Below are 72,089 nucleotides of genomic sequence, written 5' to 3'. Positions count from 1 at the left end.
TCATCCTACTATGAATGTTGTTGGTTGTCGTTGGGTCTATCGCATTAAACATCGTAGTAATGGTACAATTGAGAGATACAAAGCACGCCTCGTTGCTAAAGGATTTCACCAACAGCCTGGCATTGATTTCTTAGAAACATTCAGCCCTGTTGTCAAACCTGCCACCATAAGAACCATTCTAACTGTTGTTGTCTCCAAGGGTTGGTCTATTCGCCAAGTTGATGTTAAGAATGCCTTCCTTCATGGTGTTCTTGAAGAAGAGGTTTACATGGACCAACCCCCTGGCTTCATTGATGCTACTCATCCTCAGTATATCTGCAAGTTACATAAGGCCATCTATGGACTTCGTTAGGTGCCATGTGCGTGGTTTCAACGGTTTAGCTCCTTTCTTCTTACTACTAGATTTCGTCGCAGTATAGCAGATACTTCCATGTTCGTTTATTCTTGCTCTGTTGGCGCCATTGTTCTCTTACTCTATGCCGATGATATTATCCTCGCCAGCAACAATACAACACTTATTTCTAACTTCATTCGCCAATTGGGGAAACAATTTGCTATGAAAGATCTCGGTGATCTTCACTATTTTTTGGGTGTTGAGGTCAAACGCTCTTCATCAGGACTTCTTCTCACTCAAACCAAGTATACGTTGGATATTCTTCGCCGCACGGGAATGATAGGCTGCAAGCCATGCTCTACACCTGTTATTAATGGTTCTAAAATGTCTATATCTGAAGGCTCTCTTCTTCCAGAACCTCATGAATATCGCAGTATTGTTGGAGCATTACAATATCTTACTCTTACCAGACCAGATATCTGTTATGTTGTTAATCAAGTTTGTCAATTTATGCACAAGCCGACAACCATTCATGAACAGGCCGTTAAGCGTATTCTTCGCTATCTCAAAGGAACATTGGGACTTGGTCTCTCTCTTCGACCTGGACCTCTCTCGCTTATGGTATCCTTTTCTGATGCTTATTGGGCTGGTTGCCCCACGAGTCGTCGCTCCACCACTGGATTTTGTGTATTTCTTAGCTCCAATCTTCTCTCATGGGGCTCAAAGAAACAACCCACTGTTGCTCGCTCAAGTGCCGAAGCTGAGTACAAGGCTCTTGCTATCACCGTATCAGAGACGTTATGGCTTCTGTACATCCTGCGTGATCTTCATATCACTCTTAAGCTTCCTCTTACCCTCTATTGCGACAATGTTAGTGCTACCCACATGGCTGCTAATTCTGTTTTTCATGCCCGCACTAAACACATTGAAATTGATTACCACTTTGTTCGTGAGCTTGTTGCCAATGGCACTCTTCAAGTTCAGTTTGTTCACACCACACGGCAACTTGCTGACATCTTCACTAAAGGTCTTTCTGGTCCTGTATTTGATGTCTTGCGTTCCAAACTGATGCCCGTATCATGCATCAGTTTGAGGGAGAGTGATAAGATATAAAAGGCAACATTCAATAGACACAATTTCAAGGAAGGAAATCATGGAGTAGCTGAATGGGTAACATCATGGACAGAATTCATGTGGAACCTAAATGACAACTATTGCCAAGTAGAATATTTATTTCTTTATTAGGAATGATCCGTTTGTAACATTTTCTTTATTATTTGGGAAAGTAGATTAATGGTTTTGTAACGTTTCCTTTATTATTTAGGAAACTAGCTAATTACTCTTTGTATTTAATGTAATGGAATTCTGCTAGCTTCTCACGTTGAGAGCTACACCAAAAATACAAGGTGCAATTTTCCTTTTAAAATCCACATTGGCCCAAAGTGGGACCACATGTGCCACGTGTTTGCCAAGTGGGCCACACGTGCAGGCGAGTGTTAAAGTATAAAAGATAAATAACACCTTTCTCCAACAGCTTAAGCTTTTGGAGAAGTTGGTAAGTTATCATGGTAACAGAGCCAAATGTCTCGAGTTCAAACCTCCCGGATAGCAAAAAATCCACATTGGCCCAAAGTGGGACCACATGTGCCACGTGTTTGCCAAGTAGGCCACACGTGCAGGCGAGTGTTAAAGTATAAAAGATAAATAACACCTTTCTCCAACAGCTTAAGCTTTTTAGCTTAAGCTTTTGGAGAAGTTGGTAAGTTATCATATCCATCGAAATTCCCAAAAAACAATACACCGCTAGTTAGGAAGGTGGTGAGGAAGGGAAGAATTGGCAAGGAGTTGGTATGTAGAGTTAACCGAAAGATTTTAACGTATTTTAGTTGACATAGTTTCCTGCTTATTTTTGGAGATGGAAAGTTTGTCTGTAGAGAGGGCCATATGAGGAAGAAACGGAGAAGCTTCAACGAAACATTGTTGACGAAGACGTAATCATCGGATGGTTTCACGTTGATCACATTGAAGTTTGTCCAATGGTGGAGGGTGCTAAAATCGAGAATGAACTTCTCAGGCGAAATGGTGAGACCCTGGTGCTTGCCTTGAGGACAAAGAGCATATAGAAATTTCACTGGTCACACAAAGAGGACAGAGCATATAGAAATTTGAGCTCCTCCCTGAGATTTCTGTATCCCCTCAATATTCCCTCTCTTCCTTTGCTTCCCTCCTTGTGTGACCTAGATAACGGAATGGCCAGCAGCCCTAAAACAGGGAAGGGAAGGGAACGAACGAACGAAGACCTGTTTTATGCAAAAGCGAAGGAAAGGTAACAACGAAAGAACTGTTTTTTTTTTCCTAAGGGAAAAAACCTTCTCACCTATCCCTGGACCAATCTCGAACAGTGCCAATGTTCTGCCTTTTGTTTCAATTCACAAATATGTAAAATAGTGTGGAAAAAAAGAACGATAAACATTCGACAACAGATGATGACACATAAGGAAACATACTATGACAACAATAGCTTTAGATGAATGCTACGGACAGTTGCAATTTGAGCCAGAAAAGTCTACCAAAATGGGTGACTTATTCATATCCCATGAGGGATGCTATTTCAACTCCAACTGCCCCATGCAACAGGGCTGTTTCGTGACTGATCCTAACTTTGCCGTCTTTCAGAATAAAGTATCTTCAAGTTCTTTTCCAGAAAAAAATACCCTTTCTTCTTTGCAAACCAAAGTTCCTAAGAAAGCCACATACAAACATCTAAAATCAATTCATTTGAAGTACACATTCCTAAAAACCCTGCCATTGGTAAACTAATCAACATTGAAATTGTATAGAATGAAACAACCGATCGTATCTGATAAGCAATAAAAAGACAAGCTATGTTTCTCAAGTAATCTTGTATCACATTTTTTAGAGTTGTGGATTTCAGAAACAAGGAGTTAGGAATCTCAAGGAGCTACCATAATCCTTCAGCACCCTTTGTTGAATTCTGGAAAGTAGAAAATCCTCTAGGAATAAGGTAATGAAACAGTCACTCCTTGTTCCGTTATCTTAGCAACGAGCTACCATGATCCTTCAACGCCTTTTGTTGGATTTTGGAAAGCAGAAAACCCCCAGAAAGTCTTCAAGGAATAAGGCTCAGAAACAGTCACTCCTTGTTCTGTAATCTTAGCAATCTAAGACGTCGAAATTATCAGAGTGCTAAGTTGATGACCAACACAACATATACGAATGTATATGTATTATGTCCATGCATGCAGGTATAGAATGCTTTTGCATCTCTGCACATAGGCAAACATTGTTAACCAAGCATGTGCAGTAAAATAGTGGAATACACAAATTTCTTTCAAATTGTGACTTGTGAGTCCACGTCAACCCATAATTGAGAAATTTTATATATGTACGTGCATGCAGATGTAAAACTTCAACATGCATCTGTGCACAGAGGCAGCAAATCTAAGCGTCTTTGTTAAGATATAGATCATTATTTACAGTCCATTTGATTTTCCATGAAGTACGGACTTGGAATTTAATAATTTTTTCCATATCGCAGGCATCCATATTGATTCATGCATTCTGATGTTGCTCAACAAAGAAAAAATACATTGTGGTCATCTTTCTTCAACAGTTTGAAGAATGTATGAGATCAATCCGAGTATGTAACAACAGCATGGAATAAAAACTCTGATAATGTAAGTAGCTACAGACAGACAACAGAAGTCAGGGCAAAGAAAGGCAATTCAACAAATGTCATTGTTTGGGTGTAGAAAAAAATCCCTGGCCCGTGGAAGCTATCCTATATTGTTGAAGACATTTTAGATCTGATTATAGATATATCATCAATTCACATCTAATGTGAAGCAAATAACTTAGCAGACATTTGGTGGAAGCTTAAGGGCCACAAGGCCTTCTTTTGTCATGCCCAAGTAAAGGGGTTAGCTGAAATGTCACGTTGCATATATACGGGATAGGTATGCAACTCGGGTGGGGTTGGGTCGGGTTGAGGCCAACCCAAACCCAACCCGAATTTCTAATATCCCAACCCTAACCCGACCCGACTCTCAACCCGATGAGGGCTAACCAGACCCAACCCGAATCTCTAATTTCCCAACCCGACCTGATTTCCCAAGTCGGGTCGGATTGACCCAGTTATTATAAGTAATGACAACCCTCATTCACTCATTGTTTTAATGTTTCTTGTTTCCACTTTCTAGTTAGTCCCTACCAGAGAGAAACCTTTGTTGGCCTGTTGGGAGTAAAGACAACCCTCATTCACTATGAACTCCATGCACTGATATAGTTTCAAATATAACTGCAACCTAATAATAACTGAATAAGGCCATTCACAAAGCCCAGAACTATGAAATAAATTTATGTTAGAGTAATTAGGTCAAGCGAGAGGTTGCTTGAAGCATTACACCCAAGGTATCTAATTTGGAATACCAAGTTTGTTGCCTCCAGCCCCTATATATATTAGATACACTAGGGTTTTAATAGGTTAGTGGGCTCTAGCCCAAATAGGCCCACTACACCGGTCCATTATCTTATTGGGCTTATATTAGAACATACATGGGTTATATTATATACCCAACAATCTTCTCCTATGTTCTACATATAGCACAATCCAATAGATAGATAGTGTAATGTTCAAAACAAAATATTGAAACATCCACATCACCATATGGTCTATATCATAAAAGATCTGTAATCCAACTGAAAACATGAATCCTTTTATGACAAACCAAGAGTTTTAGATATACAATAAGCTAAACTCAACCAAGATAGTTTCACATATAAGTGAACCTCACTGATCTTAGATGAATTCATTCATGAGGTATGATTCTCATCGAGATCCAAAATAAAGTTCCACAAAAAGTGAACTCTATGCATACTGAAATGTAAGCATAGTCTTTATGACTTTAGAAGATTTACTCATCAAGTAAGTCATCTTCATCAAAGTCCAAATCAAGACAAGCTCCTCCTTTTTTGCCAATCCCTATGAATTACCAAATATGGATTTCATGAAAATGAATCCAATCATTTGTGTAAAACACTTAAGTATCTAGTTCTACCTGAAGAAGAACTTAGTACAATTCCATAATTCACGAAAGTATCTAGTTCTACCTGAAGAAGAACTTAGTACAATTCAAAATGGCTGAAAAAGTATCAGTATCACTCTCACCATAAGCATCATTGTCAAGTTTCAATAAAGAACAAGACCTAAACAGCTTCTTTTACAAATAATCATTCCTAATTGTCAAGTTTCATTAAAGAACAAGATCAAATAATTTCTTTTGCAAAGAACCATTTCATGTTTCTTTTTGGAATATTACAGTTATCTTATCCATATTTGAGTTAAGCTGTATCATCAAGTTTGGAATGTACAACCTTTCCCAAAAATGACATGTCATCAAATGTGGAATAACACACAACAACTGTAAACATCATCGAAACATATCAAGTGCTTATCTTGGCCAAAAGGGAGATTCGAAGATTCAAAATAACATGGATGTAGGTTAAGTTCTGACTATATAGACTTTAACCCCATCTCCCCACAGTTTTGAATATTCGATCTTTGGTCAGTCCATTGGAGAGAGCATCGACCATATTATCCTTCGATCTCACATCAATCAAAGTGATAATCCCGTGTTCAATGAGATAATTCAGCATGGCATGTTTCAGCCTAAGATGTCTCCTCTTACCATTAAAGAGTGAGTTTTTCACAATCGTAATTGTAGCTTGATTATCACACAACACACTTAAGGAACTAATCCTTAACTGGGTCAGTGGAATATCCATAACCATAATCAAAAGCTTTATCTCCTCTGCTTTCATTTGCAACTGAAGCTAGAGCATAAAGTTCCAATTCGACTTCCACACAACAGCAGTAGATTTGATGTCCCCTGATTCTGATCCCCATGATTCATCAGAATATTCTTCCACGAGAAGTGGATGGCCACCATAGTTTTGAGCATACTCTTGAGTACACAAAAGGTATCTCATCAGCCTCATAAGGGCATCTCTATGCTCATGGCCAGGATTGCTAGTTAAACGACTCAGCATGCCAACTATAAAGGCTATGTCTGGCCTAGTGCAACTCATGGCATACATGAGACTACCAATCAGTTGAGAATAAGCTAACTGATTCACACTGTTTCCTTTAGAGATCAGCTTCTTGGTATAATCAAATGGTGTCTCAATCGGTTTGCACTTACTGCATCCCCATAAAGAAAGTAGTTTTTCAAGATAATAGGCTTGGCTAAGGGAAATCCCTTGCCGGTCAAACTTACTTTCATACCAAGAATGGTGTCAACATCACCCAGGTCTTTCATGTCGAATTCTTTACCAAGGTTAGTTTCACATGACTCACCAGAGAGAGAGATTGGAAACAAGAATAAACATCTATATACAGGCAAATAATTATGACCTTATTCGACACAAAACGATAGTAAAGGCATTTATCCGAGTAATTGATTAGAAAACCCAAGCTCTTTACTACCTTGTCAAATTGTTGATGCCACAATTTAGGTGCTTCTTTAAGACCATACAAAGATTTGTGTAACTTACAAACTTTGTTCTCGAAACCTTCAATGACAAACCCTTCAGGTTGGTTCATGTAGATTTCCTCTGACAGTTCTCCATTGAGAAAAGCTGTCTTTACATCCATTTGATGCACAATAACATGCTTAATAGATGCCAAAGCACGAAGAATTCTTATCGTGGCCAAATGACAGACCGGTGAAAAGACATCGAAGTAGTCTATCCCACTCACTGGAGTATAGCCCTTAGCTACTAAACGTGCTTTATATCGAGATATGGATCAGTCAGGATTAAGTTTCTTCTTCAATATCTACCTACAGCCCACAGTCTTAGCCCCTTTTGGCAAATCGACTAGCTGCGAAGTTAGATTTTGCAACAGAGAGCTCATTTCATCATCAATGGCTTCTGCCCACAACAAAGAGTCCCTAGATCTCATCGCTTCCTTATAGGATGATGGATCATTCTCTAAATGGTAGGTCACAAAGTCCTCACCAAAAATTTTGGGTACTCTATCTCTTGCAGAAACTCTTACAGGAACTGAATTGGAAATCAGATTGGGACAAGTATCAGAAGTAACTAGTTCAGACTCAACCGACAATTCTGTAACCATCTCTGTATCGCCTGGTATGGTCAAACCCTGATCTCTGAGAAATTTATTCTCAAAGAAAACTGCATCTCGAGATTCTATAACCATATTGGTTGATAGATCCAAAAACCGAGCAGCAGCACTATCTTCTGCACCTCCAAAATAAACACAAGTATTTATTCTATTTCCCATTTTAGGTCTCCTAGGGTCTGGTATCTTTACATAAGCAATACAACCTCAAATCTTAAGAGTGTCATATCTACAAGGATGCTTATGCCATAACTCATACGGAGTGGAGGAGCATTTTGAGTTTGGCACTCTATTCAGGATGTGATTTTCAGTCAAAGCTGCCTCTCCCAAAATGTAACTACGCATGCCAGCTGACATTAACATGGAGTTGAACACTTAAGTTAACGTCTTGTTCGTACACTCAGCTATGCCATTTGATTGAGGCGAGAGAGGAGCAGAAGTTTCAAGGATTACGCCCTAAGAGACACAGAATTCCTTGAACCATGTCAATGTGTATCTTCTCCTTCTCTATCACTCCTAACTCGCACACTTGTCAAATGTAATGGACATATATAATGGTATCTTATGAGTATTAGTAAGTGAAGACCATTTTCTGATAGTGCACATGTCCCAATCGGTTGTGTAACAACTTAGGAGCAATTAGCGATGAACTATCCTAACTAACAGTCTCATTATCTAAACTCAAATCAAACATACCATCTATCAAATATGCACAATAAAAATAGTATGAGTTAACAATCAAAAGTTACTCTACCATACAGAAATGAAGTACATATGCCAGCATACTCTAAAAGATTAATAGAAATGAAATTCTTTTGAAGAGCAAGAACTACTTTAACATTTTTTAAAGTTAGTATTTGTCCTGAAGAAAGGACCAAGTTCGCAGTACCAGCGTGATTCACCTCTACCTCTGCTCCACTAGCCACTGTAATGGTCACTTTCGCGGCAACAACATCAACTAGTAGTTTCTTGGAATTACAAACATGACAAGTGGCTCCTGTATCTAACCACCAGTCAGAAGAATTACTGGCCTTACCGTTGCCCAACATAGCAACAAAACCTTTAGGCTCAGCACTGCCCACCATCATATGAGCTTCCTTATGTGGTGTGTCAGATTTATCCTTCTTAGGTTGTTGACAATCTGCTACAAAGTGACCATATCTCCCACAGTTGTAGCACTTTTCCTTCTTTTTCTTAAAGACAGTCTTTTTGGCTTCCAACTTGGGGATATCACTCTTAGGTGAATTGGATTTTTGAGAAAAGTTCTTGGGATATGTTACAGCGTTAGCAGCAGACTGTTGCTGTCTAACCATCTCCAAGTTATTCCTGGCTCGATTCTCATCTTCGATTCGAAAGAATCGTTTGAGATCATCCAGTCCCACTTGCACCTTTTTCCTATACTTTTCATTTTTAAAAGAATGCCATTGAGATTCATCAACTTCTTCATTTGAGGCAGCAAAAGGTACTCAAAACGGTGTAAAAACAATTCATATATTGTAGACTGAATTGAGTCTTTCACGTCCGTGAATTAAACTCAGTCCCACCAAATGATTGAAGTTTGACCATCTCAACCGGAGCAGAATTCTTTTTCATAGAATAATTTAGAGAAAAGTAAAAATTGGAAAGAGTACACCTGATTGACGAATCGCGAGAACTATAACAAACCGCGTGAACCAAATCCAAGACCCGAACCAGGAGAACCGCAACGAACCACGTGAACCGGGTATCCAAGACCTGAACTGCGAGAACCAACTCCAGGTCTAGCTCCAAGAATCGAATCCAAGAAACAAGTCACAGCCGAGCTCCAAAATAAGGCCAAAGTTGTGCTCTACCAAACGGTTGTTCTCCCAAAGAGGATTCAACAAGAGTTGAAAGATAGGCAAAGCCACGACCAAGAGCCGGCCACAAGCACTCGGTCAAGAGAGGGCTTTTGATGAAAAAAAAAATTTCGACTAGTCCGCCACAGAAATTCGTCCACAAGAACCTTCAACCCAATACAAGTTCCACCTTGTTCCAAACTTTCAACTAATCGGGGTAGTAGAAACTAGAAACCACGCCCAAACGAATTTCTGTGGGAGAATAACCCACGGCCAAATCTTAGAGGGAGAAACCATGGCCAAATCTGGGAGGGAAGAAGCCATAGCCGAGCCTTATTCAGTGTGGGGATAAACCCACGCCCAAAAAACGATTGCACTGGCTTGAAACCCACGGCCAAAAAACCGAGTGCATTGGTGTGAAATTCACCGACCAAAACAACCCAAAAGGGTTTCTTAGGCCAAGACAACCCAAAAGGGTTTCTGCTCTGCTTTTGTTCTTGTGAGAAGAGCAAAACGAAGAATAAAAAAGGGTGGCAATAAATATAGAGGGGTTGCCTGAGATAAGTTGTGGAAGATCCAATCTGGCTGAGGTTGGTAACCGACCTCCAAGATCAACACACAATATAGAAATCCAATCCAAGGACCCTCTAAAAAAAATGAAAAACGTGAATTCAACCGGATCAGCCAAGAAGGATCTGCAGAGATGTTGGGTTTCTTCGTCAAATAGCTCTCATGAGATCCAACCCAGATTTGCCAACGAGAGTGAATTGAGAGTACCGTGAGAACCCCAATTAAAAAAAAATCTGATACGGCTGAAGTAGAAAACTAAATCTTGAGGGAGGTGAAAATGTTCCCAAGAGAAGATTAAGAGAAGCTAAAAGTGTTTAGGGTTTTACAAACATGCTTCAAGATTGTTAGAGTAATTAGGTCAAGCGAGAGGTTGCTTGAAGCATTACACCCCCAAGGTATCTAATTTGGAATACCAAGTTTGTTGCCTCCAGCCCCTATATATATTAGATACACTAGGGTTTTAATAGGTTAGTGGGCTCTAGCCCAAATAGGCCCACTACACCGGTCCATTATCTTATTAGGCTTATATTAGAACATACATGGGTTATATTATATACCCAACAATTTATTCCCATCAACATATTTTCTTGACAGCCTTGAAAAAATTAGAAAAGAGCTACCAAATAGAAGATAAAACATTTGACAATTTGATATGATCAAGAATTTAAAACATTTGCAGTCCTATGGCTATCCATGAGCATGGTTGTGTGCAGTTTGCAACAGAAACACTGTATTATGAGGCCCAAGTTGAGATTCATGAAGTGTGTCTGAAAATTTTGTTCCTGTGACTTCATCCCATATGAAGTCATCCCACAAGGAGGCGGCACAAATAGGCTCTCATGAGTTTGGTACGCTTGTAAAGGTCATGCAATATCCCCACAGACAATGAATTTTAGAGAACTCGAAGGTTCCCATAGCATGAATCTAAACAGTGGAGTCAAAATAAAACAAAACAGAACTCCATACGATAAGCAACATATTGAAAGAGGGATTATAGGCTTATAGCCATCAACCCACTTAGCTCTGAGTACGATTCAAGTTTCTTCAGATCTCCAATGGGAAACATGAAACAATATGAAAAAAATAGTCATAGAGGTTGTAAACACAAGCAATCAACAGAAACTAAAGCTTGCTCACAGATTATATAGAACTCGATGAAATCTTGATACATGTTTCAACCAAGGTTTAAAATTTCGGTTTTGGTACCGGTTTCGAAATTTCGGTCAAAATCTGGTACAAAACCCAAAACTAATATTTTATTCAATATTAAATTTCGGTAATTTCGGTCGAAATTTCGGTGAAAAATTAAATTAATATTAAAAAACAGATTTTTTGGGGCAAATTTTGGAAAAACTGAAATTCCGAAATTTCGGCCGAAATAAATTACCGTTTCGGTTTTTATGGATTTCAGTGTCGGTAATTTCGGATTTCGGTCAAAATTTAAAACCATGGTTTCAACTCCATATTATATAGAAAGCAATCACACACTCCAGACTATATATAAAGAAATAAACAAAAACTAAAGCTTGCTCACATAGCTTAATGGCCCTATGGAGCTCTTTCACTCTTTCAGATGTCCATATTTAGGTTGTCATTTCAACCCTGCCATTTAACCACAAACACGCTGACAAACTTGAAAAAAGTAATTTATAGTTTAAAATGGAACACTAAAAAGAATCATGGGTGAAGTTTACACTAAGGTGAAATCAATCACACACTCCTTACCCAGACTCCTCCCTAGCCTAGGACACCCCTCTACTTGTAAATTTACAAGATGATGTATTTACAACAACTTTGATAAATTATCAAGTGTAATAGCATACCCGATATAGAAACCTTGGATATTGATGAGGCAAGTTCCCATGAAGCACACTGCATCATGACAATCCCAACTTGATCAATGTGGAGAATGCTCTGCAAACTTTCATCTGCTAGAATTATGAGTCAACTGAAGTAGAAGAAAAGATGGACAAATGGACATTATTGCATCACACACCACACAAGTCATAGGAATTGATTTACCAACATTTTCAACAGTAGGGAAATAGTTTAAAGAGAAAGCAATGTTCACCACTGTAAATCCAGGACTCTAGAGAGAGAGAAAAAAAGTTTACCACCTGATGGGTATTAAATACGGCATGGCCGTAGGATCTCGCCACGTGTCGTTTCCATATCGCCAAGATCTTAGCCATGATCGCCCGTCATCATAAGGGGTATTAAATACGGCGTGGCTGTAGGATCTCGCCACGTGTCATTTTCTTATCACCAAAATCTTGCCATAATCACTCATCATCACGATTATGGAGAAGGTCACATGCAAGCCATAAGCAAGCCATGCACGCCACTAATCCCCAGCGACCAGAGAGCGGCCCAATCCAAAGAAAGAAGGCCTTTTCCCCAAAATGATTAAAGAAGTCCACGTGGCACACCATAAAGGAGAATTGCATGCAGAGGAAAAGGATAAATACGTTGCAAGGCTTCCCAAAACAGGATCCAATCTTTTTGGCTGGAAGGGAAGAGAGACCCAACCAGACAAGAGGGCACCATCACCACCAAAAAATCATTAGATAACATTTCAGCATATGTTCAAAAAACACAAAAAATAAGATGGTAAATTGGTAAGGCATTAACTTCATTCAGAACGCCAGAATCTCATGCTTTGCTCGACTCTCACTCGACCTCCAACATATCATAGCAAAATTGAGCCAAAAATGGTAAACATGCCCATTGAAAGCTAACTGAATGCTATAGAGTTAAACAGTTAACTCAAAGATTTAATTATGCGTGGTTAAGCAAGATACTCAATCAGTTGGAGCTCCCTCGCTGATGACTGAAAAATTACAAGGGACGTAATTAGAATTTACACAAACTAAGTATAAGATGCAATTGTTATGGTAGAAAAGAAATCCTACACAAGTGAATATTCAATTACCTACTGATTCAACTTCCTCAAGCTCTTCTAAGGTTTCTTCAATCTCAATCGTTGACAAACTTCTTGACCAATCTTTTGTGCAAATCAAACATTCAACAAGCTTTGGCATCGAAAAGCTATGGAATTGATCAAGCACTCGTCCCCCTAAACTGAAAGTCGACTCAGATGCAACAGTTGATACCGGAATTGCTAAAATATCTCAAGCTATTAGACTCAATATGGGAAACCTTGAGACATTCAATTTCCACCAATTCAAAATGTTAAAGTTACCACCATCTTTTCCAACCCATTCAAGATGATAACAATCAAACTCTAATCCGTATTGGACATTTTCTTCTTGTTGCACCTGCTTACGATACTCATCTTGAAACTGAAATTTAAAACTCTCTTCATTGAGAAGCTGATTTTCACTTTGGTGACCAGGTTGAGTTAATTGAGTTGATGGAACATTAGGAGCCACTTCAATGGATTAGTCATGTTTCAAGAGACGATCGGTAGCATCTTTAACTTTTTTCAATCAATTGTATGTGTAGACACCCCATTTTGTTTTGTTTTAATCAACAAATAAATTAGTGTGTTAAATCCATGTGAGAACCCCCTCTATCATTGATTTATATGTTTTAGGTCATTAATATCTTGATCTGACTTTACGGATCATCAATCGGGACAAAATAAGCTAGGGTCACTTCATAGCCCGGACCCTGATTCCATTCCGAGACCCGATTTCCGTAAATCGTTAGATCAATGGCAGATCTTGACCTGGGTCTAACCATCCAAAACCACCTAACCTCTCCTCTCATCCTAACCATACAAACCTCACCTAACCTCACCTAACCTCTCCTCTCATCCTAACCATCCAAACCTCACCTAACCTCACCTAACCTCACCTAACCTTACCTAACCCCACCTAACCTTACCTAACCTCATCCTCTCATCCTAACCATCCAAAACCACCTAACCTCACCTAACCTCCTATCCCATTCTCCTATAAATACCCTCTCATCCCACCATCCAAGAGGAGAAGAAAAAGAACCCCTCTCTTAGAAAATTCATCCATCTCCCTCATCTCTTCAAGGGTTCGGCCATCCTTGCCGGATCGGGTGATTTTATACGTTGGGTGATATATATCAAAAGCAGTCATTATCAAGCAAGGAATCATCTTCAAAGAATTAACATCAAAGAAAAATCAAACACAAAGTGGGTTTCCAAAGAGGTAGGCATTTATTTCAATTCTATGTAGGGTCTGTTTTCATACATATCTTTTACTTTAAAAGAAAAACCATGTTAGGAAGCATGTAGGGTCTGTTTTCCCCCTGGTTAGCCTCTGGTTAGACCCTGGTTGCACCCAGGTTCGCTGCTGGTTGCACCCAGGTTCGATGCTGGTTGCACCCTGGTTCCCTACTGATTCGCACCCTGGTTCCCTGCTGGTTCGCACTCTGGTTCCCTACTAATTCGCACCCTGGTTCGCACCCTGGCCAGCCCCTGGTTGTACTCTGGTTCGTACCCTGGTTCACACCCTGGTTCCCCCTGGTTAGCCTCTGGTTAGACCCTGGTTGCACCCAGGTTCGTTGCTGGTTGCACCCAGGTTCGATACTGGTTCGCACCCTGGTTCCCTGCTGGTTCGCACTCTGGTTAGACCCTGGTTGCACCCAGGTTCGCTGCTGGTTGCACCCAGGTTCCCTGCTGGTTGCACCCTGGTTCCCCTGCTGATTCGCACCCTGGTTCCCTGCTGGTTCGCACCCTGGTGCACCCTGGTCCGCACCCTGGTTTGTACCCTGCTTCCTCCTGGTTAGACCATGGCTAGTCTCGGGTTTGCTCCTAACTTAGACCCGACTCACTAAACCCCATACCCATAAGCCTTAAACCCTATAACCATAGCCACACATCAACCCAAGCCATACCTTTGTCCACTCACTGAGGCACACCATTTATCCATAAATTTGGTTACATTAAATCTAACCCAGCCAGGCCACCTGCAGCTTAAGTCAAATCGCCCCAATACAATCCAACCAAGTGGGATCCCAACCCAGCTCAACTGAGTCAACTCTAGCCAACCTCCCTAGTCGAGTTGACCCAACTCTCTAGTCGAGTATGCTCAACCTCTTTAACTAATTGGACTCTCCCCTTAGTTGACTCAATCCAATTCCTTAATCAACCCATCCCAATGCAACCGAGTCGCATTCGACCAAGTTGCGGCCTTCCATGTCACAACCGAGTCATTCCCCTATTCTACTAATGCCCTTTTACACCTAATAGAACTTCCTCCCTTTTGCCTAACCAAGTCATATCCCAACACAATCTGAGTCGCATGTTTGAATCCATTTGGCCGAATCTCATAAGCCCGCCCATTTTGAATTCCCAAAATTCAAACCCTTGATGATTCCTGTATGCTCAATTCTTTGATGCAAATTCCCAATTCCAAAATCCCATTGCTAAATCAATGTTTCTGAATCTCAAGTCCAATGCTCAAATACAAACCCGATTCCTGATCCAAATACCAATCCTGTTTTCCAAAATCCAAGCAACCTCCCCAGCGGAACTACGTGTGGCTTGATCCCCATCGCGGGGTACGTAGGCAATTTGGCACTCCCAAGTTCAGTCGCACCTTTCTCTATCTTTCTCATTCCCTCACACTATTTCATCATCTCTTCCATCCCTTTTTTCACTAACCTCAAGAACTGAAATCGATTCACCTCGTGTCTCTCGGAACCGTTGGATTACGGTTTCCGTCGTAAGGACCCTTAGAGCCCAATTTAGGAACACCGGTGTCGTGTCGTGTCCTAAGTTTTAGGGAGTCTTGGGTTTTAGGGAGTCCTAGAGTTAGGAGTCCAGCCTCATCACGGACGCTTGCTATGTATAGCAACCGTGCCATAGGTCTAGTTACACTAGTCACCCAATCTTTCCCTAGGACAAGCCTAGTAAACTAGGATGTAAGGCAAACCTGCATTAGTCTAAGGGACCATTTGCATTTAGATGAGAATCATATAGCATCTTAGATGAAATCCTAAGATAATAAAATCTTCAACTTGAATTAAATAACTTCTCCTAAAACTGTTGAAACAGTCAATCCCGTCTAGGTCGGTGTCTTAGTTGAGTTAGGCATATGTAACTTAGCTTAGGTGCACCGAACTACGTCGACTCTGATCCCAGTGAGGCTTGGGTACGTAGGCAGCTTGGATGTCTGATGGCATACCACCCGCGAGTCGGCACCACAAACAAATTGTGGTGTTTTGTATATTAATTTTCTTGTAAATGCTTAATCAAATCACTTAGGACTTTCCATGAAATTAGAATTTTAGGAGAACTTTCACTTAGATTGAATCCAGACAAATTAATAAATCAAGATACACATTTAGGATTCACATTGAAATTAGATCATAGGATGCATGTCACTTAGTTCGCACATTAACATAGAGTTGAATGAGCCATTTAAAATAAATTTAAAAGAGTTAGCTTTTGGAATCGAAGACCGATTATCGGGCAAGAATGGTGCATGTGGTGGATAACTCCCCATACCTTCCATTCTCGTAACCAGGTAGCGAGTCTAGATTTCTGGTTAATTACGGGTCCTAGATCCCACATCTAGGTGGCGACTCTGTCAGTCTCTTTCGTGTGGAATTCGGATTGCCTTAGTGATCCCAAGTTCACAGGAAAGATTAATTCAAATCAATAATAAAATGCACACGCCAATCGCGTGGATACGAGAGACCAAGAGAGAGAGAGCGGCGGCTCGCGCCCCACACCCCTCTCGCGGGATCAGGGTACCACAGTTTGGCGACTCTGCTGGGGATCACCTAACTTCATTAAAACTTCAAAAGATAATTCATTTGAATTTAATTTTAAATGGCTCATAAAAACTCTATACTTGTTAGATTAGTTTGTCTTGTTTTATTTTCTCATCACATTTTACTCAAACTTAATTTAACAAAACCTGAAGGCATCATAGATTGCGCAAACATATTGCACACACTTACATCACTTGCATCTAAACCATGCATCTCACGTGCACACACATCCTATTTTAGGAACCCGGAGTGTTATCTAGCATGGTTGACTGGGATTTCATCACCTGGTGCCTCTGTGCTAGAGAAGCATTCCACCCTTAGCCTAGTACCTTTATGGTACGTAAACGGATCCCTTGTTCACGTACTGATACGCCGGACACTGGTACAGTATATCGAACATGGATTCGCGCTAAGGGAACTCTTGGCCTTACCCCTAGATTAACCCACACATGCATGTAATATACGAACACATGTGCATCACGTGTGTGAGCCTAGTTTAGGATATTCTACCTATTTGTGTCTAGATTAGGCCGTAGTCCATCTTCCAATGGCTACGATCGGTCCTTAGATACACGAACAAAGGCATGAGTCGAGATTCTCTCTCCACTCCGATAGATTAGGATTAGGGTTGATGCCTTCAGGTAACACTGATAAAATGTGAAAAAAAAAAAAAAAATTTCCCTTTGGGTTAGGATATAAATCCCATCATTTCCAAAAATCTCATAGGATTAGTCATTCATGATCTATCCGTTGAAAGCAATCTTATGCTATCTCATCTAATCTTTTGATCGTGCGTCTTTCGTTCTTCTGTCATACGATTCGATCGTATCTTCATGCCATCCCCTAACTGGCAGATGCAGAATCTCACAATCTTTCTATTATGCATTCTCATGATCTGATCATGCCTGGTCCAGATAATCCAATCTTGCTTGTACCCCTGGTCTCTTCCTCCTCTAGGGGCTACCTTTTCAAGATTATTTTGCTAAGTCCTTCAGAGTTCACTCTCAGAATCCTTGAGCTAGGGGCATTCCCCTATGCGAATCAGTCATCATTGTCCAAAATTGAAAGTATCAGCCATGATGATGTTCAGAACGAACCAGCCTTCGCCGAGCCTTCAACGCCAAACAGTTGCAGCAGTTAAAGTTTTAGTCACTTACTATTTTATGTTGAGTCAGTCATCATGGTCAGTATAATTGTTGAGTCCGGTCTTACAGTTAAAGGTCAATGCCTAGTCCAGGCAAGTTATCTTCTGTTTCCCTTTCTTATTTAGAGTTGTGAATCCTGAGCATGTTCAGGATAGGTCGTCTGATGTAATAGCTTTTCTTTAAATAAAATTTCAGTCAGTTCCAAAAAGTTCACTTGTGTCTGTTTCTTAAGTGTGCTTCTGATCTTAAAATAAGACTCCCTCCTCAAATGAGGACAAAATTGACGAAACTCCACTTGAGTCACAGCAATTACTTGAACGAGAGGAGGAGCGCCAATCCCAACCTTTCAAAGATGAAATTGAAATGATAAACACTGGCACTGAAACTTTGATTCAGTGAATGCCGATTGAAAATACATTACCCTCTAAAGAGTGTGAAGAATTGATAAAATTATTTCAAGAATAAGAAGATTGTCTAGAAAAGCTACAACCGATACTAGGGGCAAGACATAGATGGAAAGCTCAAAGAAAATGAAGAAAGTGAGAAGATATATGCTATACAAGGGGCATAGAGTGGAAACAACTTTCATATTTCTAATCAATGACCTTGGTTCTCAAATTCATAACATAAAGCCAACAAATTCAAGATGAAAAGTTCAAGAGCAAACAATGAAAAGTGATCATCAGATATCGAGAGTACGAATCCATAGATGGAGGATGTCAAAGAACAAGTTTCGCTCTATGAAAGTCAAAAGCACGTATTAGAATCTTGAAAGAAGAAGATCCATTATCTCTTACCTGGAAATGCCGTCAAACTCCGCGAAAAAAAAAACAAAAGAGAAAAATAATAATAAATAAATAATCAGTACCAGAGGGACTCTAGTAACCTGGATCGATTCCCAATTTGAACATCAGAAGGCCTCCTTTGGCCGAATAAATCCCAAAATCAGAACCCAACGTCAAAAGAATACCGATTGCAAACCCTTCGAGCCTGAGTAAAATTTTCTTGAAAACCCATCAAACTCGGGGCATTCGCCCCCGAACTACGCGAGACCTGATCCCTACACTGGGGTACGTAGGCAGCTCGGTTAAACCGAGTTCGGTCGATTCAAAAGAAAAAGAAAAAGAAAAATCAATCGTTCCAAAAAAAAAAAGAGGGACAAGTTCCAAAAGAAGAGAAGATAATTATTCCAGAAAGAAAAGAAAAAAAAGAAAAATCAATTAACCTTCAAACAATTTATTTTCAAACTAGGGCCCTTTTCCCTGAACTACACACGTCCTAATTCCTACATGGGGATATGGAGGCAACCTGTTCACATGTTTGGTCGAAATCTTTGTTGAGCCTTAAGCCATTCTTTGTAAAGCCCTATCCTACCTATAAAGTCCCTCCGGTGTTCAGATTTAATGATCTAGGTCCCGAAACACAAAAAGAAAAAAAAGAACGGAGTTTGAAGATCTGCTAGACTGAAAACCTGAAAGGGCGGTCTAGGCAAAATTTAAGATCATTTCCCTGCTAAGTTGAAAACCCGAAAGGGCGGCTTAGGCAAAAGCTAAGGGGATAGCCTGCTGGATCGAAAACCTAGAAAGGTGGTTCAGGCAAAAGTTAAGGCTAGCGCGGTCCGCCAAGTTAAAAACCCTGAAGAGGTAACTTGGTCACGGTAAGAGAATCATTACAAGAAGGCTACAGCCGGTATCAAGACTGAAGATCAACTGAAGTTCAAGCAAATTCAAGTGATATCCTCAAAACTGGGGGCATTGAAGCTAAGCAATCTTAGGGGTCGTAATTAAATTCTTGAGGCATTACTGTTTCAAGGAAGAAGTCCAGTGTTTATTATTTCAAAAAAAAAAGAAGCATTCCTCGAAAGGATAGACTTACCAAATAAAACGTTAACTAAGTCAGAAGCATTACTGTGTCTGTCAGTGTAGTTAGTCAATCTTTGTCATTCTAAGTTCACTCCTTCAGGGCTGCTCAATCCTTTGAGTAGTGCCTTTCATCTAAGTTTTCTCTTTAGAAAGAGTCAATCGTCGTTCCTATGTCCAAATGATGTAACTGTCTTGGTGAAGGAGGCCCGGCCTAGGCAGCTCCCTGCAATTATACCTGAAAGGGTTCGAGAATCTAGTCAAACAGCTACATTTCAAAGAAGATCAACTCAGAAGAGTTCAGAAGTAGAAACATCAGAAAGCCCAGCTTCCGTAAAAAGATCATACCCCAGGAAGGCACCTTAAGCTTGGAAGAGCCCCAGATGCAATGGTGGTTGAGCCAATTTCTCAGAAAGACGAACCATTAAAATTCGGAATCTCCTTCCAGTTTGTTAAATACTATCCTGGTCAAGAAATGTTTATCTAAACACCTGTCAAGAGGCAAATCCCACTTTTCCATGATTATATCCGAGAGAGCCATTGTTCTAAATTACCAATCTCAAATGTCTTGTTCAAGGTTTCAGTTATCAAAATCCCCAGAAGACAAGACCAACAGTCTCATTGAGAAAAATCTTGTTGAAGTTTCATAAAAGTGTTCCTAATCCATCCTTGTTACTAATGGTTCTTCGTTCATAAGGTTGGTCGTCTCATCATTCGTCAAAGTCTTGGTTTCCACTGTCTTTACTGGGCGCGATCTATAATGTCCCCGATTTCATTGAGTTCAAAAAAAAAAAAAAAAAAAATCCAAAATTCATCAAATCCAATTCTACGTCAAATTCAAATTCATGAAAACCTCTAAATTCTTCGAGCCCGTTTGTGAACGGTGCCTCTTTTCTCGAGGCCATTTGTGAATGGTCTCGTCTTCTCCTTGAGCCCGTTTGCTGACGGTACCTCATTTCCCAAAAATAAAAATTCATCAAATCCAATCCCTGATTCAAACAAATCCAATCTTACGTCAAATTCAAGTTCATGAAAAATCTCATGTCCTCTTTGAGCCCTTTTGTGAAAGGTGCCTCATTTCTCGAGTCCATTTGTGAATGGTCTCGTCTTCTCCCTGAACCCGTTTGTGAACAGGTTTCTCATTCTCTGAGTCCATTTGTGAATGGTCTCATGTCCTCTTTGAGCCCGTTTGTGAACGGTGCCTCTTTTCTCGAGGCCATTTGTGAATGGTCTCATCTTCTCCTTGAGCCCGTTTGCGGACGGTACCTCATTTTCCAAAAATAAAAAAAATTTATCAAATCCAAATCCTTAATTAAAAAAAAATCCAATTCTACGTCGAATTCAAATTCATGAAAACCTCTAAATTCTTTGAGCCCGTTTGTGAACGGTGCCTCTTTTCTCGAGGCCATTTGTGAATGGTCTCGTCTTTTCCTTGAGCCCGTTTGCGGACGGTACCTCATTTCTCAAAAATAAAAAAAATTCATCAAATCCAATCCCCGATTCAAACAAATCCAATCTTACGTCAAATTCAAGTTCATGAAAAATCTCATGTCCTCTTTGAGCCCTTTTGTGAAAGGTGCATCATTTCTCGAGTCCATTTGTGAATGGTCTCGTCTTCTCCTTGAACCCGTTTGTGAACAGGTTTCTCATTCTCTGAGTCCATTTGTGAATGGTCTCATGTCCTCTTTGAGCCCTCTTGTGAAAGGTGCCTCATTTCTCGAGTCCATTTGTGAATGGTCTCGTCTTCTCCTTGAACCCGTTTGTGAACGGTGCCTCATTTCTCGAATCCATTTGTGAATGGTCTCGTCTTCTCCTTGAGCCCGTTTGTGAACGGTGCCTCATTTCTCTAGTCCATTTGTGAATGGTCTCGTCTTCTCCTTGAGCCCGTTTGTGAATGGTGCCCCATTTCTCGAGTCCATTTGTGAATGGTCTTGTCTTATCCTTGAGTCCGTTTGTGAATGGTGCCTCTTTTCTCGAATCCATTTGTGAATGGTATCGTCCTCCTTGAGCCCGTTTGTGAACGGTGCCTCATTTCTCGAGTCCATTTGTGAATGGTCTTGTCTTCTCCTTGAGCCCGTTTGTGAACGGTGCCTCATTTCTCGAGTCCATTTGTGAATGGTCTTGTCTTCTCCTTGAGCCCGTTTGTGAACGGTGCCTCATTTCTCGAGTCCATCTGTGAATGGTTTTCTATCCTCCTTGAGGCCGTTTGTGAACGGTGCCTCATTATCCAAGTCCATTTGGGAATGCTTCTTATCCTCGTTGAACCCGCTTGTGAGCGGCGTCTCATCTCCTTCTAAAAACTGTTTGAGAGCGATCTTTGTCCTTTCCCTTCAGAATCCATTCGAAAATGATATCTCATTCTCTAATTGCCCGTTTGTGAACGGCGCCGCATCGAGTTTTTTTTATTATTCAAGTTCTAGGGTTTCATCTAAGGTTTTGCATTATGTTAAGGTGCGTTGTGTCTAGAGAGTCCTTTGTCGATTAAAGCTACGCAAAATGGTTCTGTCATTTTTAACTTTGGTATTCAATGACTACGTCATCTCTACCAAAGAGGGGCATCTGTAGACACCCCATTTTGTTTTGTTTTAATCAACAAATAAATTAGTGTGTTAAATCCATGTGAGAACCCCCTCTATCATTGATTTATATGTTTTAGGTCATTAATATCTTGATCTGACTTTACGGATCATCAATCGGGACAAAATAAGCTAGGGTCACTTCATAGCCCGGACCCTGATTCCATTCCGAGACCCGATTTCCGTAAATCGTTAGATCAATGGCAGATCTTGACCTGGGTCTAACCATCCAAAACCACCTAACCTCTCCTCTCATCCTAACCATCCAAACCTCACCTAACCTCACCTAACCTCTCCTCTCATCCTAACCATCCAAACCTCACCTAACCTCACCTAACCTCACCTAACCTTACCTAACCCCACCTAACCTTACCTAACCTCATCCTCTCATCCTAACCATCCAAAACCACCTAACCTCACCTAACCTCCTATCCCATTCTCCTATAAATACCCTCTCATCCCACCATCCAAGAGGAGAAGAAAAAGAACCCCTCTCTTAGAAAATTCATCCCTCTCCCTCATCTCTTCAAGGGTTCGGCCATCCTTGCCGGATCGGGTGATTTTATACGTTGGGTGATATATATCAAAAGCAGTCATTATCAAGCAAGGAATCATCTTCAAAGAATTAACATCAAAGAAAAATCAAACACAAAGTGGGTTTCCAAAGAGGTAGGCATTTATTTCAATTCTATGTAGGGTCTGTTTTCATACATATCTTTTACTTTAAAAGAAAAACCATGTTAGGAAGCATGTAGGGTCTGTTTTCCCCCTGGTTAGCCTCTGGTTAGACCCTGGTTGCACCCAGGTTCGCTGCTGGTTGCACCCAGGTTCGATGCTGGTTGCACCCTGGTTCCCTACTGATTCGCACCCTGGTTCCCTGCTGGTTCGCACTCTGGTTCCCTACTAATTCGCACCCTGGTTCGCACCCTGGCCAGCCCCTGGTTGTACTCTGGTTCGTACCCTGGTTCACACCCTGGTTCCCCCTGGTTAGCCTCTGGTTAGACCCTGGTTGCACCCAGGTTCGTTGCTGGTTGCACCCAGGTTCGATACTGGTTCGCACCCTGGTTCCCTGCTGGTTCGCACTCTGGTTAGACCCTGGTTGCACCCAGGTTCGCTGCTGGTTGCACCCAGGTTCCCTGCTGGTTGCACCCTGGTTCCCCTGCTGGTTCGCACCCTGGTTCCCTGCTGGTTCGCACCCTGGTGCACCCTGGTCCGCACCCTGGTTTGTACCCTGCTTCCTCCTGGTTAGACCATGGCTAGTCTCGGGTTTGCTCCTAACTTAGACCCGACTCACTAAACCCCATACCCATAAGCCTTAAACCCTATAACCATAGCCACACATCAACCCAAGCCATACCTTTGTCCACTCACTGAGGCACACCATTTATCCATAAATTTGGTTACATTAAATCTAACCCAGCCAGGCCACCTGCAGCTTAAGTCAAATCGCCCCAATACAATCCAACCAAGTGGGATCCCAACCCAGCTCAACTGAGTCAACTCTAGCCAACCTCCCTAGTCGAGTTGACCCAACTCTCTAGTCGAGTATGCTCAACCTCTTTAACTAATTGGGCTCTCCCCTTAGTTGACTCAATCCAATTCCTTAATCAACCCATCCCAATGCAACCGAGTCGCATTCGACCAAGTTGCGGCCTTCCATGTCACAACCGAGTCATTCCCCTATTCTACTAATGCCCTTTTACACCTAATAGAACTTCCTCCCTTTTGCCTAACCAAGTCATATCCCAACACAATCTGAGTCGCATGTTTGAATCCATTTGGCCGAATCTCATAAGCCCGCCCATTTTGAATTCCCAAAATTCAAACCCTTGATGATTCCTGTATGCTCAATTCTTTGATGCAAATTCCCAATTCCAAAATCCCATTGCTAAATCAATGTTTCTGAATCTCAAGTCCAATGCTCAAATACAAACCCGATTCCTGATCCAAATACCAATCCTGTTTTCCAAAATCCAAGCAACCTCCCCAGCGGAACTACGTGTGGCTTGATCCCCATCGCGGGGTACGTAGGCAATTTGGCACTCCCAAGTTCAGTCGCACCTTTCTCTATCTTTCTCATTCCCTCACACTATTTCATCATCTCTTCCATCCCTTTTTTCACTAACCTCAAGAACTGAAATCGATTCACCTCGTGTCTCTCGGAACCGTTGGATTACGGTTTCCGTCGTAAGGACCCTTAGAGCCCAATTTAGGAACACCGGTGTCGTGTCGTGTCCTAAGTTTTAGGGAGTCTTGGGTTTTAGGGAGTCCTAGAGTTAGGAGTCCAGCCTCATCACGGACGCTTGCTATGTATAGCAACCGTGCCATAGGTCTAGTTACACTAGTCACCCAATCTTTCCCTAGGACAAGCCTAGTAAACTAGGATGTAAGGCAAACCTGCATTAGTCTAAGGGACCATTTGCATTTAGATGAGAATCATATAGCATCTTAGATGAAATCCTAAGATAATAAAATCTTCAACTTGAATTAAATAACTTCTCCTAAAACTGTTGAAACAGTCAATCCCGTCTAGGTCGGTGTCTTAGTTGAGTTAGGCATATGTAACTTAGCTTAGGTGCACCGAACTACGTCGACTCTGATCCCAGTGAGGCTTGGGTACGTAGGCAGCTTGGATGTCTGATGGCATACCACCCGCGAGTCGGCACCACAAACAAATTGTGGTGTTTTGTATATTAATTTTCTTGTAAATGCTTAATCAAATCACTTAGGACTTTCCATGAAATTAGAATTTTAGGAGAACTTTCACTTAGATTGAATCCAGACAAATTAATAAATCAAGATACACATTTAGGATTCACATTGAAATTAGATCATAGGATGCATGTCACTTAGTTCGCACATTAACATAGAGTTGAATGAGCCATTTAAAATAAATTTAAAAGAGTTAGCTTTTGGAATCGAAGACCGATTATCGGGCAAGAATGGTGCATGTGGTGGATAACTCCCCATACCTTCCATTCTCGTAACCAGGTAGCGAGTCTAGATTTCTGGTTAATTACGGGTCCTAGATCCCACATCTAGGTGGCGACTCTGTCAGTCTCTTTCGTGTGGAATTCGGATTGCCTTAGTGATCCCAAGTTCACAGGAAAGATTAATTCAAATCAATAATAAAATGCACACGCCAATCGCGTGGATACGAGAGACCAAGAGAGAGAGAGCGGCGGCTCGCGCCCCACACCCCTCTCGCGGGATCAGGGTACCACAGTATGACATCATCAACGGCGTGAATCTTAGAATAACAAAATTCTATGTATTTCAGCTTATATCGAGGATCAAGGACCATTGCAACAGGTAATGCTGGCCCGATCTATGTTGCCCCGATATTTATCAGATTTTTCCTTCATCTTCAACGCCATTTCACGAAGGCAAGGATTATCACTTTTAGCCCATTGCATTAAGAAGACTTCAATAGCATAAACCTCATGAAAATAAACATTTGTGTGGTTTAAAGGGATCCAAAAAAATTTTTTTTGTAGAGATGTAGAATCGTTCAAAGAACCTACACAATACTTTTGCTTTGTCCCAATCATCCTCAGTAGGTGGATCATCCTTGAGTTCTCTTTGAAAATTACTATCCAAATCTTCTAAACGTTCGAATGCCTTTCGGGATTCTAATGAAGTCTGCACCATAAGAAATGTAGAATTCCTACGAGTGCATACATCAAGACATAATGTCTTCTTCTATGATATTTTATCTTGGTCAGCACACAATTTAAACTGTTGTTGCCTCACTGGTGAACTTCTAACATGTTTTGCTTCATTGCAAATTTGAACTACTGATGTCTTAGCTTCCTTAGAATTTCTTTTCATGGAAAATTTTATTTCCCACATTTTTCTTTTCCTTTGATCCAAACACCCTCTTGGCTTACTTTCTCTTTCCGGGCCGGTGGTTGTGGGGTAAAAGGCTGGAATCTATGGGAAAATTACATCCTTTGCCATAAGTTGATTTCAACGTTTAATCACTAGGGGAAGGGTTTTTTTTTAATATGATATAATTATTGCCCTCAAGAGGGATATCTTTCGCTATCTTGGTTCAATCCTACATAAGGAAGGAGAGATTGAAGAGGATGTTAACCACATAATAAGAGCAGGTTGGGTGAAGTGGAAGCATGCTTCAGGAGTTCTACGCAATCGTAAAATACCTACCAAGTTGAAGGGAAAGTTTTATAAGGTAACTGTGAGGCTAGCCACGCTATACATCTCAGAATGTTGGGCCACCAAGAAGCAGCATGTGCATAAGATGAGTGTAGCAGAAATGCGGATGCTTAGATGGATGTGCAGCTACACAAGGTTAGATCAAATTAAAAATGAAGACATCCGTAAAAATGTGGGAGTGACACCAATTGAGGAGAAGATGAGACAGAACCGCTTAAGATGGTTTGGGCATATCCAACATAGGCCTTTGGATGCTCCTGTGAAAAGAAGTGACTCGTGCCAAGTTGATAGAGTAAACAGAGGTTGGGGCAGACCGAAAACAACTTGGGTAGGAACAGTGAGGAAAGACTTGAGGGCTAGGAATATAACAGAGAACATGACCTTGGATAGGATAGAATGGAAGAAATTGATCCATGTAGACGAACCCAACTAGTGTCAGAATTAGACTTAGTCAATTTGAGCCGGGGAGATCCTTTCACTTTCTTCTTGAAAAATTTCTAAAGAATTCATTAGCCGACCCCAACTAGTGTCAGAATTAGACTTAGTCAATTTGAGCCGGGGAGATCCTTTCACTTTCTTCTTGAAAATTTTCTAAAGAATTCATTAGCCGACCCCAACTAGTTTGGGACAAAGGCTAATTAGTTAAGTTGAGTAGATAAGTATTGCCTCCTCCTAGTCAGCCCTTAGTGTTTTTTTGCAAACTCCTTTGTCTAAAGAAATGACATATAGAGTCTATGTTCTTTGTGAAGGAACTCAGTTCAAGCTCAAAAGGTCTTCTTACATATCAAATTACATGTGTAGAACTTCGTGTGATCTGTAAGGTAATTACTTAGCCCCGTATTTTAAAACTCGGATGCATGTTAAAATGTGGCCAAAGCATACCCTAGTCAGCCCAGCATGACGCGGGTCGAGTGGTTGGTTGACATAGTTGTATGTTCGCTTGACGCGATCATAACTCAGGAGAGGAGTTTTAATTGAGCTTGCAAGGCATAACCTGATTCGGATAAGAATACCGAGTTTAAAGAAATGAAAAATACCGAATCTATGTTCTCCCTTAATGCAAAGAAACTATGGTCCACCTCAAACGTCTTCTTCCGTATCAAATTACATGTGTAGAATCTCATGTGATCCACAGGGTAATTAGTTAGCCCAGTGTTTTAAAATTTGGATGCATCTTAAAACATGGTCAAAGCAAATCCTAGTCAGCTCGGCATGACGCGGGTCGAGTACTTGATTGACACAGCTGAATCCTCGGTTGACGTGATCATTGTTGGGTATATAATATAACCCATCTATGTTCTAATATAAGCCCAATAAGATAATGGACCGGTGTAGTGGGCCTACATGGGCTAGAGTCCAGTAACCAGTCATTAACCCTCGTGTATCGGGGCTCAACAAACTTGGTATTCAAAACTAGATACCTTGGGTGTAATGCTTTAAGCAACTTCTTGCTTAACCCTAATTCTCCTAACAATCATAATTCAAGCCTCAGGGGACAGGGAAGAGTTTTAATTAGGTTTGCAAGGCAAAACGTGGATTTAGATAAGAACACAAACAACGCAAAAGGGAGTTTACTGAGGGGAGTCCATGATGACGTGGGGGAGTTATGAAATTATGAGTTAGCAACTTCCTAGCCAATAAAGTTGTGTTCTTTAGAGCTAGTTCATTTTTATTTTATTTTTTCAAAAACCAACATCGGAAGCTGCATATGACAGAGACATGGAAGAATGGGCAGAATGGGTCCGAGATGGAAAATGCCATTCTCCAAATTATTTTTAGACGATGATTTTTTCGCCCCCTGTAGGATAAAGCGCCCCACTTTTAACCCGATTTGTCAACAAAAAGTTTAAAGTCAGCTCAAAATTCAAGTTACAGGAGGGGCGCATTATCCTATAGTGGGGGTGAAAAAATCATCTCCCTTATATATTTTTTTTTCATTCTCCGCAACGGAAAAAGCAATAGAGAAAAACTCTGCCAAGAAGAAGTGTAAGAGAACGGAGCCATTTATTTCCGAAGTAAAAGTGAGGGGTGCCAAAATCATACTTCCCTACAATTATCTCGCGGATCTTTTTAATAATTGCTCCCACGTTCAACTAATGACGGAAAGATGTGCAATACGCTCTTCCGCGTATTCTAGCTTTCTCGGCGCAATTACGGAGAGTGACGACAAACGCCGTTTAGAAAATCCAAATCGCGACTGGATTCGTCCGAGATTTTGGGGGGCAAAAAAAACGAGGATCTAGGGTTTCTTCATTTCATTCTCTCTAGTCAAATATTCAGCCCCCTCTTCTCTAAATTTCTCATTAGAAAACTGGTAAGTACCTCTAAATCTGCTACATTCATATCACTAGAGTTTTTTCAAGAGTTCTATACCCTTTATTTCAGATTTTTTTTTTTGCTTTACTTTACCTGTAAATCGAAGGACCTGCGAAATTCAGGTTATGGAATTCTCTTTTATAATGGCCATTTAGGCCTTGTTTGGATTGCTGGATTTTTTTTTTCGGAAAAGTTTGGAGAGGAAAAATATTTCTAAATTTTCTTACTTTTTTACACACGAAAAAGAGAACTTGAACCAGCTCTATTCATAATAATATTCCTCTAAATTAACCAAAATCATATAATTTCTCTCTTGATCATGGAAAGAACAAAAAAAATTCCTAGAGATTTTTCCCGTCGGACATGTTTTTCTTGCAATCCAATCAGGGCTTTTGGGTTTTTATTGGATATTGTTATTGGGTTTGGTTGGAGATCTCATGATCAGTGAATCTGGTTTTCGAGTTCAGCAGCCTATGTAATTCTAATAGAATACCAAGATTTTTTTTTTCTATTTTAGCAGTATTTGGAATTCTCTCTTTTTGGCAGATAGTTTGGGACATTGATCGTATTTTTCACAGGTTATAATGGTAGTTTAGGGTTTTTGTTTGATAATGATAATGGGTTTGGTTTGTACTTTAGGGTTTTTATTGGATTTTGTTATTGGGTTTGGTTGGAGATCGCATGATGAGTGAATTTGGTTTTCAAGTTCACAGGCCTATGTTATTATAGTAGAATACCAAGAATTTTGATTTTTTTTTTTTTTTTTGTGTGTGTGTGTGTGCAGTCACTGGGATATAGATTTGCTTAGTTTCTCAATCGGTATGGATGGGGGTTTGTCAGGGGGGAATATGATTCCTGGTCATTATAGGGTAATAGATTTACAAGGATCGTTACATGCCCACCAGCATCAGCAACAACACCCACATTCACTTCACCAACAACATCTCCAAGATGTGTTTCCTCTCCCCTCGGGATCCCACCTTGTGCACGAGAGTGATCAATCTTTAGGGCTAGTTGGGAATCATAGAAACTCTAAGAATTGTACTAGCGATGAGGATGAGCCTAGCTTTACCGAGGAAGATGGAGGGAAGGGAAAGAAGAACTCCCCATGGCAACGGATGAAATGGACGGATGGAATGGTGAAGCTTCTGATCACTGTCGTTGCTTATATCGGGGAAGATACTGCACCCGACTGTGGAAGGAGAAAGCTTATTCTCTTGCATAAGAAGGGGAAGTGGAAGGCTGTCTCGAAGGTCATGGCCACGAGGGGGTGTTATGTCTCGCCCCAACAATGCGAAGACAAGTTCAATGATTTGAACAAGAGGTACAAACGACTTACAGACGTCCTTGGTCGGGGCACCTCTTGTAGGGTCGTTGAACACCCTACTCTTTTGGATACAATGAACCACCTTTCAGAGAAGGCGAAGGATGATGTGAGGAAAATCTTGAGCTCGAAGCATCTGTATTATGAAGAGATGTGCTCATACCATAATGGAAATCGTTTGCATTTGCTGGATGATCCGACTCTGCAGCATAGCGTGCAGTTAGTTTTAAAAGGTAGCGATGGGCGGGACCCAGGTAAGCTTGCAAAGGATGAAAATGGTAGTGATGATCAAGATGAAGACGACATTGATGATGGAGATGATGAAGGAGAAGAGAATATTAATCTTCAAAGTGAAGATGGGTTGGTTGGGACAGGCCATATTACAAAGAGAATGAGGCTGCATCAAAACCTGGAAGAAACAAACTTTTGGGCCCCAATGAATTCGCATGAATGTAGCAAACGTGCTTGTTCTGAAAACCATCCTGTGGAGATAAATGGAAACACTCAGAGGCAGTGGATGAGGAGCCGCACCTTGCAACTGGAAGAGCAAAGGTTGAGCATTCAAGCCCAAGCATTTGAACTGGAGAGTCAGAGGTTCAAATGGCAAAGGTTTAGCCGAAAGAAAGAGAGGGAACTAGATAAATTGAGGCTTGAGAATGAAAGGATGAAGCTTGAAAATGAGCGTATGTTGTTAGAATTGAGGAAAAGGGAATTGGAAATTGAGTATAACAGGCCGAATGCTACAATTGCTTCTGGTTCCCTGGCAATGGATCAGTTACAACATAGGGAGCAGAGCTAACGGAACAGAGGGCAGTGCATCAGATAAGTTGCGACCGTGCATGAGCTTGTGACCTTTATTAGCATAAGCTAAGGTCTCCTTATCTTACAAGCTTGTAAAGTTTTGTCACTCAAATAGGATTGCTTTGGCTTACTGGATAGCATGTTTAATCGTGGATTTTTTTTTCCCGTTGAATTTTGAAGTTATGTATGGAAATCTTCTCTTCTTTTTTTTATATATTGAGTGAGACAGATTGCAATTTTTCTCCCTGGAACTTTCAAGAGGACACTATAATGCTAAGGTAAGTTATCTATATCTTCTATTTTTCAGACAACAACATTGAAGATACTAAGACTGTGCTCATAAGACTGGCACAACCTCTCGCTCTTCTGTAATTCTGTTTTTCTTTTTTTCTTGTGAATTTCTGTTTCCTTTCAAAAAGAAAAAAGAACAAAAAACAATTCTGCTCGAGGATGGGTTTCCCAACTGCATTAATGGAGGAATAAATGTATGATTAGTTGGCATTTGCATGGTCAAATTTCCAGATTCCTTTGGATCTATTCTATGTGAACACTGTTTTCTAGTTTGTTTCAAGTTACCGTTGTAAAACCTCAGGTACTCTGTTCTTGAAATTTTGAAATGTTGTTGCCTGTTGAGTTATGTTTAATTTTCTGCATGTCTTTCTTTGTAGGCAACTTTCACTAAGAGAAATTTTTTCACTTCTGTTGCATGTGAAGAAGCTGGATACATTAGTCTGTGTAGTTCTTTGTTTCTTTTGCTAGTTTCATTCCATTTTCATTAGTTACACACATAAAAAGACTGACAAACATTATGAAGTGGGATACGTATCAGTTGTGTTCTCAGAATGATATCTCATTCTGAGTATTTTTTTCCAAGCAAGTATATATTATTATAAAAAAAAGGGACAACCATTTGGAGTAAGATCCTATTATGAGTTTCTTTTGGCGCTGGCCACCCCACTAGTCTGTAAAGCTTCTTTCGCATCTAATGTTAAAAGTAAGTTATGCTAAAAATATGTGTGTATGTCTGAGAGTTAGTGTGTAAAAATTACTTAATAAATGTTCTATCATATACTCATATTAACCTATGATGGAACGATATAAGCTAGAGTCTCACTTTAATAAACAAATGTATGGCCACTGGTATGCCGAACCCAACTAGTTTGAGACAAACGCTTAGTTGAGTTGAGTTGTATGGCCACTGGTATTTTTCTCATGAATCAAATTTGGTATTTTCTGAACGGAGACTGGATACTTCCTTTTATTTGTTGGAGCCGACCATAAATTCTTCTAATTGAGATTACTGATATTTGATGCCCCAACCAACAAATAAATTGATCTATAAGCATTGCAAAAAGCTCCATGAATTAAGACACAATTCTCGTCCAGCGAGTTCAGCTCTGTCAGGATGGGGGCACCTTGCTTATAGGGAAACATATATGGTGGTATCGTTTATCATTCTAGCATGCAGGCAATGGGTTGTTGGTCTGGTTGTCCCATAAACTCTTATCATCGCGGTTTCAGAATGAGATTACAAGTGCTATATTTCTCATTGCTGACCATGCTGCATGTATCTGAAGCTATTTCTTAAACCAGCAATCCAATTCGACCAGGATACAACTGAGGTAAAGTGATATAAGTTTGATTATAAAGCACCATCCTTCCTGGGCATAATTGGTGGAGATGAATTCTTCTTTATCATAACTGAAGTACAACATACACAGCTAACCATGGCTTACACAATTGTTATGATTTGCAATGGGATATATTAATACTACTTACCAGGTGTCAGGTGTTGGCTTTGTACATTTTTCACAGCCTGTTTCATTATAGCTGAATACTTAGGATCAATAAAGCAACCCTTGAAATGAGCATTTGTCAGATTGTTTGCTTAACAGCTTTGATATTCCATGTGGGAGACAAGTCAACTATCTGTTTGTTGGTGCAAGCATTTCTTGATTTATTGGTATGAGCAATATGTCTTCTTGTTGGTGAAACAATCTCAACTGTTTCTCCCTTTCATGTTGGTGACGGCATTTCTTGATTTGCTGGCGCGAGCAATGTGCCTTCATAAATCCACTGTTCGATACTCTCACAGTGTATTCAGCTAAGAAAAAAAAAACAAAAGTACTTGTGGTTAGTTTAAAGTTTTTGCTTGTAGACTGCCAAGACAACCTCAATGACATTCACATGACTTCAGTTGTATGCCAGTCAAAAGAAGATACTCTGCATAAAAAATAACCAGAGACACTCACAAAAATAACATTTGTAGGAAGAGACTTAAGAGCTTTGTCTAGCCTGCATCAAGGTACATGCTGATCCACACTATAACAGTCAAATAAAATATCATTGCTGTACATCACATTCTTCAAGAATTCATTATACTGTTAAGGCTATAGAGCCCCAGCCAAGCTCAGATAGGAAGTCTTTCACCACTTTGCATCATGAAATCACCTCTGTCACTGTAATTGCCGGGGGTATCGTTGGTATTCTTCTCATGGAATTCCTCGCTTTGATAAGCATCTCTATTTATGTATTCACACAAATCTTCCACTTTCTGATTTTCATTTCCAATCAGCAACCTTTCCCATCTTACAAATGGTTTTTCAATAATTTAATTTTTTTTCGACCAACCAATCCTTTGATGGGTTGATATCAAAAAAATAAGTCACAAGGTAACCAATTTATTTGTATGCTGACCAAAAAAAATGCTTGTGCATGGACAGTCTGGGGCTTGGGGGTATTCTTGAATATGAAATGCTGTTAGTTCTGTTTTCTAACTTTATGTTACCTGTGAAAAAGTAATATTGGTTGATTGGATTTCAAGGAACATTTCCAATTGGCCAATATATTTGCTGAGCTTCCCTCCCAATATGCCACTCTCTCTGTTTCAAGTTCTAGTGTGCTGTACTTTTCCAATTTGTTATCAATATAGTTTTTTCTGGACCAATGGTTAGCATATATTTTGAGCTTCCATACAGCAACACATGTTAAAATGAACAAGTAGATATTACGTTTGTTATTTATCCAGTTGTTACGGTTCCAAAGCTAGTTTGGTTCAAGTTTAAGGATGAACTCAATAGAGCTTTTTGTCGAGCCATGAACTCGTTTCTCCCCAAGTTAGTCTGTTGTTTAGATGAATTTTGTTGATTGAAAGTTTCATCATGAGAATTCTAATTCAAACTCTTCAGTAATTAATTGGAGTCTAGAAAAGTCAATAGAGCTCTAATTCGTGCTCTTCAGTAATTATGAGAATTCTAATTCAAGCTCATAATTGTTTAAGTCAATAGAGCTTTTTAATTCATTAGCCTAGGATTGAAGTGAGTAGTAAATTCATTTGTCCCCTAGATATCTCCAATTGAATTTATTTCTGGAAGCACGAAAATTACAACCTTTGTGCCTTATATCTCTCTTTAGTTGTACTTGCATCTAGTTTAATTTACAGGCTTCTCCCAGTCCTTCTCTTTGACAGTATCTCTTAATTTACAATCTTCTCACAGGGCTTGTATTATTGTCATTCGGGGTGTAGTGTTTGTTTCAGTCTATCAATTTCCTTCCCTGCTGTATTTTCATTGAAAACAGTAGGGCTTCTCTTGGATTACTTTTAATCAGAAAGATCACTCGGTAAAGATTTAGTTCCTAGACCATTGATACTAGTTATGGTATGGATCCTTTCCATTAACTTTTTATTCTCTTTATGGAGCTGCAATCACACTGGCTGGCTTAATCTATGGACTTGATTATATCCTTCATAATTCATGGGACTTGTGAATGTTAACTTATAGTATTGGAGCATGACAAGCAATGCATAATCTGTGCTACCAATTCTTTCCTGAAATGCAGTCCCATAATTTACTATTTAGATAATTCATCAAGTTTTTCTCTGGCCTTCCTGCTGCATTATACTTTTCTGCTCAGTCTTATATTGCAAAAGTTGGCAGATAAGGATCTGCATTCTCAATGTACACTCCCTATAGTTGATTACAAGGTGTCGAGAGTGGGACCAAAACTCTTGACTGTTATCTTTGTAGGTAGCATCTGATAATGAGAGTCGGCTGAGGGTATATGTTATGGTGGGACATCTTGTCCCCGCCTTCTGCACTTGGCTTCATTACAATCAATAAAAGTTACATTTCGAAAAAAGAAAAAGAAAAAGAAAAAGTGTGACTTGTATAAAAGCAGATTCGACACTCTTTCTGGGAACATTTTGGATATGACATGTGCTCATCAGTAGCTTCTTTTTCTCTGTTAGTTGTAGGTAGTTTCTTTAGTTCACCATCTGTTGGCATTTGTTGAACATTGAAATATATCAAAGGTCTCATAAGCTTGGTCAAGTTATTATTTTCTGTGTAAGGCAATTTTGGCATTATTTTCTGTGTAAGGCGACTTTTGCCACATTCTCTGATAATGCGTGTGGGGTTACTGCTGCTGTCCGATCTATGCCTGCTCCTCTACATTGGCATTGTAGGTTCCTGTTCTGGGATTTATCTGATGTTTTGTATATTCAAACTTTGAAGTGATTTTTTTTTTGCTACTCAGTTTATTGAGCAAAATAAGATGTTTGTGTCTTTAATGTCTTCAGTGTTTTGTTGGATTGAGATTTTCAATTTGAGTTTTTTTAGCATTCACTCGTGATTTAGTTGCTTTCGTTCCAGATATTTGTCACTTATATAAGGATTTAGGCTTTAATCGTGTGGATTTTGCATATATGGCGTACTCTTTTCTGATTTGCTTTTGCCAGAGTATTCAATTGTTGAAAAAATTTGGAGTGAACACTCTGATTGCTTTTGTTTTGTTGGCAAGAAGAGATTGTTAGACTTTATAGGTTATGTAACAGAACTGATGTTGGTCATGATGATGCCAAAGTTTTGCATCATGGAGATAGCAATTCGCTTTTTAATTTTTATTTTGTAAGTATAACCATTGCTCTGTATATTGTGCAATCGCTATTGTCACACCATGCCTATATGGCATTTGATAGGGACCATCGCAGAAGGCATTTCGTGGGCCGGCTGTTGCATGAGAGGGCAGCCACCTCGTTAATAAGACAATCTGCTCAAAAGTGAGCCTATGTGGCTGCTCTCTCATGCAACAGAACAAGGGAAAACAGAACATCGGTTCTTCTCTAATGGGGAAAACAAAACATAGGTTCTTTCTTTACTTAAAAGCCAAGCTGTTCTTACTATTTTATTATGATTAAACTGCTGTGCAATTATCACGAAGTTCTCTGTCCTCAATCTGTTTGCTATGAACATAAGGCCTTTGGACGTTCAAAAAAAAAATGAACATAAGGCCTTTGGAGAGCCAAAAGCTCGGTTGATTATCTATGCATTCCATTTGTCTATGGATTTTTCCCTTTTACAAGTAATATACATGCATAAATAACCTATGGGTACTGGTCACCATTGCAATTTTAGTAATTGGTATGAATGTCGTATGTTGTCAAAGGGAATTTGCTCAGCAATTTTCTAGAAAGCCAATGTTTTGGCTGACTTTTGCATGAAAGAACAGCCACACAGGCTCACTTTTTAGCAGATTTTGTCTTACCCATTTAATTCATTTGAGGTGGCTGTTCTGCAAAAGTAAGCAGCCAAATTGTCTGGGTTAGATTGGATAGCAGCAAACAACGTGGGATCTATGATTGTGGAAGGGGACTCTTCTAACACTATTGAGTGGGCGTCAGGATGATGTGTGGGCCCATGGAGGCTCTCTTTTGTGCTCGGCAAAATTCGGGATTTAGTTCAATCCATTCGTCTCATCCTACAACATAGATGGAGATCGGCTAACACGGTGGCGGATGAGCTGGTGCGGCGGCGGCTTTGCAGACAGCTCGATAAACCGGTCATGATGTAAACGCCTTCATGGCGATTCTCCGAAGTGGAGGGTCTTCTTTCTTTGTTTTTTGCGCTCTATATGTATTGCTCAAAGGGAACAACTTGTTCCCCGATCGTTCAAATGTGTGGTTCAGCCCATGAAATAAAATTGTTAATTTCTCAATAAAAATAAAAATAATAATAATAGGTAAGCAGCAAAATGGCTTTCGTGAAATGGTCTACAAATCCCCTTCCCGTTATGAGGGATTGTTTTAGGGGAGAAGTGAGCTATGAAGTGGCTTTTTGCATAATTGGCTAGAAAATCCCATTAGAGGTTCACTTTTTTAGCAGAGAAATGCCACCTTGTAGCAGATTTTTGTCATATTCATTTAATTCTATCAGACATGGTGGTTCTCCCCTGAGAAGTGAGCCGCAAAAATGGCTTTTTTGGCCATGTTTGGAAGCCATTCCTTATTTTTCAGCCACTTGCCACCATCTCCTCAAGCATGCCCTCTCAAATAATAGGGGTGCAACTTGGGTCGGGCTCAACCCGAACCCGATGGGTTCAACCTGATCTTGGCTCGAGTTGGGTTGGCATTTCCGCAGGTTGGGTTAGGTTAGGGTTGGAAAAGCCAACCCGATTTAATTTCGGGTTGGGCTAGGGTTGAGGCCTTGTCAATCCGACCCGACCCGACATCCATTCTGGAATTTTATTTCTATTTTCTTTGAGCTATTGCATTTTTTTGTTTGGCCTTAGGTGATCCCGAACCCAACCCGATTTTGGGTTAGATGGGTTGGGATAGGGTTGACCATCCTCAACCCCATGCTCGGGTTGGGTTAGGGTTGAGGGAATGCGGTCTCGGGTTGGGTTAGGGTTGGCCTCAACCCGATCCAATCTGACCCGAGTTGCACCCCTACTATCAATTCTCTCTCTCTCCCACTTTCCCTACCCCTCTCAACACATGGGGCACATTTGGGTGCCGGTAATTTGTTTTCATAATAAATCGGTATCTCCAAGTGGAGATGAGGCCGGCATTCCTTAGAATCAGGAAACTAGGGCCCCATTTGGATACCTCATATTTTGTATTTGGATTTGGAATTAAGTTTTGAGTACAAAATGAATAGATCTCCAACTCATGTTGAGGGAGACAGAAAGGGAAAGGGGTACTTCCTACTGCAAGTAGAGGTTGAGGAGCCAAGAGGGTGAAGGAAACTGCCAGATCTGTAGATTTCCAATTACTTATTTCCACATCTTATTTGGAAATCTGATTTTTTCCACTGTCAGTCGCTGAATTGGAAATTCAAGGATTTGATCCGGATCCAAATGTCAATGCAAAAAGGGCTGCCAGTGTGAAAATCCCAAACCAAAATCTTCTCAGCATCCAAGCGGGCACTAAATTCAGAAAATGTGATGATTTGCTGCTGGAAATCCGGAAAGGATCAACCCGGTTTCAGTAGAGTTTTCCGTTTCCAACTAGGAGCAGCAAATCATCACATTTTCTCGATTTTAAGGGATTCCCACCCCATCTCCACATGGAGATACCGATTTATCATGAAAAACATTTCCTGGAAGCCAAACATACCCTTGGTAAGCTAATATTTCTTGAAAAAAAATTTTGGTTACCAAATATGAAGATTCACTGCCTCTGTGAAGTTGCTCGGACAATCTTTTATTATTATTAGTATGTGCACGAAAAATAGACAACATTTCTGGAAGTAAATTCCCCAGCGTATCCATCTGCAATCAACAACCTTTTCACCCATCTGTTATTTTGTAAGCTCTTAACAAGATACTCGACAGGATATAATAAATAAAGGGGCCGTTTGGATAGGCAGATTTTAGAATCCGGAATTTCTTTCAAAATTGTAGATGAGAGACAAGCGAAGAAGCGGACCAGCCATGGTTTGGCTCTATTTTCTTTCTCATAAGAATAGTGGTTATATCTCTACTCACACTCATTTCCCGAGTCAAATCACTAAGGTCCTGCTCGTTTTGGATTTTGAGAATCAATTTTCACTCCAAAACCAAAAGACAATTCTAACAAGGATCATCTTCATCGCGTGCATTTCCCATTTTTCATTTTTTTGACTCTACAAGAAAAATATAAATCTCTTTTGACAGGAGATCTACCAAAAAAGGAATAGAGGAAGATGAGATCAAATAATAAAATTGCTTTACAAAACAATGTATCTTAGCGAAACAATTCAAAGACGACCAAAAAACAATGTCCCAGAAATCGGACAAACTACAGAGAGCAACTACCTACCGAAAAAAGGGTACAGAAAACAAAGAAGAATCACTCGTAGTACAGCATGATCACGATCGCACAAAATTTACAGGGGACCTCCAAAACAAAGAGCAAAAAATAAAGGATCAGTAAAATCATGCTTCAAAATGTGAGTGCTCTGAATATTCCACTACCACATCTCGATTAGTTGTTAGAAGTGAAAACAGAGCACAAACCTCCGAAGAAGCATATGCAAACTTGGGGTTGCACGTCTGTCTATACAGGATTAATGGCAGGGCGGCCGATTAATCTGCACTGTTCGGGAAGCAAAGACGTGATTACTTGCCCACTAATTTTGAGAAGTTCTCCGTCAACACCGCACCCTGGATGAGTGTTTTTAACAGCTTTGAGCTTCACTGACTTTACCTGCACCACAAATGGCGATTTGTATTAAGCAATGTGTTGGAGAGCGATGAAACCAAATTGCTGCTTATCAGTTGTATGAAAAATTGACTGAGATGTTATCTGCCAATAAGTATTGGAATCATCTAACGCTAAACAACATTTTTTTTAAAAGATAGTATGGTGTTTCTCCAAACAAAGTAGGAAAGTCGCAATGAGACTGAGTAGATAGTGCAACCATTGTTTAATAACTCCCCGAGTCAATCATCAGTACACCTGAGTCAGCCAGGTTTCACCTTGGCAAAGTTCTCTTCGAGCCTAAGTTTTACCAAGTCAATCAAAAAGCGTTTGAATAGTCCAAGTTAGTGAAAATTTGATTATGCCAATCAGTGACTCACCCAAATCAACTATGTTTTTCCTTCTTTTTAGACACTTAGTACAACAAAGCTGCCAATGGATGAACTAAGGGGGAAGGACATGGCATTTCTGAACCCAAATCAACCAAGTTTTACCTTAGTACAACAATGCTGCCATTGGATAAACTAAGGGAGGACTCGACACTGAAATTATGAATATAACAGAATCGGAAAGAACAAGATGACCATGTTCACTGAACTTCTCAAAAGTAATGCACAAACTAAGAGGTTATTCTGCATGCGAGTGTTTCGGATGAGGTGTGACATCGAGGAAGTAACATTCCTTTTCATTCCTCAAAATATGTCAACTATGTAAAAGGAGGAATGTATCAAAACTTAGTTATAAAAAATGAGTTTATCCTTGAGAAATCCAAAAGTGAGTCTCCAAGATAATTTGAAACCTTTTTTTTTCTTTGCAAGTGGTAGAAACTATGGTTGGTTCTTAAAAAGATTTAATTTTCCAACCATACCTTAATATACTCCACAAAAGGGAGTGAAAGGTGTCGACCACACTGTAGCCGCAACAGAAATGTTAATAACCTCCATCTCCCACTTCCATGAACCAAAAGTAAGTCCAAACTGTCATCATCATGCTCAGCCTTCGGCGCAATCACCTGAGAACTCAAACTCTGAACAGTCTTGCATGAATGGTTGCATACTAAAACACCAAGAAACTGCCCTTTCTTGATGACCCATTTCTCTTCCTGCTTTGGAACAACTTCCTTTGGAATCCCATTTTCTATATCATCAGCGGGCCCTGGTAGTTGAATGGGGTTCTCGTCCACCCAGTGAGGCTCAGTATCCCACTTGGGTTCAGCGTCCCAAATTGGACCTGGATCGGACATTGTTGACGAATTATCCTCTCTGTCATTCATTGCCGTGTTTCCCCAAGAGGATCTATTATCATTTGTAGCTGTCAAACCAGTCCAACCTTTGTCTGTCCTTGACCTCGACCTGGTCCTTGGCCCGTTAGGGGTGGTTGACAGAGGTAACTGAGGGTGAATAACAACCTCTGGTTCTTCTGTTACATTGCTTCTTCCTAAGGATAGGCGTTTTGATTTTGGGTCAAGACCACGCACATACTCCGATGGTTCACTGCTGGCAAGTCTGCTGCTAGTTGTGTCCAAGTCTCCACTCGGGCTCATGATCGAATCTATACTTGATAAACTAGAAGCCCTAGGAATACCATCTGTGTTTGATTTCCTAATAATGTCTGGATACAGGTCTGTCATATCGAGTCTTTCACATTCTGCTGCAATCTTTCCTTCAAGGTCTGAAGGAAGATATTCGACCTCAAAATTGTACTTTGGTAAGCATAAGAATTTAAGGACACCGGCCACGAAATAGCGAAGTGGACCAAAACGTTTCTGATAGTTCTCAGAAAGCTCCAGTACTGCTCGATACAAAAAAAATAAAAATAAATTAGAGATTCTGATACTGAGAGAAATCAGTGTCTTCAATATGAGCTGCATTTCCAAAGTAGTGAAATGGGAGTTTGATCATTTTGGCAACCACCTACGCATAAGTAGGAGAGTCTCCTAGACAAGCCAAAACCATGCTGTATCTCATGACAATACATAGACATTAAGATAGAATGTCCACAACAAGCAATGGCACAGCTCGTAGAGAATCGCATAGACAATCAGACACCAGAAATAAATTTGGCATTTCTGTTGGTATTTATGACATAAATGTACTGCAATATCTACCCATGCGCATGTAGCGCATCTGTATTATACATCATATGATGTATGAATTATTATCAGATGTAATGCAACACCAAGCTCTATATCATTCAATAATACATACAGTGCACAATATGGCAAACACGTTTATTCAGTTTTTTTATTATTCTTAGGAGTTATATATCATTCAATAAGACATATAGTGCACAATATGATAGACATGTTTAGTCAATTTTTTTTATTATTCTTAGGAGTTCTATGTCAATGAATAAGACAAAATTTGAGCCTGTGTGGCTGCTCTCACATGCAACAGCCCAACCGCCCCATTCAATAATAAATACAGTGCACAATATGGCAAACATGTTTATTAGTCTTATGGCAAACATACGTTGCACAAAATGGCAAACATGTTTATGCATGAAATCTTATAACGCTGCATACATACTTAGTAATAAAAAAATAATAATGCTGCACACTTTTTATTCATACAGATAACCTCTGTTGTAGCAATCCACTGATGGCCTTGTATTTGTGTCCGCCCCAACTTAACAAAAATTTAATCAGTGGAACCTAACTGTAATCAACAACAGAAGTCCATGTAAAACCTACACTGAATTCTAAAATATAATGAATTATTCGAGGAAGTTTTAAGATTCAGTATCAACCAGAATCTTCCCACCAAATGAAGCACACGAAATCATCAGATAGTGAGATCATCAGCTCCAACTGCTCATTCACAGTTGAAATCAGTCATTTTCACGGAAAAATGAGTTAGCGAGGTCACATGTTCTCAGTTAAAGTTAGAGACTGAAAATAGAACCTCAATGTGTAAGCCAACATCAGAATATATGAGAACCAATCCTATAAATTACAATCAAATAAACCTCAAGAAGCATTCCTTTTGCAATGCACTTAACCAAATAAATATGGAGAAAGGCAAAATGCGGTTCTAGAACAGGAAAACAATAACCTAAAGGCCGGTTAGATGTTCATTGAACTCTTAAAGATTGCTTCGCCGTACAGAAGCCCTTTTTTTTAATGGTAAAAGATTTCATTCCAATAAAAGACCGAGGTTGTAAATACAAGGAATCAAGGAATGAAAAGAAAATACAGATACAGACATGGAGCAAAACAGGAGGGCTGTCAAGGGGGAACGAAATCAAATAAGTACAACTCCGCCCTAGAGACCCCCTCTCTAGCAAGCCTATCGGCAACATCTTTAGCCGACCAACAAACATGAAGGAATGATACCGAAGCGCCGTCCAACCTATCGAAAATCTCGTCAAAGAAACTGGCAAACCTCCAGGGAAACGAATGAGAACCCCTGAGCCATCTAATTACATTAAGAGAGTCCCCTTCAATCACCACATTGTTAAGGTTAATATTGGCTAGAAGTTTGATTCCCTGATGCACCGCTCCCACTTCGGCTTCATTAGCATCAAATATCCCTATAGGACAAGAAAATGCCCAAATCACAGAACCGAGGATTCCCCAAGCTAGAACCTTCGAAGTTAAGCTTAAGAAACCCACTCACATGGGGGCCCAAGCTTGAACGATCTTTGACACTCGATAACATGGCTCGCACAATAGAAGCCATGTTATTAATAAAGAACCCATATATTCTCATGTTTGGAGCAATCTGAATCCTGATTGGAGTGATCACATTGTAAAAGGCCAATTGAAGCATCAAGCTTCTCAGGAACAATGCTTCCCCAATTGATGTTGCAATAGTCACAGCACCACAGCCTTACATAACCCCTCCAAAAAAGATAAATTTGCAAATGAGGAATGATCACAATTCGTGAGTGCCATATTGGAACCCTTTACAGCCCCTTTATGTTTTACTTCCACTTATCATCAGCACCCAGTTTGCACAAGGTGGGACCAGACGAAAGAACTCAAAAGAGTTAGAATCAGGTCAAGAAGCATCTACTATTATGTTGAATAAATAAAAAGAAGAGTATTTTCAGAAATCTTGATTATTTCATTGGGAAGGCATTTTTTAGAACAAAATGGAAAATTAAGTCCTTTAATGACCATGTCTACATGAATTAAGAATTCCCACAAGTTGAAGATTACAAAAAAAACCAATAGTTTAGAATTGCTCAAGTTATATATATATATATATATATATATATATATATATATATATATATATATAGAGAGAGAGAGAGAGAGAGAAGATTTCCTACGCCCGAGAGGAGATAGCTTATCTGCGCTCGAGTGCAAGAAACAAGGGTGGGGCCACATTGTTGAGGTGATCCTAAGCATTCATTTCTAAGGCCCCATCATGGATGGGGTGTGTACCAAAAATCAGCTTTAATGGATCATCATAGGGTGTCCATTTGTGGGGGTGAAAATGGACAGATACTGTTTGTCCACTAATCTGCCCATTTTTTCACCCCACAAATGGACACCCTAAGATGATCCAATGGAGCTGATTTTTGGTGGACACCCTATCCATGAAAGGGCCTTCCAAATGAATGCTTTGGACCCCCCCAACAATGTGGGCCCACCCCTGCTTTTGCACTCGAGCGCAGATAAGCTTATCTGCACTCAAGCGCAGAAACCCTTTATATATATATATATATGATTGATCTTCTAACTGCGGATAATTGTCATCTTTCATTCCAAAAAATGTGTGTGCTGGAGTCACTTGTAGTGAAAGCGGTAGTGGGAGAAAAATGTGGTTCTAATGTCCAAGTCATGGTGAGTGAGAGATTTAAGAGTGGGAATGGTGCCTAGTTAGAAGGTTTCTGCCACCAGGCCTGAGCCCGAACATATATGCCTAAATACAATCATGCAGTATGAATAATAGTAAAAATAACTATCATGCAGTAAAAGCATCAGCTAAAGTAAAAACTATAAAAATGCCATTTTTTGGTTCTGAAGTCCAAGTCATGGTGGGTGAGAGATTTAAGAGTGGGAATGGTGCCTGGTTAGAAGAATTCTGCTACCAAGGCCTAAGCCCAAACATATATGCATAAATACTATTATGTGCAGTATGCATAATAGTTAACAAAATACTATTATGCACTAAAAATATTAGCTAATTTAAGACTATAAAAATGCTATTTTTACAACAATGAACTGCAAAATACATTTGTGCATTCTTTAAGAGAAAGCAATGACAAAGATGCACTAAATTATTACCATAACTCGTTACCATAAATCATCGGTCTCAAACTAATTGCATGATTATTTTATCCCATTTATTATTCATGCTCCATTTTAAAATGTCTAATATTTGAAACATATAATGGTAGTATAAAAACTTGAATTTTACCGGAAATTAAATAATAATGTTAAGCAACAGTTACATAGTCTACATTAGTGAGTGTTTGTAGTTAAAAATTACAGTCAACGGTCTTCATCAGAAAACCCATATCCAGGAAAAAAATCCTATTGAGAATAGGAGGAAATTTCACAGTTCCACTGAGTCAGCATTGCCACTTATTTGAGTTGCAGGTGGCTTGAATTGGAATGATGGAGCACATGGAATAATGCTTAGCCTATTGGTGGGCTATTGCCGATTCAACCAGTAATATATTGGTGGGCTATTGCCGATTCAACCAGTAATACAATGTGCACACAATGCAGCAAGGCTATTTCAAGCTAGTACCAGAGTAAGAGTCATCAACATTTTGATTACACAACACTGGTTTAACAATATACAAATTTGTGCTAGCAGCATTTCTACATATGTTTTTCACTCAGCACGGCACAATCAGATTGAGCACATGTCTTGTGTTCCTACTGAGATATTGAAGTTAGGTTGCCAAAACTGTAATGAGTATACGACGGCAAATGTTCTTTGATGACTTCGGGGACAGGATACCCTTTGGACGCAGGTCAGGAGAAATTGTGAGTACATGTGGGCTTTAATCAGTTTAATACTTTAATCACACCATGTTACTTGACTCCATCTTTGCCATTAATGAAACACATTTTGAATGAAAACCGGAATCGTACAATCCTTTCTACGGCTATGCTAGTTTATGTTACCTTCTAATCCTTATTCAGTTAAACAAAAATATAGCTACCAGTGTAGTTGCATGGTATGCCTCAAACAAGAAACAATTTAGATTTCTAATTCAGTAGCATGTGATTCTGGACCTAAGCAAAATGCTTAAAAGGAATAACCAAAGAAGTGGTAAAAACAAGTAACGATTAGTATGAGGAATTACCGTCACTAACAAATCCAAAATATGAAACCGTCATTCCATACTGATAGCGAATAAGACCATTCTGAATCCACTCAACGGCAAAAACATCGGTTGCTGTGAGACCTCCCTGTGGCCAACAAAAACAACAAATTAATCAAAGAGACTAAAAACAGAAAGGCATGGTCTCAATCACATAATAACAAGGATTCAAATCTGAGTATGCCTGAAACCAAAAGTGCATTCACCAACTTAAATAATATCTAAATGAAAAAACTGCATGGTAAGAACTAATAAAAATAATTTTTTCCATTGCTTGAAAAAAAAATATTCAACAAAAAAGAAAGGCAAATTGGATCTAAAATTTCTATTTCAGATTTTCTTTTTCTTTTTTGAAATTTCTATTTCAGATTTTCTAGCCCCTGGTTGGACTGTTTTTCCAATCTCAGAAATTCAGCAACAAGTAACATCAGTTTTCTAACAATTGAATGGTTCAAAACTAACAAGGATGCCAGATACTGACCTTGTTGAAGATTAAATCTTTACTAGAAGCAGAAATTCTGAAAATCCGATCCAAGTTAATTACAACCGTGGGTTAATCTTCTATCCTAGAAGAAGACCGAAGCAAAAGCCATTCCAGTGTGTTAAAGTATCAAAGATTAAATAACGCCATCTCCAACGGCTTGAGCTTTTGGAGTAATTGGTTGTTTTACATGGTATCAGAGCAAAGGTCCTGAGTTCAAAACTCCATGATATTAAAGATCCACATCTAATGGCCAACCCAAAAGAGGAGCCACATGTAGGCCAACACTAAAAGGATGGGGGGGGGGGCACAAGTGGGGGAGAGTGTTAAGTATAAAAGATTAAATAACGCCATCTCCAACCGCTTAAGCTTTTGGAGTAATTGGTTGTTTCACACAATGAAACCCCTTCTTCTTGGATACTCACACCCAAAATCCTTGTATCCAAAGCAAAGCAAAGCATACACAAGAGAAAATACGCTCCAAACTCTCTATTTCCTTCACGCCAAAAAGTTCACAACATAGAATTTTCATAAAAGCTCACACGCGCACGCACACCACCACCAACAAAAAAAACTTCTTGCAACTAATAGGAACTCCAAAAGCAATGGACCCCACCATAATAACTTAACCCTTTTACGAAATTTATGGCTTAAAGAAAACGTACATCTAGCCCTTCCTAGACCCTGCAATGGCGGGAGCCTCGTGCACTGGGCCGCCCTTTTATGGCTTAAAGAAACCAATGGGCCCTATACTTAATTTATGACTAATAGAAATAAAACACAGTGGGCCCTAACAACTTAACTAACAGACATAAAAGAAATAGAAGAAATAAAAGAAACAAAAGAGGGTGGATCCTATCATGTCACTAAGCACTTTAACTTCAAAAAAATGTCACCTAATTAAAATACGATTTGAGCACAAAATTTTTGGAGAGAGATTTCTCTCCTTTTGCATAGTTTCCACCCCTTCTATTCCCATGCCTTGGCTCTACCCTAGGATGTTGAACCCTTTCTCTTCCTCTTCTCACATATCTCTTCACTACCTTTGGGTGTTCCATCATATGCTCACATCGCTCGAGTTCCTCAACCTCAATGTGAGGTTGCCCTTCCAATAGGGACCATCCTAGAGCCCACATTTTAATTTTCAAGTGTCCTTTAGGTGTTTTTTAAGTCTCTTAAGTTATAGGAGGGGTACTGCGGAATTAATCAAAGTTATAGGAGGACCATCATAGAATACCCTGTGACATCAATGTAACAAAATATAATACTCTTGAACATGGAATTAATCAATTTTCCCAGACATCCTTGGACAATAGCATCCACTTTAAAGTGTTTACATATATATATATATATATATATATATATATATATATATATATATGAGAAAACGGTTCCTACACATATGTGTAGAGAGTTCTCAACACACTAGCTTAAAATACAGTGGGGGCCCACATTGTTTGGGTGATCCAAGCCATCCATTTTAAAGGCCCTCACATAGATAGGGTGTCTACAAAAAATCAGATCCATAGGATCATCCCAACCCTATGATTTGTGGAGGTAAAATGGATGTCTTTAAACCTTCACAAATTAGTCCATTTTTTGCTTCCACAATTCGAATGGTTAGGATGATCCTATGGATCTGATTTTTTATGGACACCCTATCTATGTGAGGGCCTTAAAAATGAATGGTTTGGATCACCCAAATTATGTGGCCCCCACTGTATTTTAAGCTAGTGTGTAGATAACTTATCTAGACATATGTGTAGGAACCGTTTTCTCATATATATATATATATATATATATATATATATATATATATAGAGAGAGAGAGAGAGAGAGAGAATATGTTCGTGCGCTTGAGCGTTGGAACCAAATGGTGCGCTTGAGTGCACCATTCACATGGGTCCCACAATTTCTGTGAGGATCCAAACCATTCATTTGCAAGGCCCTATCATAGATAGGGTGTGTACCAAAAATCAGCTCCATTGAATCATCCTAACCCCTCCAAAAGTGGAGGGCAAAAATGGGCAGATTTGTGGTCGGTCCATTTTGACCTCCACAAATGGATGGGTTAGGATGATCCTATGGAGCTGATTTTTTGTACACACCCTATCTATGTAAGGCCCTTTCTAGTGAATGCTTTGGATCATCCTAACAATGTGGGCCTCATTGGTTTGAGAGCTCAAGCTCACCATAAGGTTCCAACGCTCAAGCTCACAATCCTTTTCCTCATATATATATATATATATATATATATATATGAGAGAACGGTTCCTACACATGTGTAGAGAGTTCTCTACACACTAGCTTAAAATACAGTGGGGGCCCACATTGTTTGGGTGATCCAAGCCATCCATTTTAAAGACTCTCACATAGATAGGGTGTCTACAAAAAATCAGATCCATAGGATCATCCCAACCCTACGATTTGTGGAGGTAAAATGGATGTCTTTAAACCTTCAAAAATTAGTCCATTTTTTGCCTCCACAGTTCGAATGGTTAGGATGATCCTATGGGTCTGATTTTTTGTGGACACCCTATCTATGTGAGGGCCTTAAAAATGAATGGTTTGGATCACCCAAATAATGTGGCCCCCACTGTATTTTAAGCTAGTGTGTAGATAACTTATCTACACGTGTGTAGGAACCGTTTTCTCTGTGTGTGTGTGTGTGTGTATATATATATATATATATTCATTTATAGAAATAGACATGAGAATAATTGCTTGTTACCATGGCAAAGTTAATAAATGACATTCAATTGTAGCTTAGATGCTAAAGAATTAATAGTTCATGCAAGTTCAAAGAAATGGAGATGCATTGCATTGTTATAACAGACAGATAATTCTGGTCAGTATTTTTTTACTGAAGACGACCAGAATTATCTGTCTCTGTAAGTAATTCTCAAATACCTTCACAATGGCAATTGCAGCAGAAACAGGATCTCTAACTCCCAGAACTGTCCAAACAAGTGAGTTATCGGAACCAGCGGGGATTATGCCGATTGGAATTGAGATTGCTTCTTTCTGATTAGTTCTGCTAAGTAGACCATTCAGAACCTACATAATCATGTAGATAATAAAGAACTTGTCACAATCAATAAATTGAGTCAGTTACAATGAATAACCACAATCAAATAACTAAATATTAAAGATAACTGGGCGATTGTGTGAACTATGAGAAATAGTACAACAAATTTTGGGATTCATAGAGTTACGGTGTATCATTGGTCCCATGTCGATCTGACATCGCACGCATACGATATGGTTACTTTGTTGTGCAGTTCAATGATGTTGCCTACCAAATATCATTCTTTACATTAATGAAATGAAATGAAAATAATATCTCTCCATTTTTGTCGTTCCGGCCATTTCAGTCGAATTTCAGGATTTTCGGTCAAAATTTCAGGGAAATAATGACGTGAAAGGAAATCATGTAGATTTCATTTTGGTGGGGATGGAAATGAAAACTAGAGCTAGGATTTTCTTGCAAGGTTCAATGAAATTGGACCATCCACTAGTAGGCCAAATTTACTCTAAGAGGAATCTCCAAAGAAGAAGAAATAACCATCTTCTCTTCACAGGGTTGTAACTATCATTTCAAAGCTAATGGGACCATGCATGGATGGGCAACCAAAAGAGCCCAAAAACGCACACAACCTGTTGATGAGATCTCAACATTAAACCACGACATCATTCATGTGGCTTATCATCAAGCCCATGTTGTTAATAGACGACAAAAAATTTCAGTCAATTGTCCCAATTTTCAAGTAACTCGACCCAGTATCTAAAAGTAAGATTATTTGATTCAGTATCAGAAAAATGCATTATGTACAGGTAAACTAGAGCTAATCAGGAAGAAACAGGAGCTCCATGCTCAACCTTTTACATGGTTACAGGTATTTCGCTTCTCCATGTCTTGATAGTGCGTAGGCCGTAGGTAATGAGGTTGCAGACGTTTTAGCTGAGGAGAATGTGGGTCACGAGAGTTTGGTTGCAGGGAATCAGTTTCCTTTGTAATTTTTCCATTGGTTGGTGAGGCCGCTTTGTTTTTTGATGCTGTAGTATCTGTTGAGCATCTCAGCCATCTAGCTTCTTTCATTTTTCCTTTTTCTGAATGGCTCTTCTTTCCTTTTTCTTTTTCTTTTTTGTTTTAATGAAATCAGTATAGTTCAGAAACAAAAAAGAAAACAAATAAAAGAAAGAAAAATTTTACACAATGTGATTAGGGAATTGCTAGCGTCCATCGCAAAAGGCATTTCACGGCTGGTCTGTCACATGTCAGACCAGCCACCTCTTGAATGAAGACAACAGCTTTTGTCTCCATTCACGAGGTGGCGGGTCTGACATGCGACAGACCAGCCGCGAAATGCCTTTTGCGATGGACCCTAGCAAATCCCATGTGATTATGATTGTCTGCTTCAATTGTATTTTTGTTCTACATTCCTTGTAAATATCAATCTTCATTCTTCAAGAAGAGAATAACAAACAATGCAAGCATGCATCACTCTACTCCCTTAAAGTTTGGGAAAAGAAAAAAGACTTACAATATAGCATGTTAGCTAGGGAAACAATTTGACAAGCATAAGATCAGGATAATCAGAAATGACACAAGAATTTGACTAATAAGAAAGATAAGACAACTAGAACTGAGAATATGACTAACCTCATTTACAATTCCATCACCCCCAACACATATAATTCCTGTAAAAATATTAAAGAACAATTACAATAAGGACAATGCATTAGCAAAAAGAAAAAGAAGTATACACTTTGAAGAAGTATTTAAGTACTACCATCAGGACATGTACTGAAGTCAACGCTAGAAGCAAGGGACTTAGCATGACCGGCAGATGTTGTTTTGACTACTTCCATCTTGAACCCTGCAAGCTGTCACCAGTTTGCAACTCTAAAATGAATATCCAACACTAAATTGATTGCAAAGCATACACTCCGACATGAAATTCTTTTTCATTCCCATGAATTAACTGATTGAAATGCCCATTAACAAATAGATACCCGGTCCTTCAATTAAATCCCAACCGTTCCACATAATGCAAAAGCTTCCAGAGAATTAATATACAATTTGTTCCAATACTTAAAAAAACGTTTTTTTAAATGGTTAAAAAAACACATTCTTAATGTCAAACCAGACAATAAGTTGTGAATCTTCGAGTCTAGCCTCCATAGAATTTTGGCAGCACTTTAAAGTTACGCCAGTTTACTCATATATATATATATATATAGAGAGAGAGAGAGAGAACATTTCCTACACACTTGTGTAGGTAAGATACCTACACACTAGCTTAAAATACAGTGGGGGCCCACATTGTTTGGGTGATCCAAACAATTCATTTGAATGGTCCTCACATAGATAGGGTATCCACAAAAAATCAGATCCATAGGATCATCCTAACCATTCAAACTATGGAGGCAAAAAATGGACTAATTTGTGAAGGTTTATACATGTCCATTTTACCTCCACAAATCGTAGGGTTGGGATGATCCTATGGATCTGATTTTTTGTGGACACCCTATCTATGTGAGGACCATTCAAATGAATTGTTTGGATCACCCAAACAATGTGGGCCCCCACTGTATTTTAAGCTAGTGTGTAGGTAACTTACCTACACAAGTGTGTAGGAAATGTTCTCTCTCACATATATATATATATATATGAGGAAAAGGAGTGTGCGGTCGACCGCACCAAGCTTAGGTGAGGTCGAGGCGCCAAACTCAAGTGGGCCCACTTTGTTAGGATGATCCAAAGCATTCATTTGAAAGGCCCTTACATAGATGGGGTATGTACAAAAAATCAGCTCCATAGGATCATCCTAACCCATCCAAAAGTGGAGGGCAAAATGGACAGACACCGTTTGCCACAAATCTGCCCATTTTTGCCCTCCACTTTTGGAGGGTTAGGATGATCCAATGGACCTGATTTTTTGTACACACCCTATCTATGATGGTACCTTGCAAATGAATGGTTTTGATCAGCACAAAAAATGTGGGACCCATGTGGTTGGGCCCTCGACCGCACAATCTTATTCCTCTCTCTCTCTCTCTCTCTCTCTCTCTCTCTCTATATATATATATATATATATATATATACACACACACTAGTACAAAACCCGTGCGATGCACGGGCCAACAAAGAACTGTACGGACCACGTCATAGGTTGATCCAAACGGTCCATGTGATGGAACACAACATAAATAGGTTGTGCCCCAAAAATCATTTCCATAGGCTGATCCTAGCCCTCCAATTTATAGAGGTTTCCATAATTCCTCTTAAATCGGATGGTTAAGATCACCCTATAGATTTTTTATTAAAGAACCATAAAGGAGGGGGGTAAGATTGAAATTATGTGGCTTTAATGGGTGCCTTTGTTAAAAAGCATAAAGGAGGGGGTAGGATTGAAAATATGTGAGTTGAATGGGTGCATTTGTTAAAAAAAGTCAAAAAAAGTGATGTGTAATTCTCATAGAATTTTCAAAAAGTTCAAAAAATCTCTGCTTTTCTCTTCTGCTATATATATATATATATATATATCCGCACCACCATGTTTTGAAAATGGGGCGAACTCACCTTGTTTTACATTGTTTAACCAGCTGTCAAAGGCTATTACAATACCCAAAAGCCCTCATAAACCAAGTAGAAGAATGGCACCTTAGTATAAGAATGCACCCAAGGGTCTTAAGATTGCAAGATCAGAAAGAATGGCACCCTAAGTAGAAGATTCATGCAAAAACAGGGAAAGCAATGAGCATTAAACAACGGAATTCAAAGGCTATGAACAGCCTTCATAATAAGAAATAATGGATAAACTCGGATAGGTTATCTCTATAAGGATCAATGAATAATTTATATGTCTTCATTTCATGTTGATTGATCTACAAAATTTTATGGCATGTTTTCTTCTTTATTGAATTCGCGTTATTTCCCCTATGCTTTCTTCTTTATAGATAGGTGCAACTTTAGAACTTTTTAATATGGGAGTATTTCCCATGTAAATCCAATTTTCAGCAGCAAAGTGATCACCAAGTTATCTGACATCAGCAAATTGATTTCACAACCAAATGTGGTATGAAATTAAAAAAGAGTCAACTAGAAAACCAGAAATAAATCCCAAAAGCAGTAGCCATTGTGGTGCAATTTTTCTTAAGAGAAGCAAGCAATTCCTCTAGATAAAATGCAAAAAAAAGCAGCAGAAGAATTTGCCCAATGATACGTAGTTAAGTGAAGGACCTCCATGAACGCTGCAAAGGGGACTAAGCAATGAGTAGAAATAACAGCTGCATGCTCCCCTACTCATGGATAGTTCATGATACAGAAGAGTGCAGTCACTAGAATATGAAGCCATGAGAAATAATTAGAGGTAAAAATCATTGAAGCGGACATCACCAAAATGCAACAAACCTTAAATATCGGTTCCACCTTGCCATGAAAAACTTTACTCGAACGACCACGTCCAGAACGAGGATTTAGTATCACAAGCAATGTTGGTGGACTTTTACATTTGATATGTTGTTCAGGCAGAAAATCACTCGCTACTATGTTAGGGCCTTGCTTCTTAGAAGATGTCAAGGGATGAGGTAAAAAATTCACAAAGCACTGCTGATCTGCAAACCCACTAACCCATTGAAGGGCTTCCTCTGAATTGGAAGCCACAAAACGGAAGTCCTTTCGACTTCTTCGAGGCTTTAAGAAACAAGAAAGACCAAATGATCTTTTTGTTATTGGGTATGAATGCACAGTAAAATATCTGACACCAGCACTGTATGACACCTGTCAAAGTCATATAATGTGATATCAAGGCCTGATCAAATTAATGGGAAACAAGATAAGCTATAATCCCAACTTCAAGAAACAAGTGTCATTTATCTTCTGCAAAAGAACTTACAGAAATCACGTCCTCAAGATGTAGCACATGAGATCCCCAAACTAATACCTTGCTTGTAAGTTTTGCATCAACCCCGTCCTGGTTTTTAGTTTCAGTAAAGGTTTTCACATCAGTGCCAATACTGGAGGTTCTCTTATCCAGAACAAGTTTCCCAGAAAACACTTCATATCCTAATAAATCGGACTTCTCATCTCCTATGTCAATCCTGTGCTCTTGTGCCTTTATCTTTCCTGGGTCTTCACTGGAAATATTGACCCCATTTTTCCTAGCGGATTTTACCTTGCCACGTTTTTCTGGAAATACTGTTGGAGAGGAGTGCTGACCAGTTGCTATTTGAGAACACCTACTGCTCAAACTGCGATGAGGCTGCTTTGGCGACACTCTCAAGGGATTAACATTTTGGGAAAGATAGCCAGGCTTCTGCATCTCTGTCCCAAAATCAAACCTTCAAAGGATGAGTACAGACCACAAAGGATAAATGACAGTGTCAACCTCGTATAAGCTGTAGAGTAGATGGCCCCACGAATCTCAAGAGAAAGATCCAGCATAATAGTAAAGCCTGTATAATAGAAAATTAGAGAATTAATGATGTCTAATATGTAATAATCAATAAGCTCTCAAATAAGAAAACCAGTAAGCTGTGAAATAAAAATAACAGTCTAAGATGAGACATAGAGACAAGTTATTCAGATAAATTTAAAATAACATCTATATGGCTCACATACTTGAAATTATAAGTGCAAATTCGACACAAACAATCAAACATGCTAGTTAATTCCGGGAGAGTGAAATATGTTTGAAACATGATAACTAAAAACCAGAATGAAGGTATTAACCAATAATAGTGATGAACATATGGTGTAAATAATGTACAATGTAAAGATTAGTATTGCAAAGCGAGCAAACCAGAAAAAAGCTACTAGTATTTCAAATGCAAAGATACACATGATTATTAAAAGATGGGAATACAAGCCAACAATAAAAAAGAATCTGAAAGCCATTGGAACTAAAAGCCAGAATGAAGGTACTAACCAATAATAGTCCTGAACATTATAATCTAAATTACCTACAATGAAAAAATTGATATCGCAAAGCCATCAAACTCTGGTTAGATGAAAAGAATAACTATCCTCTGTTTATAATAACATGAAATGGGGATTGGGAATAACAACTATCCGAAACTTGATAGTCTGTCACCCTTGTTCCAATTTCCAGATAACCCATATACAAACGTGATATGTCCTACGTCACAAATACATCTTAGGTAATGGCTTCCAAATTGGCCTTAATGTCACATATGCAAATAAGATTAAACTTTTTAAAAAAAATCATATTTGCAAATAAGGACCGATTTTGGTGGCGTCCAAATAGGCCCTAAATCTACAGCTTTCATTTCCTCCTCAGAGAGAACCTCCAGCAAAGACTTTATCTCCTCTTAAAGACGAGGGAAGTTGCAAACAATCTAAGTGCAAGGCCCCAATTCAAATTTGTGGAAGCTCCTTAAAATAAAACATGGATGAATCTGACACAAAGATCTGCAAAAAATGATATGGTGAATCAGCTTATTTCTAAGCCTGGTCATTGCAACCTAAGAAAGTGGAAGTATGATCCATAGTTACCAAGTTAGGAAACGAATTCCTAAAGTGAAATGTGAGACGGAAGCGTGAAACACGAGGAAATGAGGAACGAGAAAACAATAGAAAATTAGATGAGAAACACATTGAGAAATGTCCTAAAAATGCGTTAGAAACCTTTCAAAAATAATAGAAAAACGTCAAGGAAAACACATATGAAACACAAGGGAAACACGAGAGAAATGTACAGAACTTTTTTCATAATTTCTATTTGAATTGGAGGCATATATAGATGATTTATATATGCTATTTACATATTTTATTTTTTAACCAAATTTTTTAAATTATTTCTATTTTTTTCACTATTATATGTACCATTATTTTCCTTCATAATATGTATTCCAAAAAAAATTTGGTGTGATTTCTATAAAACTTTTCTTGTACATTTCTCACACGTTTCACATCACACAAACAAATAACAGAGTCATAGAAACATGAGATGCAGATTAAAAATGAAGTTGTGAAACAAAAACACATGCAGCGAAAGAATTTGAAAGAGATTGGAGAAATCAATCAGTATCAAACACCGAAATTCAAGACCGATTCGAGAACAAAATCAAAGATATTTAACTTAAAATTCAACTAATAACAATTTTCTAAGCAACTCTCCATTCAGATCTCTTGTAAACCTTAACTCAAAATAACATCAACTCTAAGGAACAAATAAATGACCAAAAAAAAAAAATCGAGCGAGAGAGAGAGATCGGTGAAAAAATAAGCTAAAACCGCTGGAAAAAAATCGAATTCAACAGCAAATAAAATAGAAAACAACAAATAAGCAAGAAAAATCAGCAAAAATAAGTCGTAATTCTAAACCGTTTCACAAATTAAAAAAATGAAGGAAAAATCAGCAAGAAAGATCATGAACCTGTAAAAAGAACGCCGATCCGATCCTCCAACAGATTACACCAAATCCGATACGAAATCGAGACTCAATCACTGTTTTTTTTCTAGCTGATCAACCTAAAAAGAAGGAGAAATACAGACCGCCTCGAAAACCCTAGGTTCGAAAGCGAAATATGAAACAGTGAGGAAACTGGGAAAAACAAAAAGGCATGTCGGACACGAAGAGGCAATGTTGGGGTATGAGAGGGACTTTTTGGTCTTTTCACCTCCTTTTACCTTTGTCTCTCTTCGTTTCCCTACTTTTTTCAAGAGATACACGCCATGATCGGCGAAACGGTATGAGGACTGTATATATGTTCTTATAAAGGTTAGAGAGAGAGAGAGGCACTGTAAAATTTGTAATGGCTTTCTGGGGTAGGATTTAGGGAGATGATATCTTCACCCACTGTGCATTAAGCATTCGCCCCCCTTATTACGTGAATAATGGGCAACTTTAACACTTTTTTGACGTCAAATCACTTTACAGGGGGGGGCGAATGAGAACTGCAGGGGGGGTGAAAATATCAGCGCCGTAGGATTTATTTTGGTAATAAAGTACAGTCTGTCAACTTAGTCCGACACGAGCCCTTAATTAGTCTGGGTTTGTGATAAAGATGATTTGGATTGATTTTCCTTTTTTTATTATAAGGGTTAAAATGGGGGTTGATCCGAAGTCTTTTCCTCTGTAAAAAAAATTGGATAATTGATGGGGCCCACTTGGCATAGTATGGGACCACTTCCTTGCTTTTCATAGGTCCTCCAACAGATGCTTCAGAAGGCAAAAAGAGAGGAGGATCATTTCAAGGGCTCTGGTGGAGGACTGAAGTGGGCCTCATTTCATATTCATTTGCCCACAATAATGAATGACCTGATGTGTTGCCATGAAACACTTCATAATGCAACATTGGTCTCATTCTAGATGTGGGCCCACTCCAATTAATGCTTACAAGGACAGAGGTGGTGTAGTAAAAATAAGCACTGATCCATGGCTCAAGCCAAAGGGTGGTAGTTCTAGGAGATTATTTCTCATTGGTTCTATAGAAAAACAGAGCCAAAGCTTCTAAATGTAAGGTATTTAATAGACACAATGCAATTCACATTTATATGGTACTGAATAGCTATGGTTGCCAAACATGGCCTTAGTGTTAGATAAAAAGAAATCAATCTCTTGTTATTGGCTATAAGTGAGACAGCTGGACTTTGCTTTTGAGGGTTTTGATATGATTAGACCCTCCAAACCCGTGCAATAGTTGTTTTGCTCATTTTTGTGGAATGGGATGCCTTTCAGTCTAAAAATAAATGTGAAACAGGGTGCTTTTTCGAAAACAAATAGGTGAAGAGTGTTCAGTTCAACAACCAATAGAGTTATAGATCGAAAGTCAGGAATATAGATAATCTCTACCGTCCGATCCGTGGACAATGATCGTTCAGTAAACGGCCTGCTTTTGGATGACAGGGTATAAAGGTATCTTTCTATTGTGATTTCGTGATGTAAGAAAGGACCTTCCTGGGTCCGTTCAGTTGCCGATAGAAAATGTCTCTAAGGGGTGTAATTACCACCACGCTAATTTTGGCTGTATCTAGTACACTGGACTCTTTCTTATTTCGTGAAAAATCAGAAATCGAGCAAGGACACCTAAAATTGTGCTACTAACAATCTCATCTGTACATCTGTACTCACGATTGGACATGTGTTTGTAACCAAGACCGTTAGACAATCCCATCCGTAGGATAAAGAGCTATAAAAATCAAGGGTTCAATTTTCTTGGTGGAACCATAAGATGAGGTTGGATAGATCGAGACTCTAGTATCATCCGATCAACATGGGGTCAATACAAATTGGCCGCAGTTTGATCGTTGTTCAAATCAAAGCATCGATCATGTCCACGTGATATGTTCATGTTAGTATTGTTAGTTATAATGTAATTACCAATTATGTGGTTATGGGTTATGAGCCTACATGATATGTAAGTTGGTTAGTAGGTAGTGATGTGGCACTACTTTTATTTTCGTATTTAAGAAGTGTATTTCAATGAAAATAAAAAAGAAAAAGAAAATTTACAGTGACAAAGGAGACTTTGTTTTTAGGAGACTCATGGTTCCTCTTGAATTGAGTCTCTAGGAGGTTGCCTCGAATCAACCTCTCTCCCCATATTTTCTTCTTTTCTATTTTCTCTTTGTTTATTTATGTTACGGCCGATAAGGCACGTAACACCATGTCACACACACAGGGCTCAAAAATTGTTTAGCAATGGATCAACTGACATGAATCCAAGGTGTAAAAGTGTAAATAGTAATAGTAAATACACCATTTTTTGTCATACAAATAGCACAATACACAGTTGAAAATGATATTTTTCTAACTTTATTATGGATATATGGCGGAAGGCCGACAAATAATTAGAATGTGAGTGCAAGAAGATGTTGGTATTTAAAATGTTTCTCATCCATGTGGTGGTTATTCTCTCTGTTCCCAAACCATTTGTCATTATTATAATACTCTAAGCCTCAACACACAACAAATTTTGAAGCTTATTGGCAAAAGATGTAGAGACACCCTTAAATTATGCAAGAAACTCATGCTATTTTCTCTCATATATAAAATAGTAAAGACAAATGGAAAACACTAAAGACAAATCAAATAAAGACAAATTGATATGGTGAAAATGTATAAGTTAAGAGTCTCAAAACTAAATTTCTATATAAAAATGATATTATGGAAACTACTGCTAATTTTAGTAAGAATGCCTCGACAAGAACTAGACCTGAAATTCGTGCGTATTATCGTGGCTAGCTTATCAAAATTCACAGATAAGGGCGGAGTTCCCTAGCAGGTTAATGACGTTTAAGCTGTCAACCTAACCTTTGTTTAATACAAACCTAGACCTATTAATTATAGGGAAATGATAAAATAAGGTCAAATTATCAGTGGAGATTAGCCTCTCTAATAGTGTTTAAAATTTCCTTCTTTATGATAGTGTTAGCGATCTAATTTCGTTTTATAGGGCCCAAGGACTTGAAAGCGATTTGATGATATAGGAAGCAAGTGATCATATATAAACCGTTCATTTGATCGGACCCACATAACTGGGGTCATTCATACCCAATGAATTGAGCCGTTTGATTTTTTATTTTTTTATGAGAGAGATTTGCTTGGGATCGAATTGGGTCCCTTCGAAAATTGTCTAGATTATGGGGATGATAGGTCCCACCTGTATGGTTGGATGGTCAGAGAAAAATGACACGTGTGTTGCTTGTATAATTTATTTTATTTTATAGCCCAATGCATGGACTCTTTGGTGCAAGAAAGTGATTCACGTATATGAAACGGGACCCACAAGGGATGCGCAAAATCCGATTACCTAACGCAAAAGTTATATAGGGTTAGATCCCACGTAACTAGGATTAGGGCAAGTAAGGGAACTCACCGACTCCTTAAATTTCAAATTTTAAAACAACTTCTTTTGTCTTACGGTGGCATTTCAAGATGCTAGCTTAAAACATTGTGGTTGTTAGGCACTTTCCTAACAGCTACATTTTGAAACCCATTTATGTTATACTGGATGTGACCAGATCCATTGACTGTAGCCATGTAGGGGACCTTCTTCCAGTGTGGGATCTTTTTTGCTTTCATTTGGAATCTCCAACAGTCCCCCCTTCCATGTGGAAGCAACGTCGACATCAAGATCTTCCCCGAAGAATATTTCCATCCTCGGAGGCTAAACCAGGGTTACCACGCCCTAGCTCTGATATCATTTGTTGGGACCCGGGTAGAACTCGCGCTCAAAAGCTAGCCGTTGAGGGGAGGGTGCCCAAGTCCTTATAAGCCCATCCACATCTAGTCACTTTTTCAATGTGGGATTTATGTTTTCATGTGGGAACCTCCAACATTGAACACATGGCCCATATCTATTGATCCTATACTGATTGGATGATCCTAGCCCCTTATTTATCAAGTCTCAGGGTTCTGTTGGGAGAAACTTAAACCGTTGATATTTGTACTCAGTTATCTCAAGGATGGAACTCATGATGGGGTTACATAGATCAACCGTCTAGACTAGGCACATGTATCTTCATGTGAGACCCAAAAATTGATTGCTGGGATTGGTCCGTAATTGCACATAGCTTTCGTCAAACGGTACTTCAAAATACACGTTAAGCCATAATTTCAAACTTGTCAAAGGGTTCCATTTTGCTTTTCCTGACAAAGTTTTTGACCGAAATACCCTTCCACCCTCAAAATACATGTTAAGCCATAAAAAGGGGATAAAAAAGTGTTCCCTTCTTTTTCTACCAACCATTTACCTTCCTCAATCCCCGTTAATGCCTGGAACAAAAAAAAATGAGAAAAATGTGAGTTTTAGTTTTGTCCTCTTAGGGTTTCTGCTTGTAGCCCCTAATATCTCATTTAATGTGTTTGATAACTCTGTCTTTTTATGATGGTGTATAAGGGTGTATTAAGGGTTTATAAGGGTTTATAAGTGTTATTAATGTTTGATGGCCCTACCATTGAGTTGAACCCTTGCTATGTATTTCATAACTGCCGTGATTAGCGTTGTCTAAGGGTTTATAAGGGTTGATAAGTGTTATTAATGTTTGATGGCCCTACCATTGAGTTGAACCCTTGCTAGGTATTTCATAACTGCCGTGATTAGGGTTGTCTAATGGATTATCCAAAAAATAATCCCTTATTTTTTGGCTTTGATAATCCCATAGAAAACCCCCATTTAGGTACTAGAAACCACCTTTTAGCTCATGATCCTATTTTATTCCAATCTGTCCAATTGAAAACACCCTAGATAAGCTCCATTAAGCCACACTTTATAGCCCCTTTTAGAGTCTGGAAGTTTATGTTAGAGAATTTAGAACCCCTGTGTAAAATTATAGAAAAATGCCCAAATCAATGGTTTCTCTTCTCACTATGATGGACATTTGAAGGATGAGGTTTCTTGGGACTATGTCGGGGGGAGGAAGACATTGTTATTAGTTTCCCGCCGAATTAATTTTGATGAATTTCAAAGTACAATCCAAAGAAGAATTGGTATAACAGAAATGAATGTTTTATTATCGATCAAATGTCGATACGTTGTTGATCCATATATAATCATTTTAATCGACGCTGATGATGATGTCCTTCAAACAATGTTAAGGACGTCTGACAAAGACATGTTCAATTATGTGATGATATACATAACGAAAACCATAAGTGAGAACGATATTAATTCATTCAATTAGTCAATGCTTCCTCCAAACAATGTTTGTATTAGTAGAACCTCTATTAATCTTAACATTCCATCTACTTCAATTCCGCTCCAAGAACGTGCACGCGAACGAGAAAATGTCAAATTTCGCCCGCGATTTGAAGTGGACTTGCAAAAAGACTACAAAAGTAAATTTGTAAGTGAAGAGATCATTGATACCAGTATAGGAGGTAGTACAGGAGAACGCAACATAAGATACTTTTGTTCTTTGGTAATCTTTCAAGACTTTCATAGTTCAAATTATGAATTAATCATATGAATTGAGCCTGATTATATATTTTTGAACTATATATGTCTCGATTTGACTTAAATGAAAGATTGGCAAGTGATTTGCATGCTAACCATGGTACCGGAGGTATAGATGAGTTATAAAATATTGGAGATCAACGCAGCATACAATCGGTGTGTTACTGGACGAAACACATCTGCAAGGGAAATATCTAGGAATCTTATTTATTGCAATTGGTGTCGATGGTGTAGACACCCCATTTTGACCGTACCCTGAGCCTCCCATGTTTGAGCAAAAATCCAACCAAGGGTCTCAAATTTTACCCTAGGTTAGCTTAGGGTCCCGTGTAGGTCCATGCAAAATTTCGTCGAAATCCGAGCACTTTTGCCTAGCGAATGAGCTGAGTGGGAACCATAGTGTAAACCAGAAAAGGGGTGTGAATTTATCCTGAGAGGGGGCGAATTTATTCTAGAAAGGACGAATCTGGGCCGGAAAAGACACGGATTGGGCGCGCGCGTTTATCAATTTTCGCGCGCCCATCAAATCTGTAGCGCCAATATCAATTTTGAAAATGCCTATAAATACGAAGTTAAAGCTCGTTTAAAAAAAATCGATTTGAGTTTTTCTTAATCTGAAAATCAGAGAGAGCGAGAGAGTGAGAAATTCCCCCAAAATCCAAAACCCTAAACCGTGCTCTTCTTCTTCTCCGGCGAGGCTCCGATCGGCATCCTCTTGCTATTCATCTTCTTTATTCTTCTGTAGAACTTTAGGTTCTTCTCCATATCCTTGTGTCAAACCCTAAATCTCAGATTTCTAACTCTTAACCCTAACCTTTTGTGCTAATCTCCAGTCAGATCCCGGCAAATCTCCGGCCATAGCTCCTTCTTCTTCCATTGTTAACTTTGCTTCTTCTTCTTTTTCTTTTTCTTATGATCTCAAATCCTAGATCTATTATCTCTCACCTCTAAACCCTAGATCCAAACCGCATAATTGTTTAGAGCTCTAGATCTGATCTTGAATCCTTCAGATTCAACTCATTTGTTTAGAAAGCTTAGCATCAACAAAGAAACTCTTCTCCGCTCTCGGAAGTTCTATTATTTCAATAGATCTTTGCAACAAATCGCAGTGTGGCAGAGGAAATCAGGAAAAGAAGAGATCTGTCCTTAATTTGTTTTAAAGAAAAGAGAAGCTAAGGTAAGTTTTCACAAGTTCTAGATTTCTTCTGCAAATGATAGTAGTTTAAAAGCTAGAGATAATTTCGCATTCTGAGAAATTTTTTTATTCGAGCTATATTTTGGATTGATGAACAGGTGTTAAGAATGATGCCTTGTTTAAAACATATTAATTCAGTGGATCAATGATTAAAGGATTTATATCTGATTTCAATCTTTTTGTTTCTTTCCATTATTAAGTGATTTATTATGAGTAAGATTTTTTTCGTTAAAAATAATATGAGAATAATTTTTAAAACTGTAAGATTTATTGTACAGAAAATCTTGTTAATCGTACTGTTCAGATATTAGAATAATTTTGTCTCCTTGTTTATAATGCTCTGTGTAATTTTTTTTATATAGTTCTGGCTTGAGTTCTTGAGGTTTGAATGAAATTTGAGTTTAATAGATGCTATTAGAATGGAGATTAGTATAAGATGTTCCCTTGGAAATCGGTTTTTCATCAAGTATCTTGAATTTTTGATGAATGTGTTGCTTGTGGTAATTGAGAAAGGTTTGCTGATATTATAGAACTAAAGTGGAAATTTTTTTTTTATAAAAAAAAAAAAAAAAGATATCTAAATGTATATGTCATGAAGTTTCAAGATCATAATTTGCTTGTAAAAGCATCATGAAGAATACATTTGATTGAGAAGTAAGGGATAGAGTGTAGGGCAGTTTTTTTATTTTTTTAGCTTGGGGATTTTGGCACTATCATACATAGGAAATTTGCAATAATCTGGATCACTTTTCTTATCTCTCGTCATTGATCTGTGAGTTATTAAGAATAATAAGAAAGATTCTTGTTTCGTTTGGTTGTAGCTGATAGTAAGGCAATAAGGACTTCTTGTTTTAGTCAAAAGGTAAGTTGGGTTATTATTGGTGTTAAAAGCATGATAGTGCAGGTATTAGTGTTTTCAGCTCTTGAAGTTATATCAAAGTAGTGTCACTTTCGTATTGTCTTAAAGTGAATATCATGATGGCATAAACAAACCAACAGTTTAATATCTTGACATTGTCATTATGAGATTTACTACAGATGAGATTTTCTCATGATTTGGTTTTGTCTTAGTCTCAGTAATCACAGTTTTACATTTATTTAGTTTATGTGTTTGGTTCAGAGTAATGAAAATCCTTTCATATTTTACCATATTTCACAAAAAAAGAGAGAGGGTAAAAACCAGTTTTCTTTTATGTAGTATGTACATGCAAATGTATGTGTATGTAGAGCGTGAGCTTATGCATTAATATGGTAATAGAATATGGTAGAAACGAGGAAGAAGATCAAAATGGAAATTTTCAATTTCCAGTTTTTCAGAATATAGTGCTGGAAATCTGAATTTTCATATTTTTAGGGTGCTTAAGCTTAGAATTATCCAGATATACAAACTAGGAAGTTGTAGATCTTTTTCCATAGATAGGAATACATATAAATTTTGTTAAATTTGGACAAGAATTGAGTAATTTATACTCATTTCAAGTTTCTATTGAAAATTAGGTTCAAATGGGTGGTTTCTTGTCTGCCGACCACATACAGTCGGAATTGGCCGGAGATCCAAACTTAAAAGTTTTAGGGAATGTTTTTAAAAAATAATTCTTATGTTTTGTAAAACTTCCAATTCTAAGTGCATAAGGAGCTACACTGAATTTTTATTTCTAACATGAGTGGAAGCCCACTTTTCTGACAGCAGGGGATGAAAGATAGATTCTAAGGTAGCTGTTTGGAAGATTTAAGCATTTGTGTTGTTTAGAAGGTCTAGAATGTTTTAGGAAGAGTTTTGTTGCTAAGAGTGGGCTGTAAAACAGGGCGTCCGGGGGCTGATTGTAATCAGTTTGGAAGTTTTTTTTTTTTTTTAAAGGCTGAGAAGGTGATGGAAGGTGGGCTAATGGAAAAGAAAATAGTGGGTGATCAAGGGGAAGTTATATTTGCAATAATGGTCACTATGCTTGTGTAGGTGTTCTGCTGGAAATATTAAATTTTAGAATTTGATGTTTAAATTGCTAAATTCATATCAGGGAAAGTTAGTAAGGGAGACATTACTGAGACTCAATTCCCAAATTTTTTTTATATTATTTTTGCTCATTCATGTCTATCTAAGGATTGTTGTCTGTAATTCCCAAGTATTCAACTTAATATGTGAAAGGTTTAATCCTCATCAGACTTTACACACCCAAACTTCATTTTTTTTTATATTCTGTGTGCTTGAACTGCCATATACATTTCTGTGTGTTTGAACTGCCATATACCATATGCATATTGTTCATTGGACATATGTGCTAAACTGTTTTGAAGGTTTATGGATCTTTGAGAATTAAAATGTAATCTGCTGTTTCCCCCAAGGTGTGAGTGAAATTACAAATTAAGTAGTTTTGAACAAGTAAAAAAAAATCATGTTTTTAGTAGCCAATACGCCTTTGAACTTAAGAGCTGCCTTTAAAGAGATAAGGGTATTAAGTTGGTGTTACATCCTATGACAAATGCATTAGATTTTTTTTTTAAAAACAAATGATTATGCTGACAATTTTTGAATTGCCTTTTCATCATCATTTAATGTATTCAAAGTTATGTTGGAGTGAGCATGTTTTGAAGTATACATAATTTGTTTTACTCTTTCCAGTTGATGCGTTTGAGCTAAAACACAAGTTTCGAATATATTTTTGAAATAACTCAATGACAGGTGTACATAATTCACTTATTTTTTCTTATTCTTTTCCTTTTTCATGAATAGAGGAGAAGGTCAAGTCACCTTTGGCTGTGATTTCGTATTAAGACGATATCTATGCCCTTGTTTGTCATAGTTTATAATTTGTTCTTGTTATGAATGTATGCTCTATCAAATTTGAATTTCCTGGGGTTAAATACTCTAGGAGGAATGTGTTCAGAACTTTGTAAAAGATAGGTACAAGTGGATCATTTCCATTTCTGTGCATTAATCCGAAAAGAGTATCTATCTGATTTTTGGTCATAGCCTCTTTAAGTCTTTCATTGGGTTCCCTGTTTGGTTTGTTTTGAAAATAAAAAAATAAAAAAAACAAAGAAGCCAAAACAGGGGATCGAATCTTTATACTAAATATGGCTCTGTTTTGATCGTCAGTGCAAATATTTACACTCAAAGGAAATTTTGGACAGAGGTTAACCTTGGGATTTATTCTTGGGTATTGTCTTAAATTTTTGTCTTTAATATGTTGCAAAGAATTGAGGTCAGATTATCATTCTTACTTCATGATGGTACATGATTGTTGATAAAATCTTTGGAATTGATTTCTCTCAAGAGCAGTTTAAATAGTAGAAATTGAAAGGGATTACGAGTAGCTATATAATGGATCATTGAGGATTTGCTCTTCCTACTTCGATTATAGTGGTATCATGTCTGTTGCATAACACTAGTATCATTTTACACAGAGAAGTAATATCTTTCCTTATTTTTTATGGTGACTTTGTTCGCTGACCATTTATCTCATTATGATTTATATGTGGATGACTATCAATAGTTAATGCTTTGTAAATCATTGATATTAACTTACTGTTTCCTATCGATTCTATTTAGGTATTTCTATTGACATGAAATATATATGTGCATTTTTTCCAATTTCTAGGACATTATGGCTTAACCTATGCATGTCTTTTCCCATTTAGAGCTATTGATATTATTTATACTGTTTAAGCTATAAAGTGGATTTATTTCATTCTATCATTGATTAAAACTCTTTCGATTTTGTTGAGTTATTAAATAAACAAGAGAAAGTGAAACAGGTCGAATTTAAGTCATCCTTTCAAAATAAGCAATTCAAATGCCAATGATTTAAATATTTGTCTCTTCTTATGTTATTTTCTAGTATTGTTTGAGCAATCCTTTCTTTTCCCATTCCCCCCCCCCTTAAAGTTGAGATCTACTCTTCTCATATTTTTTGGAAATTATCTTTCAATCTTCCTTCATTCCTAGGGCGATGATGGCGCTAGCCCAAGCCCATCATTAGGGGACTTGCTCAGTCCAAGTAGCACTCATCTCTTTTATTTTAAAAGACTTTTTCAGTCTTTTAGATGTATATCCCTTAAGACACTAGGTTTCCCTCTATCATTGCAAGGGCAATGAAAGAGACATCTTGTGCCCACCCTTTAAGGAGACAAGCTATGTCTCAATAGATAGTCAATTCCCTTTAGGGAGACAAGCTATGTCTTAACAGAGAGTCATACTCTTTAAGAGACAGGCTTTGTCTCATTAGTGAGTTGCATGTAGGAGGCTTGCTTAGCCTCATCATTAGAAACTCCCTTCTTAGTTGGAGACCAACTTGGTCTGATAGTTGTCCTGATCCTTTCCTCATTGCAGAGACAATGATAAGGATACGTGGAGTCTACCTCGATGTTTAGGAGACTTGCCCAGTATCACTAGCACCCTTCTTTAGCTCTTCTTCTTTTAGGAGACTAACCTAGTCTCATCAGCACTCCCCTCTTAGGGTTGTACATTAGGAGTCTGTCCTTAGCTAGAGAGTCAGTCATTCTTTCAGGAGTCAGTCCTATCATCATAGGGGTTAGGATTCTGTCCAACCTCTCATCAAATCATGTGATTTTTATCCACTCTCGCAAGGTATAGGATGCTGTCCAACCCTTGCAGAGTCGTGATTCTGACTTTCCCCTGCAAAGCATAGGATGCTGTCCAACCTTTGCGGGATATCAGGAGTCTGTCCAACCCTTATGATGATAGGATGCTGTCATCTTGAGTCAAAAACATCAAAAACATCTGAAAATTCTAAAAACATCAAAAACATCTAAAAATTCTAAAAACATAAAAAACATTCAGAAATTTCAAAAATATTTCAAAAACATCTGAAAAACCAAAAGCTTTCTCAAAATCTGAGTCATTTAGTAGTAGTTAGGAAATTCTGTTCCGAACTATATTGGCTTGATCCCTTTCAACAGGGTACATAGTGCAGCTTGTGATCCACATCCCAAGTCCAGCCAAACCTTTAAAAATAAATATTTTAAACCTTTCAAAAATATAAAAATCCTTCGAAACCTTTTTTTCAAAAAGATCTTCCCTTAAAGTTAGGAGTCTGTCTTAGCCGTTTGGGTGTTTTAGAGTTAGGAGTCTGTCTTGTTTGTATTGATATGGTGTGTCCTGTCGTGTGAGTGTCCCTAGAGTTAGGAGGCCTCAAGTTGATCGGTTAGACATTTAGTCGAACTGATGGCTAGACTAGGAAGCATATAGTCAGCCCGTGGTTTTCTTTAGGATGCACAGCCTAGTTACACATAGGGTGTAGGACCCACCTGCCTTAGCTTAAGGCTAATCAACTTGCATTAGTTAGGGCATATAGAGAGTCCTAAAAATTACAATTCATTTGAACTTAAGCAATTGTGCAAAAAGCTTTAAAAATCAGTCGAGTCTAGTGGATCGAGTCTAGGATAGCGGTTCTAGATGGTTAGGCATCGTAGTTTAGAATAGGTCATCGAACTACGTTGACTCCGATTCTTCCCGAGGCCGGGATACGCAGAGCAGCTGGGATGGACGGCCATCTTGGTCCGAGTCAAGTCGCATTAGAGTTAGGATTTGTCTTGTCCTGTCATATATAGGATTGATTTGTGTTTTATGTTTTGATGTGTTTTCTTACTTTCATGTACAGATCCTATACCTTTAGCTGTAGCATGCATGTGTTCGCACACCAGAATTTAGACACCAATTAGGTATGACATTCATAACCTAGCTACTTTTAGGTGACACTTATTTTATTTCTTTTTAAGTGTGTTCATTAATCGTCTCCGAGACATGCATGATTAGGTAGACGTCTTCTCGGAGATATTCGTTCCCATTTCATATGACTTTCGCCCAAAATTCTTCAAAATCAATAAGTAAATGGCATAAGAGACCAGGTGCTTGCACTTGGGCGGATGAGGTGCTCTTTAGACCTTCCAAATTCGTAACCAGGCACGAACCCTCTTTTTATAATCTCTGGTTATCTGTTGCAACAGAGCATACTATGGGATCCTTGGCCCACTTCCTTGGATGGCGACTCTTCTTTGTTTAAGGTACGCCTCGAATCTGGGCTAGTCCCCGAATCGAGAGGTATCTCACCTTTTATATCGCCACTCATACTGTGAGAGGCACTTCTTTCGAGAGTTCCTTGGTAGAGCTCTCCATTCACGTGGATGATCCTGAGACTGTTCGCGCGTGGGGCACGTCCCCCGCTGCCTGTCTCGGATCGGGGTCCACAGATGGTAACAACGGTTTATATCCATTAGCATTTGGGGTGGTGGAGACGGAGAATGAAGATAGTTGGGAGTGGTTTCTGAAGTTGTTGAAAAGGCACGTATTGATGAATGTATTCACTATATGCTCCGATCGGCAGAAGGGGTTGTTGCAGGCAGTACCAACAGTATTTTCCAATTGTTATCATAGTTATTGCATGCGTCACCTCGCTTCCAACTTCCGGTCCGACTTCAAAGATCTTTTACTTGAGAGATTGTTCCGGAGAGCCGCAAGAACATTGAGGGAGAGTGTTTTCAAAGAAACAATGGAGAAGATTAAGGCAAAGAATGAACGAGCACATAAGTGGATAAGTAACATTCCGAAGGAAAACTGGGCTAGTTTTTATTTCAAGGGGGATATGTATGATGTATTGACTACGAATAGATCAGAGTGTTTCAACGCTGTCTTGAAGGATGCCAGAAAATTACCGATTACATCATTGGTAGAGCACACTCGGCATCAGACTACCCAGTTCATTCAGAAGCGTCAGAAGTTAGGTAGTAGTTGGCACACAAAGTTGACTCATTACGCAGAAGAACGTATAGAGTCATCACTGAGGGAGAGCTGCCAATATACAGCTAATCGAGTAAGGACTCATGAATTTGAAGTAAAGTCCCTTGAAACTACAAATTCCGTCGATTTGATAACTCGAATGTGTAGTTGTCGTGCCTTCCAAACATATGGACTTCCGTGCGGCCATGCAGTCGCAGCCATTAACATCACAGAATTCGATCCGTACGATTACTGCGACGAATGTTTTGATGCAGAGAGGTATCAGGATACATACGTTGAGGTTGTGCATGCAACACTAGATCGAACACAATGCCATGAAAGTCCAGAACCGTTAATGACAATATTACCACCGCTTGCAAAGCGACCGCCTGGAAGGCCACGTACGAGAAGAACGGATCGAGAGTTGAAAGGTTGACTACATTATAAGTGCACCCGATGCCGACAACTTGGTCACAATAGAAGAAGTTGCAAAGAACCTCCTGTCGTCGGACCGAACCTCGACGAAACTGCTATTGGACCTTCTGCACCAATACTCACGAGGTCGGGCATACCTTGTCAAGCTCCCTTCTTTGCGTAAGGGTGTGGGTTTTCTTGATGAGAAGTTGTATATGATTTTTTTTTGTACTCATATACTCTTACGAATTTTTTTGTTATTTTGTAAATAGTCGCTGTATTCAGATACACTTATAAATTTTTTAGAGTAGAAGTCACCCTATTTTTGAAACAGTAACGGATCAATTGCTGAGTTATTACAGTGGGTCCCATAGCTTGGCATAACTCCGACTGATATGGCCAAGTAATAATAGAGGTACCCTCCATCCCTGATAATTTCTAAATTTTCATATGTGATACTCCCATTTCATCTCTTGGTCACCCCATTTTCATATGTGATACTCTCATTTTGCTTGACATGGTAACCCCTTCCAGGCCCAACAGACATGAACCGAAAATTTTCCGGTGTGATAACCCCATTTCATCACTTGATCACCCCATTTTCATAAGTGATACCCCCATTTTCCTTGACCTGGTAACCACTTCCAGGCCCAACAAATAAGAACCGAAATTTTTCCAGGTGTGATAATCCCAGTTTCATATGTTAGAACCCCATTTTTCTTGACCTGGTAACCCCTTCCAAGATCAACAGACATGAACCGAAAATTTTCCAGGTGTGATAACCCCATATTATCTCTTGGTCACCCCATTTTCATATATGATAGCCCCATTTTCGTTGACCTGGTAACCCCTTCCAGGCCCAACAGATAAGAACCAAAATTCTTCCAGGTGTGATAACCCCAGTTTCATATGTGAGAACTCCATTTTCATATGTGATACCCCCATTTTCCTTGACCTGGTAACCCCTTCCAAGCCCAACAGATAAGAAGCGAATATTTTTTAAAATAAACAAAACCACCTAAGGGGTATTAAAGTAAAAAAACATGACTGGAAAAGTAAAATGGACCCATTTCACAAATTTGAAATGTGGGGGTACCCTTTCACTATTTCCGCTATTATTGGGACCCTTTTGACCAAATTTCCTTTGAAATAAAGTATCCAACAAATGTATATCCCATCATCTAGTCATTGAAATGACAAGCAACTACTTTGAACATGTTGTAATCCCTAAGGCCAAGCCTGGCAGCAAGTATTTTTTCATGATAAATCGGTGTCTCTTGAGTGGTGATCAGAGAGGGTAGGGCAGAAGGAGAAGAAGAGAGATTTGAGAGGATACGGTTGAGAATTGAGAAATGGCTAAAATCAAGAAAAAGTTGATCTTATTTTGAGTAGGGTTTTTTGTTTCCTGATTCTTAGTCCGTCACTTGGAGACACTTGTTTCCTGACTTTAAGGGGCCGTTTGGATATGTGGATTTTAGAATCTTGGATTTCCTCAAAATCTTCGATGGGAGACACCGTTCGTCCGTTTTTTATTTTTCACCCTTCTTTCCATTGAGTGAGAGAGTAGGAGATCGTCCTGTGTTTCCAGATTTTAGAAATCTCGGGATGGGGAGAGAAATTTCTAAAACCTGGATTTCTTACCTAAATTCCAGGATAATGGATTGAAAAATCTAGAATTCTACACCACTTTCAAACTAAAACCTGGATTCAAAAATCCACGTATCCATACAGCCCCCAAGCCACTTCACCCGCCCTATGCCTCTCTCACCACTTGGAGACACTAGTTTATCATGAAA

The 72,089-nt window shown here is 38.9% G+C and overlaps 3 protein-coding genes and 1 long non-coding RNA gene across 5 annotated transcripts; 3 read left to right on the top strand and 1 right to left on the bottom strand.

Moving 5' to 3' along the window:
- Nucleotides 1-15,880: 15,880 nt before the first annotated feature.
- Nucleotides 15,881-19,362, top strand: LOC143887920 (uncharacterized). Its single transcript, XR_013254413.1, has 2 exons — nt 15,881-19,157; nt 19,288-19,362. It is a non-coding gene; the product is annotated as an uncharacterized LOC143887920 (long non-coding RNA).
- Nucleotides 19,363-28,378: 9,016 nt separating this feature from the next.
- On the top strand, nt 28,379-31,035 carry LOC143887919 (uncharacterized). Its single transcript, XM_077392167.1, has 2 exons — nt 28,379-28,670; nt 29,457-31,035. The coding sequence occupies exon 2, from the start codon at nt 29,494-29,496 to the stop codon at nt 30,793-30,795; it is 1,302 nt and encodes a 433-aa protein (XP_077248282.1). The 5' UTR covers nt 28,379-28,670; nt 29,457-29,493; the 3' UTR covers nt 30,796-31,035.
- Nucleotides 31,036-38,749: 7,714 nt separating this feature from the next.
- On the bottom strand, nt 38,750-56,800 carry LOC143887918 (sphingoid long-chain bases kinase 1-like). 2 transcript variants are annotated; one of them, XM_077392166.1, is made up of 10 exons: nt 56,428-56,800; nt 55,274-55,460; nt 53,926-54,484; nt 53,442-53,810; nt 50,818-50,911; nt 50,688-50,725; nt 48,935-49,081; nt 45,526-45,631; nt 40,124-41,046; nt 38,750-39,261 (listed from the first exon to the last, which is right to left on the bottom strand). In XM_077392166.1, the coding sequence occupies exons 3-10, from the start codon at nt 54,349-54,351 to the stop codon at nt 39,112-39,114; spliced, it is 2,253 nt and encodes a 750-aa protein (XP_077248281.1). In that variant the 5' UTR covers nt 54,352-54,484; nt 55,274-55,460; nt 56,428-56,800; the 3' UTR covers nt 38,750-39,111. The 2 variants fall into 2 exon arrangements, with proteins under 2 accessions (XP_077248281.1, XP_077248280.1); XM_077392165.1 differs by lacking the exon at nt 55,274-55,460.
- Nucleotides 56,801-69,454: 12,654 nt separating this feature from the next.
- On the top strand, nt 69,455-70,315 carry LOC143888745 (uncharacterized). The gene has a single exon (XM_077393161.1). The coding sequence runs from the start codon at nt 69,455-69,457 to the stop codon at nt 70,313-70,315; it is 861 nt and encodes a 286-aa protein (XP_077249276.1).
- The last annotated feature ends 1,774 nt before the right edge of the window (nt 70,316-72,089 follow it).

The sequence above is a fragment of the Tasmannia lanceolata genome, unplaced genomic scaffold (genome assembly GCF_043159265.1).
Source record: "Tasmannia lanceolata isolate RefF3 unplaced genomic scaffold, GAP_Taslan_0.1 ptg000012l, whole genome shotgun sequence".
Taxonomy (NCBI): domain Eukaryota; kingdom Viridiplantae; phylum Streptophyta; class Magnoliopsida; order Canellales; family Winteraceae; genus Tasmannia; species Tasmannia lanceolata.
This window is presented reverse-complemented; position numbering and strand designations above follow the sequence as displayed.

Excerpts from the sequence above, each read along its gene's own strand:
- LOC143887918 (XM_077392166.1), bottom strand. The coding sequence starts at position 54,351 with ATGCAGAAGCCTGGCTATCTTTCCCAAAATGTTAATCCCTTGAGAGTG. Across the intron at positions 50,912-53,441 it reads AGGTGGAACCGATATTTAAG|CTTGCAGGGTTCAAGATGGA; the intron begins GTTTGTTGCATT and ends AACTGGTGACAG. Across the intron at positions 39,262-40,123 it reads CTTTTGTGGAGTATATTAAG|GTAAAGTCAGTGAAGCTCAA; the intron begins GTATGGTTGGAA and ends TTTGTGGTGCAG.
- LOC143887919 (XM_077392167.1), top strand. The coding sequence starts at position 29,494 with ATGGATGGGGGTTTGTCAGGGGGGAATATGATTCCTGGTCATTATAGG.
- LOC143888745 (XM_077393161.1), top strand. The coding sequence starts at position 69,455 with ATGAATGTATTCACTATATGCTCCGATCGGCAGAAGGGGTTGTTGCAG.